At 41.6% G+C, this 72,089-nt stretch overlaps 3 protein-coding genes across 15 annotated transcripts in view; 1 reads left to right on the top strand and 2 right to left on the bottom strand.

Moving 5' to 3' along the window:
• Nucleotides 24,838-30,222, bottom strand: BBS12 (Bardet-Biedl syndrome 12). 2 transcript variants are annotated; one of them, XM_021394003.1, is made up of 3 exons: nucleotides 30,022-30,222; nucleotides 29,702-29,897; nucleotides 24,838-27,723 (listed from the first exon to the last, which is right to left on the bottom strand). In XM_021394003.1, the coding sequence occupies exon 3, from the start codon at nucleotides 27,705-27,707 to the stop codon at nucleotides 25,566-25,568; it is 2,142 nt and encodes a 713-aa protein (XP_021249678.1). In that variant the 5' UTR covers nucleotides 27,708-27,723; nucleotides 29,702-29,897; nucleotides 30,022-30,222; the 3' UTR covers nucleotides 24,838-25,565. The 2 variants fall into 2 exon arrangements, with proteins under 2 accessions (XP_021249678.1, XP_021249679.1); XM_021394004.1 differs by lacking the exon at nucleotides 29,702-29,897.
• LOC110398582 (caltractin) lies at nucleotides 30,274-35,792 on the top strand. Of its 2 annotated transcripts, none has more exons than XM_021396363.1 (5): nucleotides 30,274-30,400; nucleotides 31,453-31,608; nucleotides 33,528-33,656; nucleotides 33,765-33,902; nucleotides 34,147-35,792. In XM_021396363.1, exons 1-5 carry the CDS (start codon nucleotides 30,398-30,400, stop codon nucleotides 34,234-34,236), a joined length of 516 nt encoding a protein of 171 aa, XP_021252038.1. In that variant the 5' UTR covers nucleotides 30,274-30,397; the 3' UTR covers nucleotides 34,237-35,792. The 2 variants fall into 2 exon arrangements, with proteins under 2 accessions (XP_021252038.1, XP_021252039.1); XM_021396364.1 differs by lacking the exon at nucleotides 30,274-30,400 and adding an exon at nucleotides 31,714-31,787 and having other exon boundaries at nucleotides 31,469-31,608.
• The window catches only part of ADAD1 (adenosine deaminase domain containing 1), a 66,600-nt gene continuing 63,088 nt past the window's right edge, over nucleotides 68,578-72,089 (bottom strand). For 9 of the 11 annotated variants that reach the window (XM_021397182.1, XM_021397180.1, XM_021397175.1 and 6 more), the window contains 2 exons: nucleotides 69,651-72,089; nucleotides 68,578-69,176 (listed from right to left, as the gene is read on the bottom strand). The exon at nucleotides 69,651-72,089 is cut by the window's right edge. The gene's annotated coding sequence lies outside the window, so the exon portion shown is untranslated. The remainder of the gene's footprint in view (nucleotides 69,177-69,650) is intronic. The other 2 variants (XM_021397181.1, XM_021397179.1) reach the window with 1 other exon arrangement.

Genomic DNA, 72,089 nt, shown 5'->3' on the forward strand with positions numbered 1-72,089 from the left:
ACACCTGTGCCTGGGGAAGCTGGGGGAGCTTTCCTGATTCCAAGGCATTGCAGCAGTCCTGGTCCTATCCCAACCCATACAGCTGCACTGGTCTTTGCATTCCGCAGAGCCAACGGGCTGCAGCCCACACTCGGAAATGAACACAAAAGCAATACATACTGTCCAGCCTACACAATTTGTGATACAGTTTTGCTAGCATGGAGTAGTTTTGCTGCTGGTCAGTGTTCCCCCAGCTCTGACCCCTCGCAAGCTGTAAGCTGTAATTCTTTCCCAGAATCAGTGATAACTGTGCTGTCTCCACACCCTCACTCCGGAGGCTGAATCAAGACAAAGGCAGCACAGGGAGCCCAGCGCAGCCTAGGGTCACCTGGTGTCAGCCAGCCGCCTCTGCAGTCAGGCTACAGGCAGGTGGGGTTTCAGCTTCACTCACCAGCACCCTCCTCATTGTGTTCCCCAGCTCTTGCTTCTTGCTGCCCAGCCACTTCTGACACTCTCTGCTACTTCTCTCTGAAATCCAAATATTATCGCAGAACCCAGGAGTTTTACAGCCTCAGACAACAGCAGAGATGCTCCTGGTTTCCTCTTGCTCTTCTTTTGCAAGAGAAGCTGCATTCAGGACTTTTTGTGTCCACACAGTGTAGATTCTTCCAATGTCCGCTCTTTCTCAGAAGGGAGAATTATTCACGTAGGCGAAGGGAAAGTGGGAAAAAGCATATTCTTAAACCTACAAGAAGCTTTAACAAAATAGACAACAAAACCACTTTTCTAAAGAGTGAATGTTCATAGATTAGCTTACCCGTGGCTGGCACTCTCTCAGCAGGCCATACAGGCTCCCACAGCACTCCACCGTCGGGGCTGAGGGATGCCACAGGCCAGGCAGGAGTGGACCTCACATGCTGGGAGCACCCGCAGCAGCACCCCTCGGCTGACTGGAAGCCTAGGTGCACGTTTCACAGGACAGAGCCCTGATACATACCAGATATGCCTGTAGAGAAGAATGGTGGAGACCAGCTCAGCAGTGGCAGGACGGCTTACCACCAATCAGCTCAAATCCCCTACCAAATGATCCTTTTAACAGCCTGTGCAGCTGTTAAGTGACTACCACTACAGTGCATGGGGCATAAGAGTTCTTGAAAAGCTTGGCACTGGGGCTTATAGCTGTGTGGCCTCAAAATAGACAACAGAGCAAATGGAAGGTCAAATTCTCAGGTACTTGTATTCACCTCAAGATCTGTCCCACTACTCCTTCTTAACATATAAACTTCTTCATTTCTCATCTTCAAATTGAAAACATACCAGTTTTTATTTTCTCCGTACTATTTTCTCCCGCACTCCAACCTTGTAATATAGTCATTAATATTCCTCTTAACACTGACTAAAAACAATTTTGGCAGTAGCATTTTCCTTTCTTGTGGCCTTGACCACATTATCCCCCATCACCACCCTTCCTCGGCTCAGATCTGGCACACAATTACACCCATACAGCAACTTCCCCTCCACCCAAGCAATTAATTATCCCTGTTTTCAACCCCCTTTCCTCACATTCTCATGGCCTGCTTAAAACATATTCCACATTAGAATGCCTCGAACCCTACCTTCCTTCTACTTAAACCTTAAAGCCCTATTCTCTAGCCTGTTCCATTTATCTAAATTGTCTACCTTTTCATGTTTGTCTTGCATTGTTTTGTATGCAGCTAGATTTTTAATTGCATACCTCTTAGAGAGAAAAACCTGCTTTGTCCAGCGCTGCTCTCATGCTCATGGGTCACACTGAACGTGAGGCACTCTCAATGCACATTCAAACATGGCTTTTATTCAGTATATAACACTTGAATTTTCTGGAGACTCTCAGTAGCATCATCCTCACACCTGAAAACAAAACAAACAACAAAACAAAACAAAGTGATACATTTAGCCTGGTTACAGGAAAAAAAAAAAAAACACTTGAGAAATGCAAGACTAATTTTTGAGATTTTTCAAATTAGGGGTAACAAACTCCATCAGCTTTATTCCTCTACTTTTTAAATTTTGAATCCAAGACTCAGGTCTATGCCTCTCCCAGACTTCCCAGCAGATACTATCACAGACCCTGCCATACCACAACCCCAGGAAATTTCATTCTCCTTTCATGGAAGTTGCTCCAGTCATTTGTCCTTCAGTCTGCTGGGACCATTCCCGCACAGCACGTTGGCCACACAGATATCTAAAGAGAAATGATCTTTGAGAAGTGTGCTAAATTAACCTGAGAAAGGCCCGACTGACCACAGGATTAAACCAAACAAAAAAAAAAGCCCTCACTTTTGAAAAGAAAATTAAAACTACTGGAAAGTAATGAGAAATGTGGACACCTCAGCTCAACTACCTTCCGACCATTAAGACAAACCAGCACATGGCTTGTATCAACACAGCAGCAGGAAATGCCTCCAAGTATTAGAGATGTATTACTGCTTAACGTTAAATACCTTTCTTTCCTTCAGTGTCTGAGCATGAGTTAAAGAATTCAGTAGGAATTTATGCCCCAGAACGCCCGATTCCTTCCACATCCACAGCTGATATTTCTACTGTGAGTCAAAATTCACATTCTCAGGAGCTTAACCAGATGCTTCATCTGCTTTGTATGATGGAAGCATACAGTCACAGATCTCCCTCTAGCAGACTGAATTTGTCTTCAAAGCATTCATTACAATAAAATGCAGCCTCATTTTTTGCTCTCCTACTATTTTTAAGTGCAGTTTATTATAAAAAGTTTCTGTATTTTAAGTATTAGTGCATATTATTAATTGCATGAGAAAGTCCTCTTGCACAGATACAATTCTTTCTGTGCAACATAAGCTCAGCTTTTCGTTTACATTTTTGATGACTTTATGACACTATTCAGCAATATTTGTATTTAAACAGAGGCTTATTTTTTCCTTTTTCATCTTTTTTCCCCTGGTACAAATGAATTCATATATCTTCTCTATTATAAACCTCTTACAGTCTCCATTCCAGTTCAGAAGAATACTTTAGTCCTGTAAAGCATGAGTGGACATTTGCTATGTCTTTCTAAAATGAATTTTCCTGAATATATGCTTAGTTCAAATACAACCACAAATGGCCAAAGTTTTGTTTCGGGTTGTCTTTACAAATGGCTGATGTTGGAAACAAAGCAGGCCAGGATGGCTGAAGATAAGAGGACTAACAAACCGATGAGGCTTAAATTGGAAGTAAATCAAGTTTGCTGTGGCCAAAATGATTGCACTTGGAAAAAGAGCTAGACTGTCTAGAAGCAGTGATAGCTGTTGCAGATGTAAGAACATAGTAGCGACCTCAACTTACGACAAACAAGACATAATGATCTAAATAGAAATATTATGGAGGTTAGAGTTCAGAATCAGCAAAATTACCGTTCTCCCTCTAGTGTACGTAAAATGCATCTAGACTCTCTGTGCCCACATTACATACAGTAATACAAATAAGTCACCAAAATTACTCCAGAAAAAAAAGAAAATCAATTTAAAGTCAAGATTAAGAATATGCAAGGAAAAAAATACAATTTTTAAAAACTCTCAGAATTCAAACTTGATTAACTTGAAGAATGAGTTCACGTTGGATTTCAAGGAAACCCAGGTTTATTAGGGTAAGAAACTCCTTAGCAGGAGCAATCCTAAATCCACCTCTTTCTCACAGCAATACATTATAACCTTATATCGCCATATAGGCATTCATCGCTGCTGATCTCATGCCACTGGAAAGGCAGGGGCTGGAAGGTCTCTGGTCCAGCTGTACTTCCTATTTCCACCATAGCTGTGCCTGAGCTGCCCTAGCAATGGCTCTTAGTCAAGGCGGTTTAATGTTAAGTTGGTAGTCCTGCCACTTGTCCCAAAGCAACTATCTCTGCTTATTAGTCAGACATGTTAGTTTCGCTCTATCACAACAAGGCAGAATAGTTCTTTTTGCACTGAAGTGGCTGGAGATGCACAAGAGATTATAGGGAGATCTTTTTACCCTGTGGCAAGGGAAAATCAGCACTTGTTAGGCAGGGACAGAAATACAGCCACCATCTGCATTTTTTTGTTTTTGGGCATTTAAGAAACCCATTTGATCAGAACACACAACTATTTAAGAAGCAGATCTTCAAATACACAGAATAGTCTGGAGATCCTCTGGTCCAACCACTCTGCTCAAGCAAGGCCACTTATATCTAAGTTACACCAATTCTACTTGCAATAATTCTAAATATTTTCAGTATAAAGACCTCCGCAACAACTAAAGACTACTCTGGGAAAACAAGTCTACCTTAGAGTGTTACACAGCCTAACAGTGATTAGGAAACAGTGGAAGATCTATGGCTGATTCTTTTTCCTCTTTTAACTTGTTCTCTTGTCTTATAAAGTTCCTAAGATTCAAAACTTCAATTTGGGCCAATTCTGCAGAAAGTCAAATCATTCAAATGACTGCAAATAGAAAAATATAGGTGTAGGTAGGGCACATATTCTTCCTGTTCACTAACACGTTGTAGTAGAAGGTCAAACTAACTGTAGGAGGAATACAGCAAAAAAAGACTATTCCCAAGGAACAGGAGTTACCACATTATGCAGCTTTTGTCATTTCACATTTAAGAGCAAGGAGAGATGAGATCAGCGAGATGTTACAAAATAAACAGTGTTATTTTACTATATCATGGATTTAGTTTCTACCAGTTGCTCAACTGAAATCTTGCCCTGCATTACTTCTGTAGAACATATTAGCTGGCAGGTAGGAAACAGCTAGAATAAAGAAAACAAAACCCCAAATCTCTCTCTTGGTAACAATCTGTATTCTCTGATAGTATTCCAGAAGGCATGTCACAACAACTCTCCAGTTTGTTTTCTCTTTGTTTCAGGGCTGTTTCCATGGATCCTCAAACCCAGGCCCCTCCGTAGGGCTCCCCAGAGCACAACACCACACAGCAGCAGGTCACAGACCAAGACTCACATGCAGAACACAAACAGAATTCCAGTAGTACAGTCAACACATGAAATCTATTGCAAATATAATTCAGGATACTAGCACACAAGTATTTGGGGAAAGACAGACAGGCCCTGGAACACTATTAGAAGTGCAAAGAAATCAGGTAGTCTTATGCTGCATTAGCTTTTAGTTCTAGCGAGGAAGAAATATCCCAAACAAGTCTGAGAAACCATTTATTGCTGGGATGGATGTAATTATTACTATTCCACCACACCCCAATTCATCCATCCACACAATGGCTTAGGTGAGAAGCTTTCTGGAATTCTTCCTTTCCTCAGCTATAAAATCATTCCTACATGTCTGTAAGTTTAACATTATCGTACATGAACCTACACCTCTTACAATATCTGAAGTTACAAGTACTGTAAGTGCAACTTAAGCCAATTGGCTCTTGTGAAATCTTGTTTGTTTCTTGGAGAGAAGCTCAGAGCATTTCTTTGTGGCTATTTAAAAAACTGTAATCTTCTGTCCACATGCCAAAACAGAATTTGTTTCCTGCCAAAAAAAAAAAAAAGACTTTCCCAATACTGTTCAGGCTATTACCTCAAACCTGGCTCACAATAGTTAACTTCCAGACATCTGGGAGGTTAAATTGCTCAGTGATCTGTCCATTTCTATGGAGAGGCAATATGGATTACATGAGAATCATATTTAGTTCATGTTCATTTCTCCCTTCAGGAGAAATTTGTGAACGAATGTCTGAATTAGCCTCCTTGTTACACCCTCACTAATTTTATCAAATGCAACACTCGGAAATGTTGTGAAAATATGGACATCTTTGAGAACAAACTGAATAGTGAAAAGAGTCTCTATGTTGCCACATACTTCTTATCCCAATTATATTAAATTGATGCAAAAATGGATTGTGCTTCTTCACTTCTGATAGAACTTCCACGTAAAGATATCGCTGTTTACAGACAAGACAGCAGACAATGTGCAAAGTGACAGAAGAACCTGCTCATACTTTACTAGTATTATGTTGTTTTCCTCTGTAGAAGCTGTTTTTAGTGGCCAAAGAATGAACCACCAGCGAATGCTGAAGAGGAAGTCTACTCCAACTTTACTGTGGCTGGCCAGCTACCAACCTCCGTCTTGTTCAACTGCCAACCATGTCATTCCAGTCATTTCATACTTAAGATGGCATTTGGGAAAACACTTCAGATTCCCATAACGCTACAAATATATGCAAGAAAAGCTAGCCTTGCCTTAAAAAGAATGCTGAAGGTGCAAACTCCAAGCAGCAGAGACATAGAGGTGAAAAGTAGGAGTTACAGGTGACATTACCGTTCTGAATCTTTTGTGTGGAGCCTGGTCTGTTAATGTTGTTAATCTGCCTTAACCTACAACTCACAAATTCTCTATTGACACCTGAAGTCAGTTATCAGCTGATAATGCAGAGGAAGGTGGGCCCACTAGCTTTGCCACAGGCCACAGTTACGTGACATTAAAAGTAAAGTGTTGTCTACCACTGCACCAAGCAACAGTAGTAGGGGTCAGCATAGGCATGCCAGCAGTGTATTTCACTGTCTTCCAACAGCAGCCAAATGGAAAGGCTCTGTAATCCTCTGGAGACCCAGGAATAAAAATTAGGAGGACACTGAAATAGGAAGACAAGTCTGTGCCTTTCTCTCCTCTGATCCACCCTCCACCTCCAGCCTGTCTCATCTCCTCGTCCTTTGTCCCCACCCTGTTCCTTTCCCATTCTCTGCTTTCAGTCACAGGTTTCTAGCCTGTTTCTAAATCTTTCCTCAGCAGCTCGTGCCAAGCTCTGTCCTCTGGACTACTTTTCCTTTGCATCTCACTATGGCTCCTAGCCATCTGCTCCATAGCTAGGTTTCTTTTCCCCGTTTCTTCTTAATTCCTGCTTCTGTTCTTGAGCTTCAAAGCCTATGTTCTCATTCTCCAGCCAATCCTTGTAACTCTATAGCTTAGTTTTTCCATGAACTTTTCCCCTTCTTTATCTTAACAATTTTCCTCCTCCCAGTAGTTCCCAACTCCCTATATTTCATTCTCCCTGCAATCTGGGAGCCCCCAGTCCCACCTGACTGGGCATCACCATCACCTGCCTAGGTAGTGCACTTATTGTTTACAACAGTTTTCCCAGCTATAAAATAGGACTAACATTCCTGGTCTAAATCAGAAGGTAGCAGCGGACAGTTCACAGCCGGCTCTGGTGGGAGCCGCTCCTTGGGCTGCCCTGCTGCACTCCTCCCTCAGCTCAAACCAGCCCTGGGGACCAAACATCACTCCACACCACCACATCACTTTGGGTTCCACTGTCCTCAGTGTGAAGGTGAGATTCAGAGGAAAAGGGAGGCTGGTTTGGCCACCTCCCCTTCAGCTATTTTCCAGCCCTTCAATACAGAAGTTCTAAATGAAGCCATTATGAAGCATCGGGACCAGTTTAAGAATTATATATTAAAAAAAAAAAAAGTCAGTCACAAGGCTTCCTCTAAGATTTTGTGAAACAAGATGGAGCTTCAGCTGTTCAGTTTCAAATATGCATGAACTCTAGTCTGACAAAGAGGCAGCAAAACTGAAAATCATTTTTAAAACACATATATCTCTTTCTGCAAAACCTTTCCTTCTTCAAGAAGATACTATTGCATAGAATTCTTGGCAATTGCAGCCAATGTTGATGATTCCTTTAATTGTGTTACACATCTTTTATGTCAGTTTCTCCTCATAGGAAGTCTGGCTTTTCTTTTATTAATTTCTTACCCATTGTTGCATTTCATACTGTTGATGTTGGAATACAAACAAACAGGACACTCACCTCCGAGGTATTAGTCTCTTCTTATGACATCAGTGTGTAGGCTGTGCAAAATCGAGGCATCTGTTAGTCACTCGCACCATCTGTGTGGGCCTGTAGAAACGAAGATGTAATCTCTCATATGGCTTTATACAAAACAGCAACAATCCATATTCAGCTGAGCAAATTAAATGGATCCCTGGAGGAGCTTCAGCCTGCCAGAGCGTGTGCTTGTGGGTGTCAGTAGTTGGGGGTCAGCTCTTCAAAACACAGTGACGGAAAACTTTTTGTTTGTCCAGAAAATGAATTTGAGGGTGGTGACGGTCAGTTTCACAGACTACAGTTTCTTAGCCAAACTATGCCTGCATTAAGTAGCATTTAAAAATCTCAGGGCCAACATCCTTTCTTGCTTCTGCTGACGTAAGAAAATTTGCTCTGGGATGATCTGAACACAAGAAAGGACAAAGCGATTATATCATTCCTTTTAGGTTTTGTCTTCCCCGGCCTGTCTGAAGCTACCATGATGCTGTTCCTCACAGCAGAGAAGGCAGAGCTTACGGTACAAAGGGAAAGTTAGCAGGTTGATGTAAGTCTCACTGCATAGCAAGAAGCATGCAGAAGGAAGACAAGAAATGCACAGGACATACCTCCAGGCCACCTTACCTATTTCTTTGGAATTTATGATAACATTCTTTTTTGACTCATGCACTTCAAATAGTACCTCACTGGAAGCCTATAATGCATTATTTGTCACTGAACAATGCTTCTTTCTTCCATTTATATTGCAATCTACTTTTTTGGACATTCTTTCTTTTCAAAAATAAACAACTCTGATATTTATTTGCAGATTAAGAATATAGTTTATTACTAAACAAACTTGTTTTTCTGCTAGTGTTTTTATACTAGTGGCTAGTTTCAAGACACCTGGCCATCTCTGCTCTTGGATCTGCATCATCATCCTGCATGTTCAAGTACAATTTGAACATTATATATATATACATATTTGGTCTTGTCAGGTCGCAAGTTAGAAACTTTAGACTAAGATTCTTCCAAATCCCAAATTTTCTCCCACTACTTCAAGCAGCTTTCTGTTCAGGGAACAGCACTGCTAGCACCTCCACCCCAAGTTTTTGGTGAACCAATCATAAAACAATTACAAGGAACTCCATGGTTATCAAAAGTCAATTCATTTTTTTTTTTAATGAGAAATCAATAATGCTCATCTAGACTCCACAGAAAAATAGGCTAATGCATAAATTGCTAGTTCCATCAGGTCTGTTAAGAAATTGAAAATCTCACTAGAACTGAATTGTACAAGTGCTTGAAAACATCTTGAAGCTTTCTTCTGCAAGGTGTTTTGTAGAGGAACAGTCACAAAGACAGAGAAGTTACAGGGACCATCTCCACAGTCCTGATAAACTCACCAGGGACACAGATGAACATAAATACTTTTTCCAGCTACACAGATGAACACAAATACTTTTTCCAGCTACACAGATGAACACAAATACTTTTTCCAGCTGTGGCCACGAAATGGAGAACATAGCAAAGAAGTAGAGAACCGTGATCTTTAAGAAATAAAAGTTTCTGCAATTGTGAGAGAAGAGGAATGCAGTTTGTCTTCTCATCCCAAGAGTCACCAGTAACACAAGAGTCAGGTTTCTACAGTATTAGACACTCAGTAGAAAAACAAGGTGAACCTGCTGAACATAGCCCAAAAGCGTTTTGTTACTAAAGCCAGAAAATAACATTTTCTTTTTTTTTTTTTTTTTTTGTAGGCACTAGAGTCATCCTTGTTTCATATTTTGCTGCATCTAATAGCAGGTGCCTTTGTTGTCTCGTTTCTAGAATAGGTCTCCCTGCTCAATGAGGGCAAACAGATGAGACAGTTTAAAGTACCATAAAAAAAGCTCTCAGGAGCTAGAGACAGCAGAGAGGGAAAATACATATAGGGGAAGAACTGGAAGACTGATATAAGGAATGAGTTGCTGCCAGTGAGCCTATATAGCCACTAAAAGGCTCAATTTAAAGTTAGGTTCATCATTTAATCAGAAAACTAGGTTAGTCATCTAATAAAATCTGTGATTGTATTAAACAAATAGTTCAACTAGTATTTTGAATTAATTTGATTCCATGTTCAAAGCAGCACAGCAAGTGTCACATGACAGACATACACAGTTAGCAAATGTCCCGATGGGTCAATTGGATCTATTCAGAAGCTCTATTTAAAGCCTTTTTTCAGTCTTACTAGATGACTATAATTAAATTCACTTCATTGGAGTAGTTAGCTTGATGACAAGACTCTTTAAACAATTTTCTTTCTGTTATTCTTCCTTAAACTTTTACGTTCAACACCCTGAGGATTACTTTCAAAGTTACTTTCCATTTTGCTCGTTTTTTAAACATTCCATTCCCAGACAACAACTCCCACGGTCCCCAAATTAAGCATCTAAAACTAGAAAGCTGAGATGCTAGAACTAAAACAATTCAGGCCTCGATCCAGGTCCTTTAAAGATCTACTGAACTCTACCAGTTCATCATGGAAGCAACTGGTTTTAAGACATTTCTGTCAGTTCTTACTAGATGCCCTGACCCTATTCATCACATATGCGTAACAGCTTGGTTCTAGGACAGCAAAGAGAATAGAATAATTATGAGAAAGAAACACTGATGAAATGATTTCCATAAAAGAATTATAGTCAGCATAATTAGTAGCTTTATCCAGTTATTTTTAAGCGATTGTACTTAACAGATGGATGTAACTTTTTGGAAAAGGAAAAAAAAAAAGAGGCCCCTGAAATTTTACCAAGGTGTGAGAAAGTGTTCTATTGCTGCTACATGTCCAAAACACAACGTCCTTGCAGAGGTCTAGGTACATAAGCTATATTATTGTGCCACATGTGAGGTGGTGACAGAGATTAGTAGTTTCGATTGTTAAAATTAATAAAGCAGGCTACCCTTGTTCTTCTATGAGCCCACCAAAATAGACTCTAACTATTTGTACTTCAGTCTTTTTTAGGTCAACTTTATGTAAGGTTTATTAAAATTCATATATATATATATACACATATATATATGAATTATATATATATATTTATATATATATACACTGTATATATATATATAAATATATGTATATATATTTTTATATATATACTGTAGTTAACTTGACTGTTGTAGACTTCAAGTCTACAGAAGATCAAGCTCAGACCAGTTACAAACTTCCCCACTTTTAAAAGCATTATCTCCAATACATCATGAATTAAAGGCAAGGCACAGACATCTGATCCCAGCTGCCTTCTAAAGAAGAAATGTCCATCAGATCTTTACTAGGAAACTTCAGTGGAATCATGATTAAGGCTCTAGGCTACAACAGAAAACCACATGTAAATAAAGTGACACTGTACTGTTCCAGGTGAGAACAAGAAAAGACTACTATAGCATACCTCTGGAGTTTTAAGACAGATAGACCAAAAGTTGTTGGAAAAAATCTTTAAGGATGTGCAATAAAATAAAGCAGCAAAAAGAATAAGCACGAGTCAGAGGAGAGTTACACACAGCAAATAAATTCTGTTCATACTGAAATGCACGAGGCACGCTTTTCACTCATTAGAACATATTTTCTGGTTCTCAAATCTATCTGTTCAGTAGAAATCACAGCACGTCCACTGCCCATAGAAAGTGGATGTTCAAAGGCAGCCATAGCCTCAAAAATTACTTTTTTAAGAGGCCTAATTCATGAGAAGAGAAAAAAAATAGCCACTCTTTTTAGACATTGTATCTGTTGCTGGCCCTTCTGCGGATACAGCTGCCGTTTGCATGGGAGTAGTAGCATGCTATGGGCTAAAGTAAAGATGCGGCCATAACAACTTTCCCTCTATCTCCCTTTGGTGCACTGTTACCTTGTTAATTATCAGTCCCCAAGGGTTACAGAAAGAAAATACTTTTTATTCCAGGGACTATGGCTACAACCCATGGAAAGTATAAACAAGCAAAAATCTTTTGTTACACCCACCTCCCTCCCTCGGACAGATAGACTCACTTTTTTCAGATGAGACACAAGCCAGCAATCCACAGAACAGAACAAAATTTAAAAGGCAACAAATAGCTAGTTCACTGCAAACGCCAGCCAATTTATGTAATATCCTTTTACCCAGCATTTTGTATTCATTTCAAGGTGAAAAATCTCAATAAACCGTCTCTGGGGAATTGAAAGTAGGAGAAGTCAGTTGGATTCATAGTCCTTCTCTAGTCATGGCTACTGTTGGCTGCTTGATAGCCTATATGTTACTTCAGGGTTACTTGACTACCAGCGAACAAGGAGGCCTTTATTTCATTAGAATCAGCAATGCAATTAGTGTTAACATGCTTTAATTGTTATTAACAGCAGCTGTCATTTTAAGTTGACTAAGCACAAAAGCTCTGTGCTGCTGCTATTCACATTATCCCATGAGGCGCACAGAGTCTCAACTCCAGAACTCAGTTTGTCCAGAGATTAGTTTTACAGATGGTAAAGGGCCAGAAAATACAGACTGGATGACAGCAGTACTAAGACTTGCTGCTTTAACGCACCTAGGAAATAAAGAAAGAGCTGAGAGTATGGAGATGAACAGGCTGGACCTCTGATAATACCAGTTTCTTCCCCAGAGAGCCTTATAGTGAAGAAATATGTTGGAGGTACACTTGCATTACCTCAAAACAGGACTAAGAACCTTACCTGTTCAGTCAAGAAATAGAACCTTTGCCACTACAATACAATACTCTTCTACTATATGTATTTTTTAAACATTGTCATTCCAGAGCTCCATCTCCCTGTTCTTTCTGGGAAAGCGAGCAGTAGCAAGCTGTTACGGATGCTGCAGCTTTGTTTAAATAAGAAGAAAAGTGAAAGAAAACAGAAGAAATTTCAGTTAATTGGCTTACAACTGGAAATAAAATAAGTTTTGATCCAAACACTCAAATTACTACATTTGCTTCCACAGAATTTGTTTACCACAGACACCTTTACTGATTTAGAACATCCATAGAAAATTCACCTGATTAGTCTTCCTTTAAAAGCCCCTGGTTTACACTCCTATTTGAGGCTCTTGATTCAGTTTTCCTTACTCAAAGGTTCTTAGTAATTCACTATATGTTTAAGATTATATATACAAGGGACAAGATATTTAAAAAATCCTTTTGGAAGTTCCAAAAATGTTGTAATGTTTGGATGTTCATAAAGGGTCTGACCTACAGGAAGAAAGTTTTTTCTGGATGGTATTATCATAGTCATCTGCAATTATAATGAATATCTGCTGTTTTGATGAAGAAGGCTCTACTTAACATATGGATCTAAGCTCAAAAACAGTGGGTAACATTTTTCTCTAAAAGCTAGAGGAGTGTGTAGGAAATAAAAAAATAAATCTGGTTTCCATGAAAGAAAATGTTCTGCAATAATCTTAAACATCATGTCAGCATCCATTTCATTTATTCACAAGATCTGAGATCTTTTCATGGCTTTTCTTTTTCAGTAACTAAAGTTTTCATCTGTTACTCTTGCTCCTCCTGGAAATACAGCAGTAAATGGTCAGAAGAATTGTTACGATGAACGGTATATACTATTTTCCAGAACAGAAGGCACATTTATGCACGTCATAATTGTAGAATATAATGACGAGCCATTGTATAGAGTCTCTAAAAAGACTGGAGAACTCCAGAGCTGCGGTAAATTCCCCTGAATTCTGCAGAAGTCTCTTTTGACTGAAATATGGAGCCAATAAGGAGCCAATGCCTGAGGAAATGAAGCCTCCAAGAAAGTCCACTTACAGGGAACACACAGACACCATGGACCTTTGAGTATATAGGGGAATGGCTGCTGATTTCTAAAATTGAAGTTCATGTGTTCCTCTGCCACAAATAAATAATTAGAGGTCTGGTGGATTTCTATTTTGCTTTCAACTCCGAATTTCTTTTATTTACAGATGTTAAATTTAGAATTCTATCATGCTGGATGAACGCTTAGTTGTGTTATGGCTTCCTGCCCAGAGAACCTAATTGTTGCAGCTTTTAATTTCTCCATGTTTCACAGATGGTTTGTATTTGCATTTTGCTTTATTTTTTCCCCCTTCCTTTAAATATTAATTGTAGTATTTAAAAATGGGGAAAAAAAAAAGTTTTAGGCTTTGAGGAGTTACTTACCTCCACAATTTATTGTGGAACTGAGCTGCTTCAATTTAATAAAATTCACTAAATATGGTTTTAAATATTAGCAACATGTAAGGTCTTTGGAATTAGACCAGACATAACAAAGATCAGGTGTTGTAATTGCAGCGTCTACAAAACTTCTCGTAAGGAATAGTCATTTAATGTTAGCCTGCTATAGCGCAGTGGGTATTTTCTGCCTCAAAGGTACCTGTAAGGCAATAAGTAGACTTATTGGCTGAATTTTAGAGTTCTACTTCAAGGAACGGGGTGTAGGCTTGCATGGTTAACAAAAGATACAGACTGCTGGAAATCTAGAAAAACGGGAACGGTGATCTTCTCCCTGAATAGGAGGAACCAGCAAACATCCTTGCCCAGCGTAGTTCTTTCTGAGATTGCCCAGTCTCAAGGCAGTTCTCTATATGGTATATCTTGATCCTAAATATCTCACTTATGAGGATGTTCTGGTCTTGGCCTGAAGTCCTTCATGTTCCTCCAGATTTCAAATACAAATCACAATGGAGTTTGTCTTCTGATCTCTTGCAGTCATTCTCACAGGACTTTGTTATAAGCAGAATATAGAGGAGATTTAAAGAAAATTACTTAGAAGAATTTGTGGAGTTGGCATGTCCAAAAGGATTTAAGAGGCTAAATGAGATCACAAGGCCATCAAATCCCTTCTTTCCACGGACATTTTGGAGGCCTGGGAAGAATTTTCTTTTGCCTAGATTCTGAATACAGAAAATTACTCCTGTAGAGACAACCTCTGCTGTAGAAGATGTGCTTTGTTTGACTGTCCTGTCATTAAGGAACATGAAATTATCATCTAATAAAAGATGGTGACACTGTAAGACAATCCAAGAATAAATCCTATACCACTTGCGATTCCCTCCCAGTAAGTTAAATTTCAGCAGGACTTTTGCTATTGTTCTCAGTGGACCATGACAAGAAACTCCATGATTCCAAGCCAAATAAAAATGAGTAAATAAATGCCTTGGAGCCACAAAGAATCCTTCTTAGGCTGCTGGCAAAAGCACAGCTAACAAAATTAGCCTCTGCTTGTGACGTTCAAACACATGGGTGTCACCCAGGTGGAACAGATGACACATTAAACAACAGTCAGTCTCTGACTCTCTCATTTGGCCCCAAAAAAGTGACAAGGCCAGGTTGGATGGGGTCCTGGGCAGCCTGGTGTAGTGGGCGGTGCCCCTACCCACGGCAGGGGGTTGGAACTGGATGACCTTTTAGGTCCCCTCCAACCTAAGCCATTCTATGATTCTACATTTAAGGAAGAAATTACTATCATTTGCTGTGCAGATTATGCAAGTCATCCCAAGTCCATTTAGAGATGAGTACAGAACAGACTGTGTGATACCAGGGTTTTAACTACAAAATCATTTATCCAACGGGGATTATGGAAAGGTAAATTGGTAGCTAAGCACCCACACAAAATAAAGCCATTCTGATCTGTCTGTAAAGTGGATGTCTTGTTGCACAGACAGGAGGAGGGAAGATTCTAATTGGTGCCATTAAAAAACAACAACAAAAACAACATAAATGACAGTGAAGACATGAAGTGCAGTGAAAGAAAAGAAACAGGCTAAAGTCACCTCGGGAGATCTACTATGCTTTAAGAAGAGGAATCAACACATCAATGCAGGTGGGCTTAAAGGAAGTAGATTTATAATGGCTACACCCTTGTGGGAGGGTGCTCCCATTTTACAATGAGTCCCACAGTTCTGAGATGGACATACAGCATGACAGTTATCAGACTATTTATCTGATTACTATTGGCACAGCACAGAATACTTTGTTGAGTGAAGTCCCTTGACGGGTAAGACCCTGGTCTTTAAGGCTGCTCTGGGGAATGGAGCCATTCCAGTAAGCTAACAGCTTGGCTCCTGGGGAATGACAAAACATGCACAGGAGAAACTCAGCAGAACACTGACAGTACTAGGAGATGATCTGCTGCACAGTACATGGCAAGTCTTAAAGGATAAGTGAAATTTTAAACAAAGCTGGATCAGCTCAGTTAAAACCAGATTTAAGCCCAGTGAAATTCCTGAGATGTCAAGCCGGGTAACTTCAAGCAGATTTTCTCCTCGGAAAATTTGCTTCTTGTTTTCTTTTGTCTTTAAGATAAAAGTATTCAGTAAAGCAGGTAGGTTTCCATCTATTCAGGATCCTTGCTGAAAGCAATGAGTTTGTAAACAAGGGAAGCAAAATATGGTATGAATTCATCGTAGAGGAAGTATAATTAAGAACATGTTATTTTTACAGCCCACAGTAAAAACCTTCAACAGCTAGAAACGTTTGCTGTTTTCCAAAGCTTGAGTATTTCAAAAAGACTGTTTTCCATCCAGTATCACAAGAGGGAAATAACCAAGACCAAAATAATGTCTCACGGATTTTATTTTATGTATGAATCAACTAGTCTAAAGAAAATACTACCTTCTTTAACTGGAAGCATGGGAGAGTTCAAGGATACCGTATGTATTTTTAAAGAAAAGCCTAATACACATGTTTGGAAAGGAAAAGGACAAGACTTAGCTCCTGGCAGTATTTGCAGACATCCACAGACATTTTGAATAGAGGTATTCTTCTGGGGGCTTTCACCTTGTCTGAAGGTTTTGTACTTTTTCCAGGTCTTACGCTGTTTATTACATTTTAAAAAGTCAAGTTATTCTTTCCTACTGCACTGCAAACTAGAACATTACTCCTGCTAATTTTGGGGACTCGAGCAAACAGAGAAAAAGAGCCAGACACAGATGAAAGCATAATTCTAAAAAAGCAATTTATGTTTTCACTTGGGAAAAAAAAAAAAAAAAAAGGGAAAGAAAGAACAAAACCAGACAGAAGGGAGTAAGGATCTTCCTCAAACCTGAAGCAAAAAAGTCAGTTAAAGTCAGTTGATTTTCTCCTTGCTATACTAAAAGCATTGCTGTCCGAAATGCCTGACCCAGCACTGCATCGCATCAGCAGCACAGAAACATGCAAAGTGCAGCTTTCTATGTTTTTGTCAGACCACAACTAACAAAGAGAGATCCAACTCCGAAGATTGATATTAAAGCCATAAATAAAGAGATCTTATGTAAAGTAAGTGATCACAGGTTATAGGGAATTCTTTTAAGGAGATCTTTAAAAGAATCTGTGAAACTCAGGAAAAAAAAAGAGCCCCAAGGAAACCAAACAACCCGCATACACTGCAGTCTCAGTTCATTTCCATATGATTTTAAAAGACGACATTCATTCCTCCCTGCCAGTATGCCAATTTGTACGTAGAAGAACCATTCTGCTCAGCTGAGTTTGCACTGTATGTTATATGACTACTGGTAGCCCTCCTTGGCACTCAGTAACCACACTGGTTTAATCTTCACCCTATATCCTAAAAAAGAGCTACCGTGCTCCTTGTCAAAGTTTACTACTACCCTCCAACAATTACTGTCTCCCAGATATAAACCTTACAGAAAACAAATCTGTGTGAATTCTGCATGGCCAAGCAATGCAGAAGGCTTTCAGACAAATTCCATCGCTTTATCTGGTTTGAAAAAAAAAAAAATTAAAAAAAAAAATCAAGAAAATGTGAAAAAGACAAATCTTAAATGACATCAAAACTTCATTAATTACTATAACAATTCTGGCTTCTTTCTATTCATTATCCAGGGCCTCACTCTGTTACTCAGTATATGAAAAGAACAAAGAGTTTCTTCTCTACAGAGTTGGCAGCCTTAGAGATGAGAAACAGATTGACAGAGCTGAATATGACTGCCTCCAAAGCTGACCTCTGTAAGCGACATACCCTGCAGGAGACATGCTTTTACCACTAAGGATGCTGGGCTCTTACTGCACATCAAATTCTTCAGGACGGTTTGACCTACTGCATCTCCGAAGCATTTTTCACCCCACACCAGTCATCATTAAGCACTCAATTCCTATTGCTATTAGAACTTACTAGAAGTTCCTCACAGAAAGAGCACTTGCAGTCCCTGATTTTATGCTCCTTTCCACTAATATCAGAAGATACCCTTTTCCAGCATTCACAGGAAACAGAACAGATAATCATGTTTTTAAATTATCTGTTGCCTAGAGCCTGAGCCTTCTACTTCCCAAAGCAACAGAAGCTTTACTGATGTTTTTAAAGAAAGAAGGATTGGTTACTTTACAACCAAAGCATGATTCCCCCATCCCCTTCAGCCTCATGAGAATAAGCAGCACAAGAACATCCCGTCACACAAGCATATCAGCAAAAGCATCTGTTAATTTTCATACAAGAAATGAATTTGTGGTAGAGGCTCATAGCAACAAATAAAACAGAAAAAAAACAGATTGACTGGCCTTCCAAAGGAAAATCCAATTAATAAAAAAATCCTATTTTATCTTGTTAACTGAGGTAGATGGGTATGACCATTTGAAGGAACAGAACATGTTATTGGTATAATGCTTCTTCATATAATGGCCATGTGTTAAATTCCTTGTATCATGTTGCAGGGCAGTCTAATGCTCTGTTCTACGCACAGTTAATTAAAGCAGAACCTCCTAGCACAGACAGAAGTCATATACTTCTAAATTAGCCTCTGTATTTTGGTAGATCTTTCCTCAGCAGTTTAGCATTAAATCTGTTTAATAATCACACTTGAGCAAATGAGCCAATTCCTCCAGCTTCTGCAGTTACTTATTTTTGCCATGACTTACCTCCCTCCCAGTCAAGTAAAAAAAAATATATATATATATATAAAATAATATACATTAATTTCTACTTAGGTTACAAGTGAATTAATTCACCTAGTTGTAGAGGAAGACAATAAAATCCTTCCTTACCTATTGCCCTCATACACCAAACAAGTGGCTTACAATAAGTTACTAGGAACATTTCTCCTGGCCTTGAAACTCCTCTTTTTCCATAGTGTCACTGCTCTTAGGAAAGGTTATGAGAATAAACTGGAAGGCAGAATATCCTCTTCAAGCTCTGTTTGAAAACAGTCCCTGGAATCTATCACTGCAGCTGAAATTTAAGAAGGATTCTTGTATTAGCCACAGAAACTCCATGTATGCTAATTAGTGATCCGATACTTGGCAATTCTGCGGAGTTTGTTTATAGCACTGCTTTGACATGTCAAATACTTGGACAATACAGGCTAGAATAATTGCCTAACCAGGATTTTTTTTTTTTTTTTTTTAAATTAATTGCCTAGTATTTCAGATGAGCGAAGATAAATTTGGTATCCAGTCAAATTTTCTTACTGTCATTTGAATGTGAATTTCCTGGTCTCTGGCAGCCATCAACTTACCATCACAGTTAAATGGCTCCAGAAAATAAGAACCCTTGAGCAGGAAGAATAATATTCTTGGGATGGTTATTTAAACAGTGCTTACATGCAAAAGAGATGAAAGGCAGCAAGAAGGGGAGTACTGAACACTGACTACCCCTTACCTTGAGCAAGGTATACTCGAGGAAGTGGAGAGATACATGAGAAGGAATTTTCCAATTAACTAAATCTATCTGGTTAACATACCCATATTGCTGCAGGAGGAATAGTCTAATTTTCTTCAATGTAGGTAATCAATGACATTATACAAATATGGAGATATTCAGTAAAATAGTACCTGCATGCTATATGTGTATCTGAGCTACAGTCCACAGACAGAATTACAAATGCAGTGAGCAGAAAATGAAATACAGGAATTAATAATCCAAACAAGACAATTCCTTTTCATTTACTGTTTGGGTTCTTGTGGGTTTTCTTTGTTTTGTTTTACTTGTTTTTGTAAAAGACTTTTTCAACAAAACTAGGACTTACTGATAATAATCTGAAAAATGAGACAGATAGATGGTTTTCTTTGATGTAAACAGAAGGCAAATAGATTAGCTATCCTGGTGCAGGATATTGTGACTACAGGTTAGCGCTGCTAACTGAGAAAGTGTGCCTGTTCTGCTGTAGAACACTTGTATCATAGATGCATATATCTTCTACAGATCTGAAGTTATTTTGGCTCTCTAGTACTAACAAATAGATGTTTTGCTTTGAAGTTTAGTCAGTGAAAGCAGTGACTCAGATTACACCCTGGAAATAAATCAGTTCAGCAACTGTTACACGTTATTTTTAGTCATCTCTCCAAATCCACAACACTGGTTAAATATTTGGTCTCACAACACAGCAGACAAAAGCTGCTAATAACACTAAACCCCAACCTACTGATTTGAACTGAAATTGGTCACTACTTCTAAATAAAAACTGCATGATATCTTTTGTGATCTTGCAATAATGAAAAAATAATCCTATTGTTTGGACTATCACTGAGTCTCAAAGAAAAGAACTCCTTTCCATCTAAACAGATTTTTACTCTTGTTTTGAATCTCTGTGAGGCAGGGAAACCAAATACAGGCTTTCCCCACTTGCTTCCCCTCCTTCCCACATGCTCTTTCACCATCTGTGTATGATCACGGGCCAGCCTTTCCCTTCCAACTCGCTGAAAAGCATGCAAGAATTCCTCCCAAACATGTCTCCCATCCTTGTTGCATCCCCTGAAACAGCTCTTAAGTGATCTAGAGACTTGGCATCTATGCTGTAGCAATGTTTCTTACCTGACTCTACTTGGAAACCCTCTTCTTACAGTGCATTAGATTTAACAAGCAGGATAGAACTACCATGTAATCTTGTAGCAGACATTTTAAAAGTCAGGTGTATATTTACCAACGACTAGAGGTACGTTTCTCACACTGAAGGAAGCCTCTGAAGCTTGTTATATGGACATCAAGAAGCCAGCATTCTAATTACCTTTTAACTAAGCACTTCAAAGAATCATCCTCTGAAAAAGTATAGCTGTGAGAGCAGTACCCTTAACTCAGTGGTGCAACGTCTCCATACAGTAGAGCAACCTCAGCTCTCACTTACTCCTTACTTACTAGCTACGTGCCTCTACTGAAAACAACATCCCAGGTACCTTCCCACTACAAAAGGGATTGTGGCCACCAGTGAAAAACTAAGGGCAGTTTTCTTGTGCCTCCAGTGGAGTGAGCTGGCTCAACTTGGCTACAGTAGCATGACACCTATTCCAAATCCCAGTGAGAGAATGACACAGCAACTTGTGGCTTCTAGGGACCCTGCTAGTGAACACTGGGTTGGATTAAATGTAATACAAAGCAACTCCCCAAGGGCCATCAGGGTTCTCTTAGTGGAGGGAGAAATTAGGGATCTATTTTTTCCCTCCACTCTGGGAAGTGCCACTTTCCTGAACTGCCGTTGTGCCTCCCTGAACTGCGTGCAACATGGAAGACACAGTCACTTCCTTCAGCTACAAACTACCACAGTTACATCTGCCCTGAGGTCTGCACATGTTTTGGGTATGCTTCCCACTTCAGCAACTGCTCTGAGGACTGCTGCCTCTGCTCTGCAGGGCTTCAGCCTGTAAATCTATGACTGACAAGTTCACTAATCACATTTCTACGTGGCCATGCCAAGCCACCAAGATATTACATAACGTCCTCTCCACTGCTCAGGATGTTTCTCATCATGTCCTCTGGGAGTTCAGTGCCTTAAGCTCAAAGGTGTTAATGTAAGGAGATGGTGAGCAATGTGGTCAACGCTTGGCGCACGAAGCTCACACACCAGTTAGTCAGTCTGCAGGAAGCTTCACTGGGACTGGTGTTTACACTGACAATGTCTTTGAACAGCAAAAACTAGAAACTCCCTTCTAAGAAAAATTAGCTTCTCAGAGGCCACCAAGGTACTTGACATTGTAGACACGTGACTATTAAGTTCACTGACGCTCCTCTGCTCCATCTTGAAATGCACACTACATGCCTGTGGAGGGAGTACTTGCAGGGGAAAAGAAGTGCAGTTGTGCCTCAGGCAGTTTCCTCTGATGACACACTGCTACCTAGTCCCCGAGGTATATGCAAGTATTTGCCAGAAGTTCCAGCTCTTATATTCTCAAGGCTTACTGTACTGCACATAACACAGTTCCAGCTCTGCTGGGCACCGTGCAATACACAGCCCAGCATTTGCAAAGCTTGCACACACAGCCACGGATGCTAACTGCTACTTTCAAAATGGAAATAGCAGCAGAAATAACAAGGCTTTCAGAAACATAATGCAACAAACAGAATCACACCACTAACACCACTCTGGGTGTTTCCAAATTCTAAAGAAATGGGTATTACTAATGGAATAAACAGACAGAAAGCCAAAATAGATGGAGTAGTGCTCTTTCATTCCTCATTTAGGATCAAAACCAGTTTCTACTTTCCTCATGCCTGACCTTTTCTCCCTCTCCCTTCTACTGCACAGATATCATTGCTGTGGACATTAGTTCTTGGAGCAATGTAATCTGCAAAGAGAAAGCCCATTTGGAGTGCAAATAAAATCACACTGGATTAACACACTGTCTGGAAAGAAAACGCTCTTGTCCTGCATCTTCGCAGTAACTAGATAGTCAACACAGAAACCCTGGCGGCAAGTGGCAGAATTTAGTCTGAGATTTTTTATTTTCTAAATTTGTGTCATACAAACTGCTCTACCTATACTTGTACGGATTCGAACTCAAGAGGACTGCTGGACTCTCCATTCAAAGTAGCAGAACCAAGCACCCAAGAAAGACGGGTGACGGGAGACAATCACTGCTCTAAAACCACTTCTGTCTTCCAGTAACCCCAGCATGTCAAATGTAAAAGCTTAGCTCTTCCATCACATCATACTCTATACAAACAACCTTTGTGTACGGCCGAAGAACAACTGCCAAGGGAAAAGCTGAAATTGCCAGCGGCAATTGCTGGCATAATTCTCCACACTAGGTCAACTCATGCCAGACACATGCACGGGACCAATTCCACGTTGTAGCAGCAAGATTTGAGAGATTTGGTGCTGAGGAATCCACATGTGTACATCATATTTCACACTGTAGAAGGAGGATGCCTTGAAGACAGCGTGCACCTTTATCTTCTATGCAAACCAAAGAAACAATTTTAAGTAACCCAGTATACAGCATCTAGCAAATTTTTAAAACTTCCCATTTTGTTGGCCTGTAGAAAAGCAACTGTTAAATAATCAAAATATAACGTCTGAGAGCTTTTCAGAAAACCTCTGCTTTGCAGAATTTAACTACACCATTAAGTACTTTTAAATAGCCTGATTGGAAAAATTACATCATTGGATTTTCTCAACACTTGGTGCGTCAGCTCACAGCGCCTTACAGCCTTATAAATAGACACTTGGACCACTTCAGCACAATTCATGTATGAAATTTTTCCATAATCCACTTAACTCCATTATTCAAGTGAAGTGCAACTGGATCTTTTCTTAGGAACGGGGATTATGCAACACTAAGTTCAGGAGGCTCAAGAAAAACAGTGTGAAGCCAAACACGAGCTGCAAACATTTGCAAAGAAGGAGAAGAGATTGTCTCTATCTATTTATATGTTGGGTTTCCATTTCTTTTTTTCCTCTAACATCCTTCAGCTCCTTTTACCTGTTGATCTCTCAAACTAGTTTTCTCTGATGTCTTCATATGTGTGACCTAGTGCTTACAATTGCCCATTGACTAATAATTAAAATATAATTGCAGTAAGATCACAACTTTAAACCTGATCCTTACGGTGCTAGGAACTTTTCCTTAAAACTCGTATATTACTGATGAGATTTTACCAAAACCCACTGATTTCTGGAGTTTGCAAGAAAAGCAAAATATGCATACTTTCAGATGAGAGGTGGCCAAATACTGCAAGTATAGCTTTCCACAAACAGAAAAGTTATTCTACGATGCTTATGAAAAGTAACTGCAATTCATATGCTCCCTTAGCCTTCCTAAAGGCCTTCCATTTACATTCAATTAGAAAACAAAAATGTTAAATTCAGCAATGAGAGCTCTCAGTGCAACATTTGAAAATACACCAACGTAACATACAACATAACTTTCATCCACAAATGCATCTATAGGCATCTACAACATTTAAGGATGAACTTCATTATCTATGCCTTTTTTGCCCTAAATACTAAATGTATCAGTCATTCACTGAGCGCGACCCACTCTGGCAAACAGCTCTATGAAAGAGCTGCATACAGAATTTGCTAAAACACGCGTAGCATAGAAGACCACTCCAGGTTGATGGTTGGCACCGTGAGAGAAACATTTTAGGAACTGTCTTCCCTTTCCATAAACTTAAGCCCTCTGGAATTTGGCACCCTGAAATACACAGGTAGAGGGGAAAGGCATTCCCAGGCAGAAAGAACAACGCCAGCAGGGATCAGAGGTACTGGGGCACTGCCAAAGACCTCAGGGGTTTGACACAGCTGATGGCTCCTCTCTAAAATCTCTTCTGGGGCGAAGACATACATCAATGGAAGTAAGCCCAGAGGAATCAGGACACAGAAAACATACTCCTTAGCCCTCCCCCATTCATAGATTTCACCACCACAGGACCGCCTGTCATCAGAACTCAGATTGGGTAAGTGCTTAAACCAAGTACTGCTAGCCATCAGCATTTTAGTGAGAATCAATTCCTTAAGTGAATTCCTAATTCACTTCAGAATGACCATTCCCATTCTCTTTACATGCTGTTTTCACCTGACACGTCACTATAACAAAGTGCCAATTTCAGAAAAAATGTCCTCTTACAAACATATATTACAAACCTGCTTCTTGCAACAGAGTGCCACTTCTGAATTGTTCTGTTTTCAGTTTTTAAGTGCTAAGACACAGTACCATGGCTGTGCCTCAACCATCTGGGTGGGATTCATTTTCAGTTTTTAGCAACCAGCTGATATAATTACGCTTTTCTTCTCCACAAGGCCAACTGGAAGAACCAAAAGGAAATAATCTAAAAATCCAGCTTGCTATGGAAACAAAACTGTATAGATATATATCCACTCTGTAATACCAAAAGGGAGGATTCAGCCTGAATTTATATAAAAACTTGAGAAATTTCAAAGGAGATATATTTCAAAATAGAAAACACATTGCCCATGCAAGTATGGAAAAAGAGAATCTATCAATACAATCTCTTAGTTAAAGACGTAACAGTCATAAATTAACTTGGAAATTAGGGGAGAAATTAAGCACAGAAATTAAGAGCAAGATATTGAAAACTATTAAATACATCTTAAGTATCTCTTAAGTCTAACACAGACAAGTAAGCCAATGTTATGTAGGAAAGCCCTCTCTTTAGAAGGCATTAAGTACTTTACGGCATATGAGTGCCAATGCCTTATACGGACACGAGGTGTTCGGAATATAAGTTTATACAAGGAATCTAACATTTATCCACCTTGACTTCTCAGTGCTTCTCTTTATAATGAAAAAAAGAACTGCACATCTGCTCTGCTAAATAAGGTTAGAAAAGTCAGCTGGACCAGATCAGCCTTTTCATATAGGCAATATTATTAGTTAGGAACACATGGCTGGTATTAAGAGGTTAGCCTGCAAGTGATTTTTGTTTTGTTATTTAACTCCAGTTTCTAGAAATGGGAAATGAGATCCTTCCTTGTTACTGTTTCACATGGAGATTTCTGCTATTATACTCTCAAGTCCTAACCACATCTAAATGTTTGCTTTATGAAGAAATGTAGATTGTACCCAGACTTCTTCCACCCGCTGACTTATGGACTCATTAAAAAAAGAAAAAAAGAAAAAAGTGAGCCTACAAGTCCTACAAAAACATAAATTCACTTGCTGAATGGGAGTTCAATAACTGAGTCCTTCTGGGACCTATGATAATTTCGGCATCTGTTTGAAGCACTAGCAGCACCAAGTCTAGAGCTCTCCGCCATGCCTCCATCTTGGCTGTAACATTATCATAAACCTTTACATCCCTTCCACTGTCAGTGAAGGCAATAGAACCCCCTGTGAACATATCACCTCTTCCAAACTCTTTCAGTACATATGCTGAGGTAGAGCCACAGTCAGCTGCTTTTTGGAGGTGATGATCAATTAAGGTACGCGCTTCAAACTCTGATGCTGCTTTTGCAGTGTTACACATAACCACAGAAAGATATTGGTTCCAGCCAGTTGCTAGTGCTTGAAGCACAACTGATTTAAACTCTGATGAAGATGCTGCCAGCCGAGGACTATGAAACTCCTTCACAGCGTTTTTATTTGCTAGCTTTAAAGACTGCTCTGCAAGCACCTGACTGTGACTAAGACACAAGAACTCAACTGCACCACCGCCAAGAAAAACTTTCCCATCTTTTAGAGCATGATGGAGTCGATAAACAAAAGTCCAAAACTGGTCTTCAATGAGCTGCATCTTTGAAGCTACAGTAGTGGTAAGCATGGCCGTAAGCAGGGGAATTCCTTGTGTTTTTATCCAGACTGGCACAAGCTCTCCCAGTTCCATTGCACGCTCGTCGCAGCCCTTCCACAGCTCCACTCGGACCCCGCTCCCCAGGCAAGAAGCATTCAGCTGAGAGAGGTATGTCACAGGCTGGGCACTGGTCACCTCCCCAAAGGCACTCAACACATTCTGACTCACAGAACCAATTACCAATATATTGTTTGCGATGCATCTTTCCATTAAGTTTTCACACACGTTTCCTTTGACCAAAACCAAGTTTACTTCCAAGCTTCTTAGACTATCTAACATCTTGCTTAGCCACGAGTCTCCCGATCCACCCTCCTGTAGGCTAGGATACTCCAATACAGTCCTTACGTTCCGTGGTTTAGTGAAACCTAAGTGACGATACTGTTCAGTTAGGTCACCATCCATTAGCAGAATCCAAAGGGGTTTGTCTTGGAAGTATTTGATAACTGCAGCTTGTTCTGGTGACACTAGAGTGATAAAACCTGGGCACACACAAGAGTAACTTTCGGGCAGACCTGGTAAACAGCATGTTGCAATTTCTGCAATATTAAACTGGGAAGAGCCACTACATTCTGCTCTCTTGTGCTGATAGGCAACAATGCTTCTAAGCAGTTTCACACTAAGCTGATTTCCATGGCTCAGAGCCATTGCCAGGTGTCCTAAACCGTAACATTCACATGGATATGCTGACTGTCCTGAGAGGTATACCTGAGAATTGCCTAGTTGACTTGAAATATGGCTTTTTGCTAGAGTGCTGAAGTATCTGCTGTGAGTTAATTTTTTTTGTTTACAGCTGGATGCAGAAACACCACTTCCAGAAATCACAGATGTACTACTGTCATCCACTGATCTGACAAGGGAAGCTACTGAACCAAAGCTGGCCAAAGGCGAAACCAGGCTCTCATTAAAATTACAACCAGCTTCCTGAGGGAAACAAGAATTTCTTGGAACAAGTTCTTCTGATGCAGAAATATCTTTCTGAAAATACAGAAAAATCTGACGATTTAGAAAACTGTGACATGGAATTTGGGAAGCTTTACTTTCAGAAGTGCTTGGCCTAACACTGCTAGAACACAGCTCTTTATTTACGTCATGTACTGACATTTGAAGACACTTGACTTTCTCACAGCAAGAGTCCAACCCCTCAGACATCACAGACACTATTGCTGAAACAGGAACATTCTGCTGGAGGCATTCCAGTACAGCATTGCTCCATGCACCAACAAGAAACAACACGGTACTCATCCCAGTTTTAAATTCCTTGTTTTGAGCCTGAATGGTTTCATTAAGAAGCTGTCCGGCAGCACTAGTTAAATCCAAACTTTCCATCAGTCTAACAGCAGAACAAATCAACACGCTTTCATTGGAGCTTTCATCCACAACAAATTTACAGGATTTCATTGGTCCCAATAACGTTCGTCCAGCCCATGCCAAGGATGAGAGCTGCTGGAGTCCAAAGTGTCTTCTTGAATTCACAGCCCTGAAAGCCATGGCCAGCACGCAGCATCTGGGAACAGAACACAAACTTACTGTCCCATCCTCACAGTACTGCAGAAGATATATCACAAAAAATACTAAATTAACAGTTTAATGCTGAACAGAGCTCTTCAGTGAGGCACTCTACAGAAGCCCTTTATCCTGTGCGTTTATTATAAGACAGCAACACACAGACATGCTGGAAGGATGCACTGCTAAAATATAATGGATATATATATGTTTTTTTGTCTGACAGGTAGTAAAATGTTGTTAATTCCAGTGGTTTCTTAAACATGAAGCAGTACAGATCTAACAGAACTTTCAGTTCTGTTGTGACCTGCTATGCGGAATTAGAGCAAAATTTCCCTAGGGCCAAATGGACAATTACGTGCAAAACCATCATGCTGGTACAGATCCAAAACTTACTCTATTCCAACAAACTTATTCAAGCAAACTTATTTTATTCCAAATTCTATTCATTCCATTTAACGTACATTGATACTCCATATAAGTCTTTCAAGTTTTGGTTGACTACTCAGTTTTAACATGCCAAAAATAAATGTTCTCTCCCTTGAAATCCTTTCCACACCACACTCCTGTGGCAGACCACATGGATTAAACTAAAGCTCCTTTTTTTTTATTTTTAACGAAAAAAGTATATGCACCAAGAATTAAGAGGTCATAACTCATACACCTTTTCAGTTCAGATTCAAATAATATTTCATCTCCCTAAAGGTCTCTTTGCAGAACTATTCCAAAATCAAAACATTTTTTGCTACTACACTCAGTGAAAGTTCATCCAAATACTAGCTCAAATGAAAACAAAGTGGGAATTTAAAAAGTAGCGTTGGCCATCAGAAATAACCCTTATATGGCAACAGCCCTAACGATCTAGTCCAGTCCAAACTGACAATCGAAACTCAATTACTAGATACATCTTCAAGTATCAAAACAATTATTAATGAAGAAATTACATTGTTCTGCAGTTACCTGTAATCCCTACTTTTGGCTTTAAAATTGCATTGGGAGTACACTACTGAAAATATCCATCCAAACTCCTTAAGGCTTTTTTTATGGACATTTTTCTTGGGAGTCTCTTGTGACAACAGTCTAGGCATGCTATGCAACCAGATCAGTACTTCCAGTAATTTTTTTTTTAAGCCTCTTTTTTTCCCCCCCCCCAATAATGGAAACCTCAGCTTAATATCACAGCTAGTTTGTTTAGACACAATGACAAAATTAAATAATGATCATTAGACCATGGAATCCGATATGAAACATGAAAAATCCAATATTAAATAGGTAGAAACTGGAACGTGGGAAGTTCCATACCAACAGAGGGACGAATTTCATACTGTCAGAGTAATGGAGCACTGGAACAGGCTGCCCAGAGAGGTTGCCCAGGCTCCTTTGGAGATATTCAGGACCCAAATGGACACGGTCCAGTGTGACCTGCAGTAGGGAGCCTGCTTTAACAGAGAGGTTGGACTCGTTGATCTCTAGAAGTCCCTCCCAACCCCTGCAATTCTGTGAGACCATGAGAACCGCAGGTGGTTACAAGACAGGTTGTATAGCTAGTGCAGCACCTTCTAGCAAAGAGATGCACTTTCATCAGATCTCAAGGTAGCCAACTAGAAGTTACTTAGCTAAACTTTACTCCGAAGTTTCAGCTGAAAAATGCGTCATTCACTTTCACCTTATATTCATATTTAGAAGCTTTGTTCTGGACGCAAGCCGGTTCCTCTGCAGATAGCTAAACCTGAACTGAACGGACACAGGGACTTGGCTGCAAAACTAGCTGAAGGCAGGACACACACTTACAGCAAATAGTATTTCTATTTTGTTGCTCGCACAACCTCTGGCACGTGTGATCTATGACCTCGTGATACTCTTCTACCTTTTTGTTTTACATGTTATTTTGGCAAGAAGACGCCACTACGAACTAACATGCTCCAGGGAGCAATGCAAAGCAGACCCCAGTTCAACTTCTCCCCCCGCCTGCCCCTTACCTCTTTTTCCACCCAGCCTGAGGTGGAAAAGCTGAAACAGAGCTACGTTTCAGACTCGAGCTCAGCAGAGGGGAGGAGGGATCCTACAGTACAGCTCAACAAACGCGACCAGCGATAAGGACAGCCACGGCCGGCACACCAGCTACCGACGGCCTCCTCTACCTGCACGCTGCCGCCCCGCAGCCCGCCGCAGCACCTGGCCGAAAGCAAAGGGGCGAGACACGGTTTGGCTCGGGGCTGCTGGTCACGTTTGCACACGCCGGTTTTACGAGTCGCTAGTACAGAACCCGGGGGGTACAAGAAACAGGCCCAACACTCACTAAATTAGCTTTGCACGCGTGCTAGCGGCCTGCCCGCCGGAAGAAAGCGCCGGTTCCTCAGCGCTTCGCCACGGCCTTCTCCGCCGCCCGCCCTCACGAGCCCCGTGGTGGCGACCCAACGCGACGAGGCGGGCCGAGCCGCGCGCTCACAACCGCCCCCGTTGCCATGACAGCGGCCGCGGCGCCGTTGGGCCGCACGCGCGGCGCCCTCGTGACGTCAAGAGCCCGCCGAGCCCCCATTGGTCCCGACGAGGAGGGCGGGCGGGCCCCCGGCACGTCCGGCTCGCTGATTGGCCGGCTCGCGGTCGTTGCGCGTGGCGGTGGGCAGCTCGTCTCGGCGTCCCGTCTGGTCCCGGCGCGGTGCGGCCGTAGGCAGATGGTGAGCGCGTTCCCCTTCCCCTACGCCGGGCCTGGCTGGTCCCGCACCGCTTCGCCTCCAGGAGCCTGCAGGGTGCGGGGGCTGGCAAGGCCCTCACTGCGCGCCCTCCCGGGCCGCAGCGTCCCCACCTGCGGAGCGTGGCGGGCCCGCAGCATCCGGCAGCTCAGACCTCGCCACGCAGACGGTCCGGTTTGCAATCCAACCAGGGAAGGACGAAACATGTTAAAAATGAAATTTCATTTCTTAATGCAACAAAGCGGAATCTTGTTTGTTATGCTTGGGAAATTCTGAAGTGAGATCCCAGCCAAAAAGATGGAACTTTTCAACAGAGGCAAGAGACTGCTGAGCAGGGGCCAGAAAGCAAATTCCTCTCTCTCTGCTTTACTTGCTTTCTAAAAGAGTCAAGACTGCAGGACTCACAGCTGGTGCTGCAGGAAACCTGCACCCTTCCCGCCTGATATTTGGGAAGGCAAACGTGCTGTACTGCACTAGCTGAGACCAGAAGCAGCAAAGGTCTCTGGAGTGTCCCCGATAATAAGGCACAAGCAGATCAGTCCTTATGGGATGAGCGTGTGCTGATCTCGCTGCCACTGCAGTATGTTGTTATCTGGTGGTGGGGGGCAGGCTGGAGCTGTGCAGCTTCCTCTCACCTTTGCTCCAATGGAGCTGATTCTCTCAGACCTCTCATTTCGGTACCAAATTTGAGGAGTGCCTAAATTTGCCTCCTGCTTCCAGACAAGACCCATATAACCAGTTCATTTTGAGGCTGCCTGCCTTCTTTCTCTAGCATTCCCTCTTTAACTGGCAATCTTTCTGCTTAAAGCTGAACACAGGAAGCCTGGATACTTCTTCCCACAGAACAAAGTCTTTACCTTGGTTTCTTTCTAGAATAATCTAGGATAACACACATAGAAACCCAGTTGCAGTCTACCAGGTGCAGCAAAGAATGTTTCTCGCTTTTGCTACACCTTTACTGTTATTTAAATTTAATTGTGTTTTGAATTTTTCCGAGTGGGCTATTTCTCATCTTGTCTCTCCTTCTCTTTCCGAAGGCATCCAACTATAGAAAACCCGGCTTAAGTACAGCCCAGCGAAAGAAAAGTGGCTTGAAACCTGAACTTACAGAAGAGCAAAAGCAGGAGATCAGAGAAGCTTTTGATTTGTTTGATACCGATGGATCGGGAAGCATTGATATAAAAGAACTCAAGGTTTTCAAATGTTTTTTTTCTTCATGGAAGTATCATGAGCCACAAAATTGCAGCTGCTTTTTCTGTTTCCCCAGGCCTAACTTGCTCTGTTTTAAAATGGCTTAGGTTTATGAATGGCAGTAATGACTTGCTCTCATGACTGAACTTGGGGTGGACTACATGGATAACCTGAGAAACCTGTATGTAATACTGAGCTGGTAGGCTTCTCTAATACATGCATAGTTGGTCAGGTGGTTTTGAATGTCTGAGCATGAGAGGAACTAAACAGTTTCTGAACTAACAGTACGCATTTCTGTTTTCACGACTGGCTAAGGCCATTGTTTCTGGGAACTGGAATTCTTTTGTTTTAGGATTAATGCCTTCATCCTGGAGGTGAACACACAGATCTTGCAGATATTCAAGAAAGATGCCACCATTTTTTTCATACATGTAATCCACAGATTACCTGTTCTTTTATTTAAAAAAGAATAAAACAGAGATCTGAGTTGCACTTTAGTTGGCAATTCAGGCAATATCTGTGAGTGCATGCATACAGTGGTACAAGGGGAAGTTTACTTTCTGTTCTGTTTTCCCTACCAGTGCCTGACTTTTTTTTTTTCCCAAGCCTGAACATTTTATCTTCTTGACCTTGATTCCTCACATAGAAGCACTTTACCTCAGCTTCTGCACACATTACCTAAAAGCATGGGGTTGTCTAAACTGTGGCTTTATTCAGGATTTATTTGGCTGTACTTATACTTGATTAAGGCAACTGCGTTATCTGAACACAGTTTACACATGTGAAAACAGTTCTTAAAATGGACTGAACTGGTGTAGCATCAACCACCTAATGCTATGTTTTACTTTTTGAAAATTAATTCCAAAATACAGATACTTTACAATAGAAAGTGGTCCCCTCTGAAAGACAAAACAGAACATAGAGTTATCCCATTAGAAGGCATTAGTCAGAAAACACACTTCAGGTAAATGTGAAGGTTTTTAGTGAATTAACATTTTCCAGTAGGAAGATGTTCACCACGAAAATTTCTGCCTGCTATTTCCACCAGATTGTGCAGAAGGAATGAACGCTAACAGATCAAATCCTCCTCAAGTTGTATGTTCTTGAAACTTCAGTTTCTGAGTGAAATATGCTGTAATCATTTGGCACACCAGGTCTGGGAAATTACTAGTCATTTTTTTCAGTAGTGAAGTAATTGTTCTAGGCTGGTAGAATACCAGAGCTTGGGTTTAAGCAACATTAAGCACTTGTACAATCCTCTAAACAGCATCACCTGTTTTTATAGTAATACTTTGCTTGTGCTCCATAAGACTCAAAGTTTGCTTTTCTTTTCCTTAGCCCAGCAGTAATTCTTTGATGATTTGCTGAGGCAGAGATTTATGGAGTGTTGTCAGTTGCCCCCATTCCCCAACACGTAACCAAAAGTGCCAAGAGCTATCCACCTGGATTTCTTTTATCTGTGCACTGGTTAGTGTAAGTTAACAACACGTAATTCTGAAGACATCAAAATTAGAAGGCATTCTGCCCTCTATTTCAGATGAATTGAGATCACATCCCTGATTGCCCCCCTGCCTGTCCCCCCCAAGTCCTGTTTTGAGAATCCAGTCCTTTTAGGAACTATGCTGAAAATTAATCTGTAGATCAGAAATGTAGATTAGAACTTTTTCATAACTCAGACACAAAAACTTTCTCAGGTTCAGAAATAGATCTGTGTTCCACGTGGACCCAAAGTGAAAATACATGAGTCTTACAAACATCAAACCTATACTATTACTAATATGAAAGATAAAACACACAGGCAAGCGCTATCAGGATGTCTTCCTTGCAGTGACTTGTTATTACAGTTTTGGAAGAGGAAGTTAGTACAGCTGCTGCCTTTGGAATTCTGGTGGCCTCCTAACACAATTGCTTTTTGGCGCAGGTTGCGATGCGTGCTTTAGGCTTTGAGCCAAAGAAAGAAGAAATTAAGAAAATGATAACAGATATTGACAAAGAAGGAAGCGGCACCATTGACTTTGAAGACTTTTTGGCTATGATGACACAAAAAATGGTAGGAGCTCTTAAAAATACATATATATAATCTTTGGACAGCATAAATAATGCCATAAAGGGACATGTTAGTGTTTTATAAGTAATACATATTTTACTTTTCTTCTAGAGTGAAAAGGATTCAAAGGAAGAAATTTTGAAAGCTTTCAGATTATTTGATGACGATGGTACAGGAAAGATTTCATTCAAAAACTTGAAAAGGGTTGCCAAGGAGCTGGGAGAAAATTTAACTGATGAAGAGCTTCAGGTAAATTCTGATTTGCCATAGCTTTCCTAGTAAGAATGAACCAATCCTTGGAGTTCCTACGGACAGAGTGGGAAATTCATGCCAATACAGAAAGAGCTGAGAAGTTAGAAATGTGCAGAGTATTAGAATACATGGTTCTGTTTTCTTACTAAGTACTTCTGATTTGTTGTTCTTTAATTAATAGAAGTTCTTGTGTTTAGAGTCAAGCCCAGTGCCTGATCAGATAAACACTATTGTTTTGTAGGAAATGATTGATGAAGCTGATCGAGATGGAGATGGAGAAGTGAGTGAGCAAGAATTTTTGAGAATCATGAAGAAAACTAGCTTATATTAGCATTTGCTGCCTTACAGCTGTTCCAAAAGACAACTGGGAAAAGACGTAAAAATGGGCTTGTGTCTCCTGCATATTTTTACGCTATGTAAGGAAAGGACAGATTTTCCATCTCATTCTTCTTTTTCAGCAAAGTTAGTTGCGGGGAGGGGGCTGTGGTACCCAAAATAACTGTTCAAGTGAGATACTGCAGGAATAAAAAATACTGCAGAAATGAAAAGGAAAGATGAACTTAGCCAGCAAGGTAGGGTCCCTTTCCCCCCAGGCCCCCATATGAAGATTTCACTAATTGCCCTTTTGAATAAAGAATGCTGTGTCTTAAGTAGATAATTTTAAAAAACCTGAAAACATTTCACTTGGGTTGTGAAGGTTACTGCTGTTTCTGGGAGAAGCCAAGCCTCACATTCCCAAGGCTACATAATAAAGAGATCATCTTATAACACCTAAAAGAACTGAAGTACAAGTACAGTATTTTTATTCCTTTTAAGGTGTTTAGGTTATCTTTGGTATTTGTGTCCTTTTGTTTATTTCCATGAAAGACTCAGAAATCAATTGCATATTTACATTTATTTCTGTATTAAACAGTGTATTCTCCTGGCAAGTTCATTTTGGACCTACTGGAAAACAAACATATATAACCAGTTTTTGGTTCTTCCTTCCGAGCAGCATGTGATCACCAAGTGATCTTTTGCTTAACTATTCCATGATCTGGTATCTGAAAACTGGTTTACTTGAGTCTTACTTGCTTGAATTATCAGAGTTTATTGCATGGCCAGTTAACGTCTTGTGCCATTGCTCTTACTCGAAAGGCTTTGCAGAATTCAGTTCTAGGGCGCAGTAGAGTAAGTTCTCTCTAGCTATTTAGAGTCAAGTTGCAGAGAGAAGTTGCATCTGAAGTGAAAAAATAGTTCACTTTGACAGCCATGAATATATTTAGATCCATGCAATCCAAATTCATTCCAGATATCACAGCCTTTTTTAATTATTATTGAGTACTTTCACTTTTTTGAATATTTCTTGCATATAATACTATCACTCCAGAACTTACTGGAGAGCCACGCTTCCATACTATAGTGACATGGCAGTGATGCACAGCCTGAAATCTGATTATTTGCTTCTGCAAGGAGGATTTATCCTTGGGTCACAATACGACGTTCAGCTTGGGGAAACTGTATAACCCTAATCCCATCTCTGTGTTTAGCTCCTTATTACAGCTGCTTCAGCTCTGATGAGCTCAAGGGCCCACCAGGGGGAGAGTTACTTTCAGCAGTGGAAAGGGGAAGTCTTTATTTATACACTTCTCCTTAGTGTGCAAATGTGGAGCTGGCACACAGTCCTCTGAGTTTTGTACTCTGAACTGCTCTCTGAATAGGCCCTCTCCAACCTACACAGTAGGCTTAAACCTGCTTACAGCCATAACAACCTCAGAGATCAGTGAAGTCCACTATTCAGACATTCAGTGGCAGTAGATGTAAGCTACAGTACTGTAAGCTTTTTAAAATGTGTATTAACTTTGTGTATTAACTTTGTATGGTGTGAAATAAAACTGTTTTGCAAGTTAATTACATGGTGTGTTTAATGATTTGTTATGCTGACAAAACTAAATTTTCAAAAATAATTTTGAAGTGTTAAACAGTTCACTAAGTATGCTTTTGCTTTACCTTTTCTTTTAGAGAGAGAAATTCCTAGTTGCAATAGTCTTTCCCTCTTCTACTACGCTGATTAAAAGTTTCTAGTACTAACCACTTATAATCAGAAAGGGAAATTTGAAGTTCTAGTTGATGATGGGGAATCCCAGAGCTGATTAGAGTGACTGTACTTTTAATACTGCCACAGGAAGAGATTGATGACTCTTGTTTACCTATGATGCATGTCACATCTCTCTTCCTGTTCTAATCCTGTTACTTGACTTTTGAAGGTAGGAAAAAGACACACAGTCATACTTACTGATGAGGAAATTTCATTTCTGGCTTGCACATTAATTTCTTAAGTCTGGAATGTTGGATCGTGTCTGAATTAGCACAGAACTTGCAAGTATTAACGTAATAGAATAAGTGTCTCATGCTGCTTTAGTCTGTATTATAGTGAGAGATATCTTGCCCTCTCTTCAGCCACAGACACCACGTATGATGACTATCAGCAACTTTGGCAGCAGCCCACAGCTGTGCTGTGGTTCTGCACAAATTGTTCTCACAGAATCATTGTCATTGTGAATCCTTTGACACCTTAAAGAATTTCTTGTTTACATTTGTACACAGGGTGGGGGAAAAGGAGCCTGACTGAAGCCAATGCTGAGCTCAGAGTTAGGTTTTTGCAGGGAACAAGTGCCGAGCTGCCCATTTAGGAATCTTACCCTTTTACTGGGCTGGCAACATTCAGCTCAGTGAATTGTGAACATACTCAGCAGATGTTTCTCCTGGACTCTAGTCTAGAGGCTTATCTTAAATAAAGCAGTTTCACTGGAGGACACAGATTACTTGCACCCCCCCTCCACTCTTCACTCTATACTCATAAATACATTAACATGAGAAGTTGGGGCACTTCTAGGAGACATGGATTAAATTCCTTAGCACTAAAGCACTGAAATGGAGTGCCTCCATTTGCCTCCATTTCAGTGAGGCAAAGCACTGATTCAGGCTTCCTTGCAGGAAGGGAAGCATCTCTCAAAGCAACTGAATCCAGGAGAAATCATCAGCGTGTGTGCGCACAGAGACCAGCACCTGATGCAGTGCAGACAGCTTCGTTCCTGAGCCAGAAGCAGATGGCTGTGAGCTCCATTCTCTGCATACCTTTACCTCTTTGTGTTGAGAAGGAGGCAGGGTTCTTGCCTGGCATTTGCCATTCCACTTGGATGGCTGCAATTCGGATGCTTCAGTATGCATTTCCAGCTGGAACCCTTCCTCCTGTCACACCAGCAAAGCTGGATTTTCTATTTGAGTTTCAGAGTCCAGTTCAGATACTGGACAAAAAAGAAAGTGGAACTGTAATTTGTGTTTGGCAAGCACCTAAGTATCAGTGTTGCTAGGGGATAATAGTTGCTTGGGAAATAATGTTGCAAATTACATCCAATGAAAAATGTTTTTATATGAAAATGCACTGGGATTTTAATAGAATACCAAGTAGTTCAAAAGAAAAATTGTTACTTACAAGTTAAATTCCAAAACACGTCATTGGATGGCAATTTTAAATTAAACCTTACTGCTATCTCCCCTGTGCAACTTGTCGTTATTATCTCTCAGTCCCACAGTCCTGCCAGTCACACAATAAAGAGAATCTTCAGTTGGCTTTAGACAAGCAGAAGTGAAAAAAAAAAATGTTCCTAAGACGCTTCAAAACACAAGTTTTCTTTCCAAGCTTAGTTACATATGCTAACAGAAACCAGCCGCAGCTGCCTGATGCATTTACAGCACTCAGGCACTGAGAGTAAATAACAAGGTAGCTTAGGATGCTCCACAGACATCCTTCAATACGTGTGAATAGCAGACATGCTGTTCATGCCTCCTGCTGTAGGGGAGCGAACAACCTGCCCGGCCTACAGACTGGGATGGTCCTTGACATTCGAGGAAAGAATTTATATGAGAATAACTCTGCAGAGATTATTTCCTTTTGCATTACATCTGTAAATAGCATACTTGTGAGTGACCAGTCAAAAACTAACATCTGGTATGCTCAGTCCCAGAGAGCCTGGGTGCACACCTGGCTGAGTGGCACCAGTGAACAGAAGACAACAGTCACCCCTTTGCCACAGCTCAAAGTGACTGTGAAGGCCCGTACTAAGCAGGCATGGAGTTCGCTTTTCAGTGGGCATTTCACACTGCACAGGATGTGCACTCCTCCAGTTCTATATTAAGACATATAACTCTTTTCATTTCTCTCTAAGGTAGTAAAGAACTGATAGATCTGAGAGCCCAACAGTCTCGCTAGAGGGCATCCAGTTACTAATGTGCGGGTGATGCTAATTTCTCTTCTCTGTGGCTTCTAACAATGATCGAAAGTAGGCTAACAAATACCATCCAGCTGGGGCTTGAAATACACAGTTGGATACCAACTTTTTTGCTTGTTCCTTTTTTAAAGAACACTGCACCTTTCATGGAACTCCAGAACAAAAAAACTTATTATTAGCTGGTTGTTCAAAGCTAAGCCCCCAAACCACACTTCTCAAACTCCTCCTCTGTACCAGTAGCTCCAGACATGCTCTCAGGGGAGCAGAGAGCTGAGTTTGCCTTTCACACAGTCCTCCTGAGCTCTCCAACCACTACTCTGTAGGCTCATTTTCTCTCTTTAGAAATACTGCTATCAAATGGAACCACTTGAAGCAGAAAGACAGAGCCGGATCCATTGTGGGATGCTCATGGCTCTCTCTTGGAATGTCAGAAACATGGTATCTCAGTCTTGTTTTGAGACAAGAGGAACAAGGATTTGAGAATTAGACCTTTGCCCCAAGATGAGTGTGTTGACTGAAGAAGACACTCTACACTGGGATGGATGTATCTTATTCCAGTGGCCTTTTGGTGTGGGAGACCCAAGAAATAAGTTTTTGGGGAAACTGCCTGTCCAAAGCTCACAAGGTAGATGGACACCCACCTTAGGTTAATGGTAGCTCAGAGTTTTACAGCTTGTGCATATCTACTGCTGGAAAAAAGATGGGGCCCATGAGGAAAAGATGTGGAGTTATAGTTGGTGCAAGGCAGAGGACCTGGGAAGCTTGACACTCCAAAACCTGATCCATATGTGCCCAACTGCTCAAGAAGTACAGAAAGAGGGTCTTGAAGCCATCAGTCAAGTCTCCCTGCTGCATCAGGAGCCCAGCAGAGCTGGAGCACATAGGAAATGTGCTGCCACTCAGTGCAGCAGAACATGGAAGTTGCAGAGACTGTGGTACCTACCTTTAAAAGACTCAGCCCTTTTTTGACCTTGGATATTTTTAGGGGTTCACTCTCATGGAGATGGGAACCTAAAACTATAGCTCTCAACTTCTTTGGAGGTCTGGCTGCCACCAACTACAAACTTGAAAAGTCACTTTTTGCTAGTCTGAGATCTTACACTGTGAATAAGAAAAAAACAAATCCGTCAAGCCTGAGTTGCAAATAGGAAAGATTCTGGGCACAACCATAACAGTTTGACATGCATTTATTCTCCCAATGTTTGATGTGCATGCATGGAGGAGCACGCTGTATGCACACATGCAAATCTCACAGTCTGCTACTACTTGAAGTTCACAAGTACAAACGTGAACATACATTTAGAAGTGTCATTTGGAAAAAGGGGGGATTTGCTGTAATATAGTCCCACATAGGATAGGGTGTGCCCACTGTGGAGAAGAGTAGCCCTTACTTCCCTGGAGCAAAAACCCAATGGGTTAAGTCCAAGGACAAAGTCAATGCAAGGCTGGGATGGATATTGCCACTCCAGTGCCACAGTTCAGGGCCACAAGGCAGGGCTGTGCTGCAAGGCATTGCACACACACTTCATCAAGCTTTTGAGTAGCTAGGTTTGGTTAGCCATGGCAAGCTAGTCCCTGCAATGCAGGGTTCAAAAGCAGTGTCCACCCCATAGCATGAATACATCAGCATACAGGGCTTCTCAACAGAAAAAGAAATGCCACGCAAGCCAAGCCTGCCTGCCTGGTACGTGGGCTGCCCAGGTATCACCTGTGGCATTTGGTGTGGGAAGCCCCCATGCCAGCTTCGGGGTCTGCAGCAGCCTGGTGCAGTCTCAGGGAGCTGACTCTTCCTCTCAAGGGCACTTTATTCCCTTCAGAAGTTTGGTGGGTTCTAGCTGGTGAAAGAAAATTAATTACAAAGAGCACAACCATCCCCCCCTCCCCCCCAGCATGAAATAAATCAACAAATAGGTTTCCGTGGAAAACAAATGAAATTGTTAGCCAGTTTCTCACATTATTTTAAAGCACTCTCCCCAAAAATGTAGCTTAGCTCAAATAAAACTAGCAACATTTACAAATGCATACTATTGTGAAAGTTCTTTCCTAGTATGGTTTCTTCCTCACCTGCCTCTGCTAAATTTCCTTAACAAAGAGAAAACATATCTGTTTTCTTGCAAATTCTGTCAGACGTACTATAGGAATAATAAAAGATCTAAACATCAAGGAAAAACTGACCATAAACACTGCAAGTCTGATTTCTAAATACAAGAAGGCATCTCACTAGAACAAGCCACATTTATATGGACTTCTGAAGATGTCCTACCAGATCATCTCAATTTCAGGGAACACGCATTTTTAAAAGCTATTTTAAAATAAAAACTAAGCTGATGTGTCCTCTTTAAACAGCTTACAGCAAGATCAGCCAAAGACGAAATCCACAGAAGCATGGTTTCCACACACCTCTTGAACATTTTGTGCAAATCAGTTCGTATGATGTAGTCAGTTATGTGAGGTCAAAGATGACGATGGCTGCAGAGTAGCTCAATTTTGAAAGGGAGGTGCATAAATTTAACAAAGTCGCCTCCTCTCCCCATTCCCCTCCCCCTCCAATAAAGTTAATAAAATAACAGGAGACGCAAGTACAGATGAGGTCCAAAAAAAATGGGTCACACAGAACTGCACTATCTACCAAACCCAACATCTAGATTTATTTATTGTTTCAGATTCCTGACAAGGTCCCTTCTGTAAGTTTGAGTATGAAGGACTGGTAGTACCATCTTCAAATCCTTGTCACTTATTTCCAAAGCTGTCAATTACTCACTGCTTGATGGCTAATTATTTTCAAAGGGAAACAGAAACCAGCTTTGCATACAACTCTTCCAAATAAACTCAGCAAAGAAAGATTTTTCAGTAACTTTCAATTCTGACAGTATAAGCTGCTACTTGTGGTCCTAAAGGTACATTTTGCAGAAACAAGATTTTTTTTTTGTCTTAAGAAGGAAAAAACCCACAATGCTCTAGTGGAGGGACAGTCTGTCTAAAGCAGGTGTATGCTTTTATAAATAACACTGCAATTGCAAAATAAGTGCAATTATTTTCTGTAAGCAGAAAAATTCTGTAGTTGAGAATAGAATTTGGTTAGCATATCCCTTACCAGGCAACTTTTCAGCTTTCTCCCTCATATTACAGGCCAATAAAGTATTTAACAAAATGGCTGATAGTCCCAAGTCCTGCAAAACAAATAAATATTCTCTGTTGAGTCCAGATAAAACAAGTCACCACACGGTTGGGGTCCTTGTGCAGAAACCTATTTATGGTATTAAAAACAGCAATATTACAAATCCAAGAGAAAATATGAGTTGAAAATAATATCAAAATTGCAAGAGTTGCTCCCAAAAATGAAATGACTTTTGGAAGAGGAGTGGGAAGAAGCATGTATTCTTGTTCTTCCTAGTACCAAAACAAGACGTAATAGAGGTATTAAAAAGGATATTATTTATTAAGTGGGGATTTTTGTGCACATATTCAGAATCCTCCTCACTATCAAATGCCATGCAGTACTATGACTAAGTCAGGATCTAGGATGCATTAATCCCGACCACCTCCTGCTACGGGCTCAGCATCATCTATTCCGGTTGCCTTCTGGAGGACTGAGCAGTGCTTAGCACTTCTGCAAAACCAGGCCCTAGGCAATGAAGGCTTTAGGTATGAGCTTCCTATTTCCTGCAGTGGATTTGTGTAGGTGGCCTTGTTACCAGAAATCCATACTCCTACACAGCAACTTCTGACTGTGTTTCTGCAGAAATGACTATAATGAAAGGAATGAAATATTTTTAAAATAATAATCACGTGTCTGTTTCTCCAAACCAATTAGGGTATCTCCTGCTGGTGAGATTAATTTATTCACCTCCCGGGTGGCAAAATTAAGAGCAGGATGGAAAACAACAGGATTAAGACTTGCAGAGGCACCGTGGCTCGGGCTGCCACATGCATGAGGAGGCGAGAGCCCGTCCAGACTGCCCATCTCCATGGCCAACAGCTGAGTCACTACCCAGCCTTAAGAGCTTCTCACTGCTGCATTTCGCAGCCAGGAAAATCCCACATCCTCCAGTGGGCGTAGGAAATGCAGCCACAGCCTCTGGACGTGCCAGCACCAAAAACAAAGGGAGACTGTGGCACAGGCAGTGTCCGTGGACTTGAGGCCAGCATCTGAGCACCTTGATGATGGGAGCCCAGCTCCTGCAGCACAAGGGAATGGGTGCAGGAGCTGCTTGCTGGTTTCCCACCCTCGATGCTGGCAAGGTATGTGACCAGCACTCAGTCCCCCCTCCATGAGGATCTATCATGGCCCCTGGGAAACCACCTCTCCTATCCCACCCCATCCCCATTCTTGCCTGGAGAAGCTGTGGATACCTCACCTTGGAGGCGTTCAAGGCAAGACTGGATGGGGTGTCATGGTTTTGTGATTTTCGGTTATTGGTATTCCACATCATAACATCATGTAGTGGACATACCTAGTTCTCAGAAGAGAGGGACTACTACAGTCCCCACGGCACTTTGCTCCTTTGTTACCATTTTCCAGCCGGAGGGAAAAGATAGAAGCTCGCAGTATAAAAACTTGCAGATCACGAGACCTCGTCCCTTTTTTCCGCCGTCTCTCGTCTTGGCAGCACCTCGCTCTCCAGCCGCCTTATCGTCGGTAGTAGAGTAAGGCCTACCTTGATTTTGGGACATTCTCTCTCTCTGTATTGAATTTATCAGCTTAAATTGTAATTATATTGTATTATAGTGTGTTGTTTTGCATTCCGATATTTTATTTAGTAAATTAGTTTGTTTCTCCTCAGATTGTTGCCGCTGTTCTTTGCTCTCAGGGCCATCTCCCTACCCTTTTCCCCTTTCCCCTTTTCCCGGGACGTGGGCCCTTGGGTCCCCCGTCCCCTTTGTCACGGAATCGGGCCTAACGCCCGTAAACCGTCGACATGGGGCTTTGAGCATTCTGACCTAGTGACTGGCAACTCTGCCCACAGCAGGGAGTTGGAACTGGGTGGGCTTTAAGGTCCCTTCCAACCAAAGGCATTCTATGATCCAGTTTCTCTGCTCTTTAGCGAGAAGCAGGTTGCACCCATCCCTTGCTCACATCCCCTGCAGCCTCCCAGCCCCAGCTTTCACCTCCACATGCAGGGACTTAGTGCAACCAAGCCTTGCCACACTGCTGCAGCCAGTGTAGCCCCGGTCAACTCCAGTGGAGGTCACCAGAAACACTCTTCCCATCTGCCACTCATCTCTGCTGCCTCTCAGCCATTCCCTGTGAGCAGAATGAAGAGGCAGGTGCAATTAACCAAGCAGATTTCCATCTATGGTTTTTCCAGTACTGACTGAACACCGCCGATGCTGCTTCAGACGAGGGCTCCACAAGCCCACTTCTGGGAGAGCAGCTGGAGATGCTACTCACAGATCAGTATTTCTCCTATGAGTTCCTCACAGCACTTCTCCAGCTCACATTAAGGGCGCTGTTACTCAAAGCAGACTGCAAGCATCCTGGGTCAGCCACAGCCTGCTCTTCCAGCCTAAGGCTAAGTTTAGCTTTTGGGAAACAAAACACGCAGGCAGGCTGACAGGGGTTTGCCTGGCTGTCTGGGCAAGCGCTCCAGACAACAGCTCCTTTGAGAAGCTGCTCCTGTGTAGCTGACGAGAAGAGACCTGCCATCCCTGAATGCGTGCTCACAAGCACAGGTGGCAGCAGAGCAGGCACTTGGGGCGTGGGGGCTGCCTCAGGAACACACCCAAACAACCTCTGTCAGTCCTCCACAGTACGAGCCTTCCACAAAGCCTCCAATGGCTTGAGAGCTGCTGAGAACCAGCTCCCAGCCATCTCCACCACACAAACACAACTCCTGGCTGGCACCACACCTCCTCAGCGGCCTCCCCTCCCTCAGAGTGCAGCTCCTGTGTCTCCAGTACTGCCTCCCTGCTCTGTTTAATCACTTGCACTTTTCCTAGGAAGGTTGAGAAGCAAGTACTGTGCAGTAAACAAAGGAGAGAACACCTTTCCTGGCATCCGTGCTCTGTCATATTTGTTCCATGCTCATACTGTATGAAACAGGAAAGCACAGACACTGGAAAATAGTTACACCTTGAAGAGAAAAATAGACCAGCCTTTCCTAGCTGCGTCTCAGCACACATCCACTGCATGGACCACACACCTCTTAGCTGACCTGGTGGGAGACAAGGCAGCCTGCCTTTGTAACCTAAGCCAACAAGGGAGAAAGCAGGCCCTAGGAGTGCTTCACCATCACTGGGTCACCATTTGGATGTTTCAGTACTGGAGTTCAACACCAACTTTTCTTCAGAAAAGTAGGATGTGAGATGCTGCCTCATTGTCCATAAGTTCAAAAGTTTATGACTGTTTTTGAACACTACCTGAAAGTGTAAAGGTGGCAGATGAGTTCCCTTTGAACTACAAAATAATTTGTTTTTAAAAGTGAAGCACTGATTGAAACCGAATCTACGTATTTAATGGAAAATGGAGTCTAGGACAGTATCTTTTGTGGCATAGTTGCCACCCTGAAACTTTCATAGTTCACAAGGTGGCATAAGTATTTGACAAAAATGAAATTGTTTGACACTTATTTCAGCAATTTCCATTGAGAAATTGGCTTGTCCAAGGCACCATTTCTTTAAAGAAAAAAATTACATCAACTTCAGTAGATTTTACTTGATAATGCTCACCAAGTTCCTAGCAATTACCACTATTTATTATTTGCATATGAAATGTTAGGGACTATCCAAGCAGAACAGTAACAGCCCTGTGCCCTAAAAAGCCTTCAGCCTCAGCAGAGACAAGTGAAAACAAACACTACAGTGCAGAATACGTAAGGCAGCACTGATCTGAAATCCAAGGAACATTAACATCCTTCCAATGTTCATTTCCTAGAACAGGGACATTTCCCAAAGGCCTAAGAAAATTGAAATTGGGATGCTTTGAAAGTATAAAGAAATGCGTACTCCTAAATATGCAGTAGGAATGCGGTAGGTCCTTGGAGAGTGGATCAGCAAGAGGCAGAAGGGAGCATACTGACAGCAAGCAGGAGATGCCAGCGAGGCTGAGTTCATCATAGCCAGCCTACAGTGAACAGACCTTCGTCTTCCATTTAACGTGATAGAGCAGAGGGATTCCACAGAAGTGACTTAAGCAATGGATAGACTTAGAAAATTAGTACAAAACGACCATGTGAAAGCCAAGTAGTATCCTGCAAGAGAAGATACACAAGAGGAAAGGTTTAGCTCTGTGAACAAAGCCTGTACATTATTGAATAAATGCATCCAGATTTAACCACCACCTGGATACAGAGCAGTCCCTGCCACAGATGACACCCAAGTTGCAAGTCTGATTGAGAAACAAGAGAAACAAGATGCTGAGGGTCTAATACTCAAAGATCAAGTACAGCCAGTGCTCAGATTTCTGCGGTTGCCTAATCCATGTTGCAGATCCACCACACTGCAAATGCGAATGTACTGGAGCAGTCCCTGAGCACCAGCAGATTCAGGCATGGGTGACACAAATGAAGCTGCACAGCCCTCTAGGCCTGCAGGTCCAAATTCAATTTGCGTGCTTTTGGGCAGGACTGGTCCTAAATCACCAGCTTGCTGATTAGTCACTGCCACGTCGAACCATCTGGGTGCTTTTAGCTGGGGCTGCTTGGAATTTCGGGTTCCAGGATCACATGCCACCATGTTATCTGCCCATCTTAGTCCAGGCTCCTACACGTGAATCATTCACAAACCAATACTGCCTTTGGCAAAAAAACATTCATCACCAGTTTTCCCCACCAGAGACCTCTTGCCGGGGAAGGAATTGCCAACAGCTCCGTTCAGTCGGTCAGTCTTTGTGTTTACAATGACTGGTGTTGGCTACACTGCATGCTGCCATTCCTTACACTTTAGCTGAGTGAAAAGACTAAAATGCCAAATGGGAGCTAACAAATAATATACATCCTCCACAACTTCTGAGATATCTGATAAGTTAACATCCAAATACACATGAGCAAAAGCACAGGGAAACAGTTCTATGGTTTTCTGAAACTAAAAGAGGATTTCAGGGATTGTCCTTGGATCTGGCAAGTAGAGGAGCTGTTTTCAGTACTCTTCATTTACTTCTTGAGCTTCATCAAGGGCATATTTCCTGCTTTACTCATTTATATGAAGCTGAGAACCCATACATAATAACAACTTTAACATCATACATTAAACAAAAGGAACATAGAGTGCGCTTGTGGTCAGTAGCGTTTAAGACTGAGCAGAAAACTACACTCTCATCTGTTGGCTTAGGCTCTCAATGCACATTTGTGCAGTAAATTTATTCCAGTTGTCAGGCTTTCCATTTGACCTTTTAAACAGTGGCATGCAGCCCTGGTCCTTTTGCAACCCCACATCTCTGTCGTCAGTGACTCAGCAGCTCATCGGATACCCCATGAAGTCTGCAGGCACAAAGGACTGTGTGGTTTTCAGTGATAATTTTCCATCAATGCTCTTAACTTCCTTCTAATTTAAACCAGTCTCTTATTAACGAGCAAAAGATGGAAGCCTCTGATAATGTCTTCTTCAGCAGAGCAGATGAGATATGTTAATTAGAATCATAGACTCATTAAGGTTGGAAAAGTCCTCCTAAGATCATCCAGTCCAACCACCAACCCATCTCCACCACACACACTAACCGTGTCCCTCAGTGCCACATCTCCACGTTTCTTGAACACCTCCAGGGACGGTGACTCCACCACCTCCCTGGGCAGCCTGTGCCTAAGCGTCACCACTCTTTCTGAGAGGAAATTCTTCCTAATTACCCAACCCAAAACTCCCCTGGTGCAACTTGAAGTCATTCCCTCTTCTTGTCGTATCACCGCTACCTGGGAGAAGAGACCGACCCCCATCTCACCACCACCACCTCCTTTCAGGTGGTTGTAGAGAGCAAATTATACATATGAAAATCATGATGCTAAAAATGAGGCATACCACACCACTTCATGATGGCATGTCCTTTTTAAAAAAGTAAATTAAAAATTAAAGTTGCTCTCAATTCTTTTTTTCATAAACATTTGCTGGTATTCAGTGGCTGATAAAATAATGATTTGCAGACCTGTTTGTGAATGGCTGATCTAATGGTATCATATTGCAGCACTTGTGGTCAAACGCAGTTTCCATGGCATAACTGAGAATGCAATGAGGAGAAACAGGAACCTGTCGGTGCTATGCAGCCTGCACCACTTGCATAATTCAGTCATGGGTGGCTGCTTATTTTATGGGGCTGTAGAAGCACACGAGTGCCGTTATTTTTGACAGAGCCTGACTTACTCTAACAAAGGGCTAAGTAAGTTGTTCAGAAATGCTTTTATACAGAGAAACACTGGGAAATTGTTTCAAGCACCTCCTTTTCATCATCCCTAGCTCTTAAATCCAAGATTCGCTCAGGTTTGAAGACAAAAGGAGATGGAAGAAAACATGGTAGTTGTGCAACACCAGTGCAAAAAAATACTGTTTTTAGAGAAGACTGTGGAAGTGTATCCCACAATACTGCCTACAACTCTGCCGCGGGCAAGGTCCTACACCAGACAGCTCTAAGAGGAAAATCCAGTACAGAGCAGAACAGCATCAACATGACCAGAAGCCATCTAGCTCTCAGGGAACTGCCAGGAAAGAGCAGTATGCCTGCAAAGCCAAGCTCTTGTAGTTAAGAGCAGCAATAACTATTTTTGCTTAGTTAAGTCCCTTTTTGAATACCATCGTCAGTTTTCAATTACTCAACTCACGGATTTTTCCACATAATTCTTGCTACTGACAGAAAAATTGCTCAGTTTATTGACCTAATCTTCACATTATTTTGTACCACATAAATCAAGCACGAGTACCCATATTAAAAAAAAAATAACTTTTTTAATGCAATGTGCTCATCTAAGTCTCATTACTCTTTACAAACATGACCATATTTTCTTGCAAACAAATGAAAAGCAATGCAGGACTGTTTCCAACTTTCACTTGCAACACAAAGCTCAGAGAGAAAATACAGGCAACACAATTGAGAAAATCAGCAAACTTCTCATGCTGAGAGCTTTCAGTGCTTTGCACCAGCACCTAGCATAAGGCATTTCTTTCCGGCAGCTGCTTGTGCTCACCTCTGCATTAAGACTCCAGGTGATCTAAGCTGGGAATCCAAAAAAATGCACAATTGCTGTCCCTACATTGGAAAAACCTTGCTCTTTTCAGCTTGGGAGCACTACACATAGTTTGTGAGGTGAAGCCAGGGACTTCACACAGGCAAAAGAGCTTCTACAACTGCCTTAATAGAGGAAGTCAGTGACTGTAATGGAATTAGGGGCAGAATTATTTGCTTGGATAAGGGACAGATGGGAAAGGAGTGACAGAACACAGCCTGACTTCAGCTTTGGTAAGCTAGGGAGAAGCTGAAAGCCCCACTTTATCAAACAGATCCCCTACTCACAGGCTGAAAAGCTCTGTTTCATGCATGTGCACAAACCAAAAGCGATGGTTACACAGATGGAAAAAAATCCCCTCCTCACTCTTTTGAGGGAGTCTGACTCATGATTTTCAGACTTTTGGGGACTTTTAAAGGCTTTTCTCACAGTAGAAGCCATAGCCACAGCACTGAATAAGCAAAGGTGGGTGGGAAGGTCTCACACCAGCAACAAGCAGAAAGGAGCTGTGAAGCTGTGAGGGCACTTCTTAATTTCGAACACTAGATTCTGAACTGTGAACAAGCTTTTATTAGGCTATCTTTTGGGGAGAGGTAGAATTTGTTTTGATGATTAGGTTTCTAACATTTAAAGCAAAAGGGAAGTTTACATTCCCTGCTCAGAAGCCACACAGGCGCCTGCTCTTTGTGACCAGGGCAGCTGAGATACAAACAGCCCCAGCACCGGCCTCTGTTTCTTGAGCTAGCGCCTCTCCAGGGAGTGTGGAGGTTTTCCTCCCCTGTGTGGACCTGCCTCAGCAGGCATGGACGCATTGGCTCTTGCCTTGCCATGCCACAATCCTCCCTTCCCTTCTGTTCCCTTCTCTCTTTCACCACCACCTATTATTTGCCTTACTTTTCTCCTTGTCTGGTTCCACCACTGTAGAAACCTGTCAGTTCCCTCTCCCCTCTTGCATAACCCCAAATATCTGCCCTCTAGCCTTCTCCCTTTCTGGATCTCTCTTCTTCTAACACTGCTGCATTTTCTGCTAAGGAAATTAAGGTAAAGATTATTAAGAGGATGTTGGGAGAAACTCAGTTCTGAACCCACAACCAGCTCCCCCGATGAGGAAGATGTGGTTGACATGCCGCCTTCAGCATCCTCAGTGCAAGATGCTTTGGGCAATTTCACTTACAACCTCTAGAAGGACCCTACCAGAAAAATGCTCGGTGTTTGTCACCTGGCTGTGCTCAAGGAAGGGATTTTTCTGGCACTAGCACAGGTGATGCCTTCCCTCTCCCTCAGCCAGGCATAGCAACCTTGTTCCAGCTGTTAGAACTGTTAGAGGTCTTTGACTCCTCTTCACGTGATATGATATGAGACTATATGAATCCTCTACTGCACATCTTCATTTTCATGCAAATTTTAGGAATTTCAAAGCCTAGTTCTGCACATTTGAATGGAAAGGAATCAAGCACCGTTTGTTTAAGCAGTAGAACATCTGGCCTTTAGCTGGAGACTTCTGAGTCCATATCTTGTTGCACTGGTATTTTTCATTTTCTTTTTGTTTTATATTTCACTGCCGTATCATTTCAGTGTCATATCATGTATTAATTTCAGCAACCTTCGCTTAGAAAAAACAACTACCTCCGGTTTCTGCAAAACTTCACTCCAGTAGCATGTGTGCTCATGTCCTGTGTTTGTTTTTCATTTTCAGTAATCCTTAAAAGTTATGTTCCTACCCTAATGAATGCATTGATCTTTTCTAATTTAGCAGCTTTGGCGAAGGTTGTGTATGGTTGATCAGATACATGGTAAACAAACGTTACTGTCAGTCTCAGTTCACTTCTGAGTAAGAGAAGCCCCCACAAGCCAACAGATGTACTAATGTACAGGCGGAACCAGTGGTTAGGCTGATTTTTTTTATTTTAAGAAGCCTCTTTGCTCACCCATTTGCTTTGTATGCCAAAGAAATGCAGGACTGCAGATATGAGCTTTTCTCTTCAAGCCACTGACACGGGCAAATGATTTAATTTTTTTTTTCTCCCTCGCACAGCCTTCATTTCTGTACCAACATTTGCATTTTTATGGATGAGTAATTGAGAGGGAGAATGCACACTAAGAAGGTAAGACTACAGAACAGTGTCTATTTAGCTTTGGGAAGACTCTAGCCTTGCTTAAGCTGATATTCCTGCTATGCATTTCTATGGGTGCAATCTGAATTGACTGAAAAGCAGATCTTTCTGAATGACGTGTAGATTGGTGTGTTCTGGATTAAGAGTGATGGGTCCCCAAATTGTTCATCCATTTTTATTCTCCCTTGTGTAGATTGCCAAAAGAGAGGAAGATCATGTGCTGATAATTACTTCTTCCAAATATTTAATTTCTAGTGTGTAGAGGCAGATTTTTCCCAGTATGGAAATTCTTCTCTATTTCTGATAGGAAAAATAATTCACTGTATCTTTTAAACCTTTATTTTCCTAATGTAACTTTGTCCTGATTAAATATTAGACAGCAGTTTGCCTCTCACATGCCCTTTCAGCAAAGCGTTTTCTCCTTCATTACTCAATCAGAAAAGGATTATATTTGGGAAACTGCAAGTTTGTATCTAAAGACAGGAATTCAAATTAAGGATCCCTTCTTTAGTCAATTTTGACCAATCTTCCAACTCACAGCCTGAGTCCTGTCCAGTTTCAGAGCATGTAATTTTAATACTACTCCTTCGAGTAAGAGCTGTATCTTCTGCATTTTAGGTCATGGCTTACCTCTGACCAAAGAATAATTCTTAATGGCAGTTGGCTAACTAAGTGAAATCCTTAAGGCACGTTCTAGTTTTCCCATAAGACAGCCCCCAGAATTAGGGTCTTTGGGGTGGTGCATTTTGTATCAATGATAAATCAGATTGTTGTATGGTGTTTTCATGCAGCACAATTTCTGATTGATACAAATATGCAGACTGGAACTGTGCAACATGAACCAGTAGAGCCACGCAGCCAAAACCCATCTGCTGTCCATAGCTGCCCACGCAACACCCCTGGCTGTTGTAAGCACCCAGGACCTGCGTGCTGCTCCCCAGCATTGAGCATGAGCGCTACCCCAAGCCTCTGCACCCTGCTGCAGCTGACATGGGGAAATTCGCCTTGGCTCTTCTGAATGAATCAAAAATAAAACCAGAGAGCTGATTCCTTGACAGCGGAGACACTGAGAGAAATGACTGAAAAATCCATAGGTGAGCTCAGTCCACACTCCTCAGATGTGGCCTGCAGCAGTCACCAGAAGTGATGTGATGTGTCACAAACACCCCCTGCTCTGCTGCCCCGCTGCACATTTGTGTGCCCCAGGCCAGTGATACGGTGAGTGGAAACATCCTGAATCATCTCCAGCTGCTTCTGCAGCCTGGCCGTTGGCACCGGGCAATTCCACTGGGCTTAGAAAAAGCATCTTAGGAAGTGATAGCAAAGACAAGGCAAACAGCCACCCCGCGTGTGCCCAAATATTTCTGCGTGGTGGAGTACTCCAAAAAGGGCAACATTTTCCATTTCTAAAAACAAGAATTCTGCTCATCTCATTCTAGGTCACTCATAGCATCACACAGATAACAGATCTTAGCAAAATGTCACCAAAGATAAAGCCCGGGGTTTTCAGAACAGTGCATCTGAAGTTATGCACTTTATTTAGGCGTCTGCATGGAGGGATAATTTTCATACACACTTTCCAAGACTTTCTGTAGAAAGCATTGGCCCGCATAGTACCGTCATACTTGGGGATTCAGCAGCTAAGCAGGCGGGTCTGTGTGTTGCGACAGAGAAAGGAAAACTGCAATTGGCCATTTAAACACTGATCTGCAAAATAAGATGGAGCAGTGGCCACGGCACTGTCTGTACCACCAACTGTGCCGTTTTCTGACTGTGACTGCTGAGGACTGAGTCACCTAACTGATAGCTGCCAGTGCAACAGAGCCAGTTTACAGGCTGGAAACAGCAGCTCAGCTTTTATCCCAAAGCAAGCCTCTTTGCTCCCTGCTCCACTAAGACTGAAATTTGGTTGTAGCTGAACAGCTGGCAAGCAGAAAGGCCTAAATGTGCACAATGTACCATGTGCAAGGGAAGACTGTGCAAAATGCAGGGCTGATCACTGGTTGAACCATAGCTTCTGGAGTTTGATGCCAGAATGGTGCTCTCCTATCAGTTCCTCCATGGTTCAAAAGCCCTTACATGGGGAAATGGAATAGTCTCTATTCTCTTGAGCCAGTCAGTAAACTAATGATCTTTGGGTAAAATATATATATACATATCACTAAGCCATAATCAAAATACTGTTTTCTTTTAAATACCAGTTTATCTTCAAGGTGCCTGAGTCCATCTCTGACCATACTCAGATGGCAGCCGTACTGCGTCTTGACATGTGGAGGGAAAATACATAACTTTTTTCCACTTTTCTCTGTTCTCACCTGACTGGATCAAAGTTAAACAACCACAGACAGAAGGAAAAATAATCGCTGAACAGAAGTGGAAATGTGAATACGTCAAATGATATTATTATTTTTTTTTCTTTTCTGTCGTCAAAGGTGCTTGGGGGTTGTGGCCAACAAGAAAAGAATAGACAGGCAGTCTGCAGAACAAGAGAGTTCTGACGGTGAAGTCCTATTGGGGTTTTTTTGGAACAGTTACATACAAGACACCAAAGGAATGGCTCAGAACTACTATCCCCACCTACAGTGTTTCTTTCCCTTTTCATTTACGGTAACAATGTTCAGGCAACAGTTTGGTTTTTTCAGTTCCCACTTACTATTCATTGTGAAACTTGGTAAGATGGGCCATGTTTTAATGTTCCTCCACAACTATACGGATTAACACATTTTTCTTCAACAGCTTTTTGCTATTTATAAACCTATCTGACTGTTTGGACCATTCCTTGTGACAAACGGATGGCACCAGTCTGTCCTAAAACTTCTGCCAATCCTCTCATTTTTATTCACGTGTATAGAAAACATACACAAATATTTTCTGATACTTTGTTCAACTGCCTAAATACTGAGTATCAAAACTAATTGAAGAAGTCTTCATCATCGGTACAATAGGTGATTTAGTAATAGGCACGATTTGGAGCAAAGGGCAGATCTGTAAGAACAAATACTAAAGTAAAACTCCACGTAACAAGAACAACATCAGCATGGCAAACCACAAAGATACCTTACAAACTGAAATATTCCAAACGTTTTAATAGTAATAATAAGCCCTAAGTCAAAGCTTCTATGCTAAGCCAGATTGTATGTGCAAAACCAAAGGGATTCATCTGGTTATGCTACAGAACAAGGAATCTCTCCAAATTGTACTGTGAGTGCTGCTATTCCTTTTACTCAGTAACAGTAAAATTCTTTATTTTAGGTTATTTACACCTTAGGCTCACAGAAAAGTAAATTTAAATTGGCCTCACATTCATGAACATTTAGTAGCTCTATAGGTAGATGTGGCACTGAGGGACATGGTTTAGTGGGCAGTATTGGTGGTAGGTGGACAGTTGGACTGGATGATCTTAGAGGTCTTTTCCAACCTTAACGATTCTATGATTCTATAGAATTCAGCTGAGAACTGCATGGAATATCTGAGTCCTAGTCTGTTTAGCAAAACTTGATCTTCTATGATAGCAAGTAAAAACCCGTCTTAATGCAGCTCTGGAAATAATACCCAAGCTACTGACGAAATTTCCAGGAAGAAAACATTTGCAGTAGATAAATATCGTATTTAAAGTAATCTTGAATGAGAATTTTTGATATCTGACAAATTTTCAATATCTGGAAATTATATGCTGCTTGAAAACTCTCTGGTGCCTTAACGCTCCTTTGGTAGACAAGTTTGTCTTTGACCAGAGTTCTCTCTTTGGCGTCACAAATGGTATCTACCACTTTCACTGCCTTACACTAAACCTGGTTGATAGGTACATCACAGGTAAATCTAACTAAGTGTGTAAACTGTGAAAATTAGGTTAGGAGGCAGTTTGATTGTTTGGCAACCCTCACAAAGTCTATCTGGGGAAGCTGCCAGTGTCTGCGCTTTATATGCACACAGCAGATCTCTTTGCACATCACTGCTGCCATCATGTCTCTGGCAACTGAGAAAATGTGTCCTGTCAGCAGCGGTACTTCTGTCCATGCCATGCTGATTCCACTTCAGACTTCTACCTCCCAGCAGCTTCACAAGAATTAATCAAAACTCATTCATGAAAAGCTTTCACTATACAACCGTTTTTTATTTCTACTCCACGCAGCCTGCAACAAAGATTCAAAGAGCTGGGCTGTTTGACCTCATGTGCCCTTTTTCCTCCAACTCGCAGCACGCTCATCAGCACTGCCAAAATCATCACATCTCATTCATGGCAAGCCTTCACTTTGCTAACTTTTGCCACCCTCTCCATCACACCTCCTTCTGGAGTCACCCAGTGCCACGCTGACCTGCAGAGCTGGGGGCTGGCAGGGAACACACTGTGGGGGCTGCCACGGGGCTCCGGAGGAGTATGGGCTGCTTCTCAGCAACTTCGCTTGGTTAATTCACAGTATTTTGGGAATAATTTTGAAAAAATCCTGTTATGGAAATGCAAAATAAAGACACACGCTTAAAACTTTTGCTTAAATCTAACGCACTTTGTTGTGAGCTCCAAGAACTTCCCTTACCCTCCCTGAACAGTGGTCCCCAGCCACCAGAATGGCTGCTGGGTCTCTGTGCAGCTAATGCACACAGCCTGACTTCCACCACAGTGGTCTTTTGGGGCCCTCCTCTTGGAGGACAGTGTGAGAATATAACAGTTGACGGAAAGCTGATGTGAATGGTGTACGTTTTCACACAGATTTCCAAGTGCTGCTTTTAATTGTGCTGTATCGTTATAGTATTACTTGTTATAACTTCTTATTATACCTTTACTTACATTTTCCAAAATACTGTGTGGTCTCAAATATAAAGTATGCTCCGCATTCTTGATGATATAAGCGAAAACAGACTTTTAATTTACCAACAAAATAAAGTCATCTTCCTGAATGAATCAATAAAGCCACCAGGCCATTTTCAAGTAAAGCGATACCACATTGCCAGAATGACAAGCACAGCATTGCCTCACAGACAACAAACAAGAACTGAACTGGAGAAACTTCATCTAGACTTTCTACAGTGAATCATCTCTTTTTTTTTTTTTTAAACTGGGGGTTGAAGAAAGGGTGATTCGTTCTATTCTGAATTTGTTTTCTGTTTCGTTACAGCTTTGTTTTCTGCAACGTCTTTTGAGCAATCTTGGAAGTGCAGAGTAATAGCCCACTTACTATTAAATCAGTCCCAGCAGAAGAGAAAAACAAGCCTGGGGAAAGGAAGAAACATTTTCCCTCTGAGGTTTAGTAATAAGTGCAGAATCAATGAGGCAGAGTTGAATGAAAAAGCCCCTCTCAAGGCAAGGAAAATTCATCTTTTTAAAACAAAATTCTGAAGGCAGAGAGCAAATAGTCAGTATTAGGTGAAAAATCATCGAATTAGAGAATCACAGAACAGTTTGGGCTGGAAGGGACCAAAGATCATCAAGCTCCAACCCCCTGCCGTGGGCTGGCTGCCACCCACTGGATCAGACCGCCCAGAGCCCCAGCCAACCTGGCCTTGAAAAACAGCAATGTGGGCTTTGAAACAGTAAGGCACCTGGAAGCTGTTCCTCAGCCAGCAGAAAAGTGAATTCCTCAGGAGGGCTGGTGAGGCAGCGACGCCAGTTTTGTTGCAGCCAGTGATGGTGATGCTGCAGATGCACTGGGGCAGCCGGAGCTGGGGCAAGGGGAAGGAAGCGGTGGAGGAGGACGCGCCGATAACACAGATGCAGCACGTAACACTGCAGGAGCAACACATGCCAACATGCTTGCAGGTCTGAAGTGAAGTGAGCACAGGCTGAAAGCTAAAATAACAAGGAATCAGAGGGATAAGCCAGGTTTGGGAGAGGATCTCTTGCACAGATGGCTTTGAGATTCCTAGCAAGGAAGCTGAAATAAAACCATCATCTTTCTTGCTCAGACAGCCAGCATGACTGTAGAGCTGCCACTAGCTGTGACTAACGCCTAAAGCTCAGAATCTGCAGGTCTTGTGTCTTGCAGCAGGAGGTACACACTAGGCACTGAAGTCACTTACTTATCTCTCACCTATAAATTTAGGAGAAAAATGTTGCCTGCACATTTAATTTTTGGAGCCCTGGCTAAACTGACTGACTTCGTGAAATCACTCCATGAACACTGTTTGTAGGTAGAGATTCAGGTAAATGTGAATGCCTAGCATGCCCAGCCAGGAGCTGCATGGGGGAAGGCCATGGAGGGGCTAGCTAGCCATGGTGGTGCAGACCCACTGCTGCTGGGCCATTGGCTACATCCTGAGCTCTGCAACCACCCAGCACTACCTGCTCACCTGCAAATCTTAGCAAGGAACACACACTCACAAAGCAAGGAACCAATCACAGAGCCCTGAGTGTTGTTCTTACCTCACTTGATGAGATTTAGCATGGACAAGACCATCTTTGCAATTGTGGAAGACATATCTCAGCCATTATGAGGAAAGGCCGCGTGGACTGGGTCTGTTCAGCCTTGAGACGACTCAGAGGTGATCTTATTAATGTTTATAAATATCTTAAGTGTGGGAGTCAAAGAGACATGGCCAACCTCTTTTCAGTGGTCTGTTGGGACAGGACAAAGGGAAATGGCCATAAACTTGAGCACAGGAAGTTCTGCACCAGTGTGCAAAGGAACTTCTTCACAGTGAGGCTGATGGAGCACTGGAACAGTCTACCCAGGGAGGTTGTGGAGTCTTCTTCTCTGGAGACATTCAAGACCCACCTGGACGCCTGTGCAGCCTGCTACAGGGAGCCTGCTTTGCAGGGGGGTTGGACTCGATGATCTCTAGAGGTCCCTTCCAGCACCTACAATTCTGTGACTCTGTGATATGGCTCCTCAGCAAACAGCCACCTCACATAAACCAGCAGACGTTTACTACTTGGTGGCTTTGGGGAAGATGCCAGAATGTCCCAGTGCTGCCAGTGTAATGGTGAAACAGCAAAAAAGCAAGCAGGATTAAAGTCTTCCTCACACAAGCAAGAACAGTAGATATGGAGGAAATTGTAGGGGATGGGAGCAAGAAAAAAAAAATTGTGAGGAGAGAAGACCAGGGACACATTTTAAAAAGAGATCAAGGTATCTCTTCCTCCTATCAGAACAGTCTCCTCAAATCTAATCTCTAGCTCCTTTCTTCCCCTGAAGCCATTTATAATGTGATCTGGTTCGTGCCTGTGTGCCTTGCAGGCCTTGTGGAGCAGGGCTATGGGAGAGGTGCATGACAGCCTTCCTTTCATCTGTTAGCACTGGCCCGCTGTTATACCTTCCTGCATCTCCTGTGTGGTTGCAAACCCTCCTTCTCATTTTAGATTGCCTGTTCTTGCAATTTACTGTGAATAAATATAAAAACATACCAAGTATGGATGCAGGGAAGAGGAAGCAACCTCTCCTGGTTCCTTCCATTCCTGTCCGAAGACATGCCCCAAATATTTTCAATGATGTATCCTTTTTCTAAAAAGGCACAGCAACAAAGAAGTCTTTGTGTGGGACTTAGCGTTTCCCCTTTTTAATCCACATTTGGGCAACAACCTTAACAAGAGGAGGAGTTGGCAGAGCAGCTGTGATGCCATTCAGTTAGTTGTGCTCCTCATCAAACCTGTCAATCTACAAACTCCCAACGAGGTTGTCTGGCAAACCATAAATGTGTACAGCATTCAGGCAAAAATCCTACAGTGGTTGTAGAATTGTAGAATATTCTAAGCTGGAATGGACCCACAAGCATCACTGAGTCCAACTCTTGGCTCCACATAGGACCACCCAAAAATTAAATATACCTGAGAGCATTGGTCAGGTCTCCAACTAGGTACCCTAGGGTTATTTAACCAGTGGTGGCTCTGGGCTGCTCTTCTTGCACCGTTGTGATGTCTATACTACTGCAAGCCAGCCACTGGGAACCTGGCATAAGACTGTTTCCGTTCTGGCAGGGAAGCTAGATCAGGCCAGTTTCATTCACCCTTTGCAATACAGTACTGCCCAGAAGATTGCTGTACCTCATATACTTCAAATCCTTCTTCTTCCACTGTGCCGTACATGAAAAGTTCAGCTAACCCCTTTGTCAGTCAGAGTCAAGGCTTCTGAAAAGGAAGCTGAGGGCTACTCTTCTCCCTTCCTACATTCTAGAAGAAGTGCACTACATCTAGGTCTAGTCCTCAGTCATGGAAAAGACTGCCTGTTTTAAGAGTAATGCTGGAGCTCTTCTGTAAATTTTTCCACTCCAATCTCTTGGAATAAAAAAAAAGTCACTTCCCCTCTGAGAGCTCAGGGAAGAGAATAGTGGCACATAGGCTCAGCCTATGTAACTGAATGGCCCCATAAGGTGCTAGGGCATAAACCATTTATAAATAAACTATTTATAAGTTTGCACAAGTTTTACCTGCTACAGGTACTCCACTCTTTTTAAACCTCTCACTGCTCATTTATTCCTCTCTGTGTGATCTACTAGGATTACTTATTGATCTGCTCGGCATTACACAGTGTATGGAGTTTATGGAAAAGATAACTCAGGTGAACAATGGTATTTGTGTTACTGCTATCCATATTGAGTCACATCAAATGAAACAACATCTGAAGTCCATAGTGTTGTTAGCTCTGTTAGCCTTGTTAGCGCCCCTCTGCTCTCACACACAGCCATGCAGCATATAAGCAACAGTACCATTAGCAAGCAACAAAACGCTATTTAGATCATTGGCACTTGAAGGGTAGAAATTATTTGCTTTCCTTCCAGATAGTGGTCCATCAAAATATAAACCGCCCCACCCTGGTTTCAAAACAACAGCACGCTAAGGTGGGGTAAACCAAGTGCATTCTCTTCCTGCCTTTTTTTTTTTTTTTTAAATAAACGTTATTATTTATCTTTATTCAAGCAACAGTAGTTAAGCAAAAAAAAAAAAAAAAAAAAAACAACACTGAACGATGTATAGGAGACTCACCTCAAAGACAATCTTTCTTGCTATCCACATGCAACATCATCTATTTTTCCAACCAGCATGTTCCCAATACCTGTGCATAATGCAGAACCATCAAGTTACAGGAGAGATAATGCCACTACTGGGCTGGTCATAATGCTGCAATGCCTGTCTGCCTCTCTTTTGCAGAGATACTGAAGCACCTCTCAGGGCTTACCTGGAGGGGAGCAGACTGGACTGCACCAAGGGCTTGTGCAGTGCCTGGCCTAGTGGAGGCCCCTGTGTGGAAAGCTCTGCCACACACCTGTGTATAGGCAGCACTCATGTTGAAGCTCTCAGGTTGGAGGGCAACTTCCCTGCACATCAATGCTATTTCTAAAATGCAACTGAGTTTTCTCTGCATTGCTGCACGCTCTCTAAAGAAGCAAAAAAAGGGAGAGAAAAAAAAGAGAGACACTTCAAAAAACTGTTTTAAATACCCTAAATCTACTTAGGTTTCTAAAGTACGTAAAACATCTTCCCATGTAAAAGGCTGATGGCCATACAAAGGAGACTCCAGAAGAAAACTCAGCCACTTGTGCAAGTTAAATTTGAGAATGGTCACCTCCTGGTGACTTATCTTGGTTCTTGAATATACTTGGACCAAATCTTTCCCCTGAGCACTCACATCTCCTTAAATCTCAGCCTTTGCAGGAAGGACTAGTTTTTCTTATGGGTTTTACGTTTAAAGGCTTCAGGGTACTTTGTTAATTGGAAGTAAGAGATAATACGATATTTGGTGTTTAAGTTACTTCCTACTGTATCCTCTTGATAAAATGAAGGCTATACGCCCTCACAATTTTCCATTTACACGGAATTCCACCAGGTTAATCAAAGTGAAACATAAGGTACTGTTATGGTCCTTGTACCTTCAGATTTCCTTACTGATAACCCACATACTATCCGTTAACCCATTGCATCATTCAGAAGAATAAACAACTTGGGCTCATTATACAGGAAGTTGAACAAAAAGGAAATAGGAAATATTAGCTTTCAAATATATATTTTGGCCTCTGCACAGTTCAGACTGACATATTTCCAAAGATCAAGGCTATTCTTCAGAACAACCTGCTAACTTTACCAAAGAGAGAAAAAGCATTTCTTATGTTTATTGTTCAAGTTTGAACCTTTTTCAAGTAAACTATTTTGTTACACCAATTCCATCCCTAAAGGATGGATCTGGTGGTTGATAAAGACTGCAAAAGTCAAGAGTTTCTTTGTATTCTCTCATAACAAGAAATTGAAAATCACTCAGGCTATACCAACACGAGTATGCATTTTTCTAAGCATCCTCCTTCTGGTTTAGTAATATTACCACATGTATGTCAGCATGTCCTCTTTTGATAGGCTCCACGGACTTGGGATGTTAACTGCTTTAACACTGTTGAGATTATTGTGAAAGTATTGCATCAGCTTACAAGGCTGAAATATATTGAATATGAATTAGGGAAGCACGCTGGCATCATAAGGTACATGAAGGGCTAATGTCTTCACCCACAGCTTCTTTCTTTTGTGTCTTTAAGATTTGGGATGCTGTCACCTCCTATATCCAAAGGCAGCTTTTGGTGGTTGGGGCTGTCCGTGAGCCACAGCTGGCATGGAGTCTGGGCCCCAGGGAAGAGGGACGGCCACAGCATGAAGGCTGGCAGGACAACCCTTGGTGCTCCCCTGAGCATCAGCTCTCATGGAGAAGTGGCCAAAGAGATGTTCCATACTTTATAACATCATGTTCAGCAATAAAATCCATGGTGTTTTGTCTTCCAGGGTAGCCACTGCTTAGAGACTGGCTGGCTCCTCCTAGCAGGAATCACTGACTTGTAGGGGATGAAAGGGAACTCCAGAGATCATCGAGTCCAATCCCTTGCTAGAGCAGGTTCCTTATAGTATGATTCAGAGTAAAGTGTCCAGGCAGGTTTTGAGTATCTTCAGAGAAGGAGACTCCACAACCTCTCTGGGCAGTCTCTTCTAAGTGTTCTGTCACCCTCATAGCAAAGAATTTCTTTCTCATGTTCATGTGGAACTTCCTGTGTTCCAGTCGTTGCCTCTTGTCCTGTTGCTGGGCACCACGAAAAAGAGCCTGGCCCCAGTCTCTTGACTCCTACCCATTAGATACTTACAAGCATTGATAAGATCTCCTCTCAGCCTCTTCTCCATGCTGAACAGACCCAGGTTACTCAACCTTTCCTCATAAAGGAGACGCTCCAGGTCCCTCATCATATTTGTGGACCTCCATTGGGCTCTCTTTATGAGATCCCTGTCTTTCTTGACATGAGGAGCTCAGAACTGGACACAATACTCCAGATGTGACATCATCAGGGCAGAGTAGAAGGAGGAGAAACTCCCTCAGACCTGTTGGCCAGGTAAGGGGTGAGATTGCCTTTACTTCCTTTCTTTCCCCCTCTTTCATTCACTTACTAAGCATTGTCTTCAGACATTAGTTGTTTGCTTTCATTCCTCCTGCATCCAGCTGCAGGAGGGAACGAGTCTCTGTGTGGGTGTTTAGCTGGTAGCTAGGGTTAGCTCACAGCACTGGAAAAGAGCTTGCTGCTTTGAAAGAGGCTGGAGGCAGTCGCATACATTCTGGATGTTTGCTGACCCCACAGAACCACGCCTCATACACTTCTGCAGTGCTGGTATAAGAATCATAGAACGGCTAAGGTTGGAAAGGATCTTAAAGTTCCAACCCTCTGCCATGGGCAGGGCTGCCAACCACCAGATCAGGCTGTCCAGGGCCCCAACCAACCCGGCCGTGGATGGAACATAGTGGCACTGTTCCCTTGTGTTTCCTGCTATGGCCAAAAATGAAAAAAGCCCCCAATTCTAGATAGAAAGTTTAACAGCACCAGTCAAGGTGGAATTCTATCCAGATTACCCAGTCATCATTCAAGCATCTTTTTCATGGGCAACAGTCCACTGAGGAGAAGGATGCAACACAGTTTTATATTTAATTGGACTTGCTCTTACAGCTACAGTGTTCCAATGGCATACAGATGACCTATAGCTGAAATCTTCTAACAGCTTGTATTAAATCCCTTTTCTAGGTAGAATGAGCTCTATTGATGAAGAACACTTCTTGTTGAGGTAACTGCACTGACATGGGATGCTGTGTTTACTAAAAGTGCTCTCAGCCCTTCTATCTTCCACACTAGTGTTCTGTAAGAAGTAAGTTTTGTAAGCTATTGCAGTACAAAGTACATTTACTGCAACATCTATTTTCCATTATAGAAAGTATATACTACTATTGCTACTATAAAAGTAGTATCTTGCTGAGAGATTGGACCTTATCCAGGCAACATAAAATACTCCTCCTTGAAACAAACAGAGAGCCACCAAAAGGAGCCATCTGCCAACTCATTTGTAATGAGGAAAACTTATTTTTCTTTTTTTTTTCCTTCTCTGTTTTATAATTTTCTGTGGGCTAAGGTAGCCATTATCCACTTAAAACTGAATTAGGTAATACAATTCCAAATACAACGTCTTTACCTCTACACCGCAATAGCTTGTTATTAAAGGTAAAGCTGGCACACAGATTAATTATTGAGGTGGTGTAAAACTTCATAATAAAGGTTACTTTTTATTTCTTCAGCATTTGACTAGACTTCTTTACAGTGGGAATGCTTTTCTCAATAATTTACATCACAGTCTAAGAAAAGGGGTGTCCAGGTGTGGACTAAGGCTGCTTGTGGAATAGATACTATATCTTAAACAGCCTTCTTGCAAATATAAAAAAACTACTTTGGGTTAAGTACAGGTTATTTTGTCGTACATACCACATTGTTCATACTGAAGACTAATTTTTCAGTCACTTTCATGAACTTTCAGTTGGATTGAATCACATCATTTAGTCCCTAGGTTTATTGCAAGGCTTCTTGTGAACTCTGACACTGACTTTTGCTTATACTATTGCAATAACGAAATGTAACCAATAGATTTATACTGAAATTCTTCTAGGGTTTACCCATCAGGATGTCAATGCACCAAATGGGGGCATTTGGTGGATGCAGGAGAATTCCTTGACATATAGCAGAGAGCTACATAAGCACCGAGTCAGTAAAGCAGCTGCAGAGGTGCAGAGCAGAAACATGACATTGCCTGGGTTTGTAGGCAGGCTGAGCGCTGCTCTGCACCACATGCAACCCAGACCTTGCTGGGTAGAGGTCCTCTGCATGCATTCATTTATGCTTGTGCACACTGATGCATTTGACTTTGATCAGTAGATTTTCTACCGAGTTTCAGTGGACCTCACTTTCCCAAAAGGCAAAATCCAATATGCGCTAGGTATTTTTTCTCTCTGCTTTCTTTCTGTGAAGCGTTAGCATCAGGAAATAAGCCCTTGTACTTTGTACATCTTCTCACCTTTTCTGATAAAAGAGTTTTCCTTAGCTCTCAGATATTTGCTGCTCTGGTCTGATGCTTAGGGGAAGCACTGGCACCTGTTAATAAAACGACAACACATACTTAACAAAATACTGCTCACCACAGTACTGGACATTAGATACCTGTTTTTAAGTTGCTGTGGCATTCTTCCACTTCACTGCAACCATGGTGTAAGTCTGCTACATAAGGAAGTGAGAGACAGCAAGAAAATGAAGCAGGAGCTGAACTCATGTGTAGGAATATTTCATCTTCTTTCTGTCTCTCAACAGAAGCATGTACATAATTATCTTTTGGAGATGTTAACTGTATTTATATTGCTGATACAAGTCCACTAGAGAGCAGCTATGCCTCACATTTACTGAGTAGGTTTTTTTTTTTTTTTTTTTTTTTTGTATTAGTTTCTCTGACATTTATTGCACTTAACACAAATGACTAATCAGACCTGAAAAGCTTTCTCAATACTAGACTGAAGAACACCACAGGGGTGGACTCAGTGCTCTGATTCAAACCAGTGCAATCTCTCTCTTACCTCTGATCTGGCCTTATTCATACTGAATGGCAGTATCGTTCTTACAGAAATCCAGTACCTGCAGGGGGCCTGCAGGAAAGCTGAGGAGGAACTTTTGATAAGGGTATGTAGTGACAGGACAAGGAGAAATGGTTTTAAACTGGAAGAGGGTAGATTTAGACTAGATATCAGGAAGAAATTCTTTACTGTGCGGGTGGTGAGACACTGAAAAAGGTTGCCCAGTGAGGTTGCGAATGCCCCCTGCCTGGAAGCATTCAAAGCCAGGCTGGATGGGGCTGTGAGCAACCTGGTCTAGAGGGAGGTGTCCATGCTGATAGCAGGGGGGTTGGAACTAGATGATCTTATATGTCCCTTCTAACCCAAACCATTCTATGACTCTATGATTCTATGAAATCTTCATTCATATTCTGGTTTGGAACATTTCATTTAAACTGAAGAAATGCAGAGGTGGCTTAGAGGCTTTTCCTCAAGCAAGGCTTGAGTAACCCATATTGTGATCTCCACTGAATACCTTCAGGAAGTGCAGGAATACAGATTTTTTGGAAGAAGGCAAGGGGCAGTCACAGTGCTCATTGTGCTTCCAGTGCCTAGCTTGGTCTTTCCAGTCAGTGGATAAAACAGGAATTGAAAAATAGATAAATAAAGTTCTTATATGACATTTCTCCTAAGCACAAAGAAGTCTGTGCGGGTCCACAGAACTAGTATGGCATAGCAGTCCATATCAACCCATATAAGGCCATCTTCCACTTAATTTATGGAAGATGTTAAACAATACTGAAGAATGTTTTACATAAATAAGAAGCTATAAAATTTTTATTGTATAAAATATTGGCTTCTCCTAATTATTATCTTAATGTTTGAAAGTAAAAAGGTTAAACTGGTCTATCTGTAAACATCAATCAGCAGGTTAAATATAAAGGCACACTTGAAATTCCCAAAGTCACACTATTTAACTTTGTAAAGGAGAAAAAAGAAACAACAACAACAAAGGAAATGGCTGCTTGTCCTAAATAGCTGGTAAGTCAGATTCTTTAGCCTGGTCTGTTAACGAACAAAGAAACTTACTCTGGCCCTGTCAGAAGAAGAAAAGCATTACTGAAGTAGAAGAACATCAGCCTTTCTCCAGCCCCCAGACTAAAGTCAGATATACACTTCCTAGATTTTCTCTACGCCACACAAGCTTTTTACAGACTTTCCACAGATTTTCCAGATTTTTCTAAGAGAATGACTGGTAAAGGTTGCACTGTTGCCTAAAACAGGGTGAGGGGGTGAACTTCTCATTTGCCAGGTAATGTATGCAGTGGCACAAGACACACTGCAGTTATTGAGATGACAAAACAAAAGAAACTCACTTTACGATTAATATTTTGCATCAGACTATGAAAAAAAAAGTCTTTCCCAGCTCTTAAAAACTGTTACAAAGAAAACAAAACTTCAGACTGAAATATTATAAACAGAAATTTGAAATGCTCATGTGAAAGTCTCAACATGAAATATTTTTATATTTCAAGTTATTAGTTTTGACAGAAGTTGGATAAAATCAATACAATCAAATAGGGACTGATGAAGAGGTAAGAGGAAAAATATGTTTAGTTTGATTCTTAAAGTCATTGAACGATGTCTAGCAATAGTAGAGACAACAAGGCAAGGTAGAGAATGAGTAGGGAAAGTTTCAAAGGCATTTGACTACATCAGAAGGTAAAACAGTTCAATCTTTGCTCAATGTAAGGACGATTTAAGTGAACAGAATGATGGCTTTTATCTCAGGAAAACTCAGCATGGCCAACACAGAAATGTGGAGGGCAGTGGCAAGAAGAGAACAGGAGGAAAGCTACGGGGTCTATTGCTTTCTTCAGCGTGCAGCATTTTTTTTTGCACCTTCCAATATAGAGTAATGTTCGTCTTTAATCTCCTCCTGCAGATCCGCCACAGCAGCAATCTGAAAGAACGTCAGCCTCCTTTGATCTCCCCATATTGTTTTGGAAATTGCATATGCGTCTCCTCTGTTCCTTCAGGCCGTTTCTGACAAAAGCATTCTAACAAAAGCAAAGAGTTTTCCAGTTCTCATCTTTAGTGTTTCCACTTCCCTTCATGTTGTCAACCTTTGTGTAGCAACATCAAATATAATTATTTTGCAGACTCTAGAGTCCAATTGGCATCTTCTTACTGTGTGGTGCATGGCATGAACACACAACTACAGAAGATCTAGGTGGTAAGTTTAAAAGAACTGCTGTCTGTGCACTCTTTGACTAGTCCAAAGGGCAAGTAAAATGCAAGCTTCCTACTGATTTAACTCTTAACAGTTTCTTTTGCTTGTTGTTGGGCTACAAGCACGTACACAGTTGCCAGAAGTGGTTCTGCTGATGGCAATAGCGGGTGAAGTTCTGGGCTGAAGGTGAAGGCTGGGTAGGACATGGTCACATCCACCCTACCAGGGCATGGCACGTTTTTGTCTGGGTCAGTGAGCAAACTCATTTCCTGAAAGGCAAACACAAAGCTAGAGAATGGTTGGTACTGGAATGAAGGTCCTTTTGAGATGGGCCCTCAACACGGGGAGATTAAGCGAGTTGAACTGGAGATGTAAGCTGCTGCTTTTGCTCCACATCACCACAGCACTGAGAGGGCATGCAGTAATTGTGCATCACTGCCTATCCTCGGCCAGCAACAGGCAACATGGGTGGGAGGAAGGCAGTCCCAGAAAGACAAGTGGAAATGTAGCGGCTTAGAAACCACTTAAAAACACTGCCAACTTGGCATCTGAAGAACTGTAGTTATAGAGCAAAGGAGAAAAAAAAGAGGAATAGATAGCTTTTCATTGGGTTCAGTAACAGCGCAGTTATGTAATCCCTGTGATAACCAGCAGAAGATGTGGACTGAAAATTCTGATATACAGACAGGAAAACAGAATCTTAAGATATTGCTTACAGGTAAATTTTGGATGCTCAGAAAGACTGTACTTCCTTGGTCACCTACATTTTCCATGCTTGCAATGATTATGGAGGAAAAGTGTTATTCGCTTCCACTGATTTCAGCTAGCACCTGCAGTGGATCCTCATTTTTCCCTAAGCTTCCCACAAGTTAGTTCAGGGAAACAGCACTGTATGCTCAAAGAACCCGGTGTAAAGCAATAAGTCTGCAACAGGCACACAAATAACAGGCAATTAAAAATGTAATTGTCCAGAAAACTAACATAAGATAGCAATTTTACCGTTTTCTTACACACTTACTTGCAGCTGCAGTTGTAATGACTATCAGCTCAGGTTTCTGGAAAGAAAACACAAGCAGGACAATACATCTTCATTTTCCAGTCAATCATACAATTAGTAGGAAGGAACGAAAATCTATGGTTTTCTATTGATGTTTCGATATAGAAATGAAATTATTGAAAATTATTAACATGAAACTTGCCAGTCCTCCCTCAATAGTAGGTGATGACACTTTCAACCTTTGCTGACAAAGACATATTATATAACCTTTGACTAAAGCTTCCAGACAGACTTTTGTACTCCCACAAATGCACTGAGTAGTTGCTTTTCACCCAGGGTCATTTTATATGCACAGGGAGTTGGAACTAGATGATCTTACAGTCTTCCAATCCAAGCCATTCTATGACTCTACCTTATACCAAGAAACTTTGTTTCATACCTTAAATGTTCTTTTTCTTCTCCTCTGTATTCTATTCAAAAGTCTTTGATCATTTTAAGTATGTTTCCCTAGATTCGCTTACCGTGTTTAACCCCAGGGAATGGCACACATGCTTCTGGGAATTTACTTCTTGGAGGCAATATTTCCTGTTGGTAGTCAGTGCAGTTCTGCTGCTTGTAACAGAAAGGAATATGATTTGCCACTATTACTGGTTCAGCTATCTATTATTGTCACGGCTCATCTTTCTGGGGATTTACATGATGGTAGGCACTCACCAGAGCAGAAGGCGGAAATGTAAATGAGGAAGGATAAGACTCCGTGGTGGGTCCCAGTTCCATTTTGGCAATGCAGTTGTGGATGTATTTCTTCTGAAGCTACACAGCATAGACAAGCCAAGAAATTTATTTTCTCCTTCCGATTCCAGTTGTGCACACCTGCTATTATGTCCTTTGCACCAACATTAGCACATTTCACTTGTCAAGGAGCTGCATTATTTCACTGAACTTAGCATAAAACTAAAGAAAAGGAAAGGAAAAAATGCATTAACTGACCGAGTGATGACTTACACTGTTTTGCTTGTTTGCTGAGATTTCAACCATTTAAGCTGCAGATACATCTTGCATTTGCCCTGCACGTAACCTTACCAGTTTGCATAGACCATCTGAAAGACAACAGATACCATGGTTTATTCTAAACTACCTTACTTCTTTGTGTTGCTTTTTTTTTTTTTAATATATCATATTCTCACTTGGGAGATTTTTGTTTCATAATACCTATGCGACTTTTCACAGTTCACTTCTCTGTTTGTTTCTCCACTTGAGAAATACTTCCTTCTCGCCTGCAACTCCAAGTATTTAATTTTAATTTCCTTCTTAGAACTTTATCAAAATCAATAATATTTTGATTATTCTCCCTTTTAAGGTCAAAACGGGTTCACAGTACACCTTAAAACATTTCCATTGTTGTTTCCACTGAATGCAGGGAAAATATAATGTTGACTTCATTAAAAAAAAAAAAAAGAATAAAATCACACCAGAGATAATTTTCATAAATTAGATGTACAGATTTCACCGCTCAGAAACAAGGATGTCAAACGTGTCCAGCTTGTGCAACCTCCTACACAGAACCACAAGGTTTCAATGATAAGTTACTGAAACCACAGCATTCAGCTTTTTGTCCAAGACTACCGAATGGGTGCTGCTGCTTCAGTGTGATGACTGATTGCACAATAGTTTTTCCAGGGTTCGCTAAAGGTGCTGACCTGTGAAAAAAAATGAAACTCATTATGCAAAGTAACTGTGCCATGTAGCTTTTAAAATGTGTATGTGTGCACATATAAAAGAAATAACTGTGGATGCAGGTGTACACATCCACATCTGTTATATGCATCTAATTGTAGATGAAGGCAGACCAGACGATTTCTGAAAAAAATTGACTGAGTAAAGCCTTTTTTTCAGAGATACTGCATTTAAGTTTTATCTGTTAAGTATAGTATTAGGCAGTCACCTCCGAGCACTCCCTAACCTGCAGAACACAATGAAATACCACATTTATTTTAGTATAAAGTCATAACAAAGTGCATTATATTTAAAGAGTATGGGAAATGGGATAGTTAGTATTCCTATTTAAGATAATTCTATAATGGTATAGTTGCAACCACATCACAGATGTTACCGATATAACTGCCTGGAAAAAACAAAACAAACAAACAAAACTCAACAAATCAGTGACGTACCTGCAAGTTTTAAATGTAGACCAGGCTGCTGAGTTAAGACTTTCCTAAATTCTCTTCCTTAAAATGATTCTGTCAGAAACTATATTTCAGCCACTGCTAAAGAGCTTAATTCTATTTGCACTTGCAACTAACTACTGTTCCTGGAATGCTGTTGCTCAGTGATACCCAGTGGCCCCCTCAGCCCTGTTTTCTAGGAGATACTTGTTGCGTAGGCGATCCATGGTTTTGATCTGCAGCAGAGCCAGTAGAAGAGGAGTTTCTGACTTCTAGCAACGCATTGCTGGTTGTAAATCTGACAGTTGTGCTAAGGAGAAAGCAGAGCCAGTAGTGAAATAATTCTAATCAAAATGGAGTAAAACAAACAAGCAAACTCTCAAGCTGTTAGCAAGAAGGATTTTTAACTTGGATCGTTTCATTGATACCAGCAGCTGTAACAGTGGCTCTTGAAAGACCAATACACTGTGATGCAGAGCCACAAGGGAATGGCGGTGACATGGAGTAGAAAGTTCTTTAAATGGCTTTGCTGCTGAAGAAGGCACTTGCATTACTACAATCTGATGTTTGCAGAGGTGGCTCCTGCCTCACCCTCCCCTTTGGTTACACAGTGTGACAAGAGAGCCTCTTCTCTGCTGCAGGAGCTGAAGCACGAGCATCTGATGGCTGGTACAGTGGTTTGCAGCACTCGCTGTAGTAGTGCACAATAGAAGCTGAGGAGCTGGTCTGCAAGCAGATATGTGGAGTCACTTCAAGGGGAGGCAGACCACATCCTCCTCCATACTCTCACGCTGCTCCTCTGCCTTCACCATTTCTCACTGTGCCACAGAAGTGCCCCAGCATGGTATGGCATGACACAGTTCCTTGACCTGGGAAACAAAAGCCATGGCAGGAGAACAATGTCAATGAGTTTACTGATCTTTAAACCAGAAGTATCATTAAATAATTTTAATAAAAACTGTGTATGCACACACATTTAGGCATTTATGATCAGTAGTCAATCTAAAGATTGCAATATTTTGGTAATACATGAGAACCAGAAAGAGAAACTACTTAGAAATAAAAGCCGTATTCAGTTATCTGCTTCTACCAAGACATGCCAAAAAGTAAAACATAATAAAAAGCAAAAAACTGTATTTGATTTTAAAGATAAATTGACGTAGAAGGTATTTGTAAGGAAGGTAAAATCAGTGCAGATTTGCCGGAGAGGAGGGAAGAGAGGCCACAGTCCCTCACAAGCTTCACCCCATTGTTGGCTCTAGACCACGCAATAGGGAAACTATTTTACTGCTGGAGAGATCTCACACCAGCACAGCAGCTCCATCAAAACCAGGGACAGACTTCCAAAATCCATAACAAATCTCTAATTTTGATATTGAAATACAGACTGTAATGTCAACACTGACCAGTATGCAATGCATGTCAGGTTACAGGAAGGGCCCAAAGCCAGTGGAATAGTTATTGTATATCATACATGGCCAGAGACTGCAGCAGACTTACCCATTTTGAGCCTGTAACGGTTTGGTTTTCACTTGTTTGATCGTGTTGATATTGTAACATAGAAGTAAATATCTTTCAACTTACATTCCCTCTCTTCATAAACATTAATAAATGAGCAAAGGCAGATTTTTTCTTTGTGCTGTCCTGCTTTCTTTGTTCCCTGTTCAACATCTGCATACATCTCGTTTGACTTTTCTTCCTGAACGATTTGAATGAACAGGACATTTACATTTGGGTTTCAGTACCACGACATCACAGTTTCTTACGCCGCAGGCCATATTGTCCCTTAATGGAAATATTCCAAAACATATTACATATAGAGAACACTCCTGTGGTAGAGAGATTGCACACCAGTTGGCCGTGTTTCCCAAGAAGATCTGAAGAGCCACAGTGAAATGCCACCAAGCAGCAGAGCTGCAGGAGATTTCAATGCTGCAATACAGAAAAGGAGCACTGACTTTTCTTGCTTATAGCCCTCACCTCCCTGTACACCTGTGTCTTTCAGCTGAAGAAATACTTTCTATCCTCAAATTGCTATCCTGATCTCCTGACAGCTGCTGCCTTCTCTTCTGAAGGTGGCTGTCCTTTAGTAGTGAGGAAAGATGTGCTGTCAATAAAAATGAAGACGCCCTATAGAAGCTGGAAAACAGCACAAGCACAGCAAAAGTTCTTAACTCTTATCATTACCAAGATTGAACTGATAATGACTTATGCAGGAGAGCATAGCTGAGACGTGAAAGAGACTAGATGACGTGGATGCCTGCAGTGGCAGAAGACTAGACTCAGTGACCCAGCAAGGCTCCTTCTACCCTACACGCAGAGAAAGGTGCTACCCAGGAGGTGGGAGGCTGCTCTAACATTAAGGAAACACTTGAAGGGATATGGCCTCAGAAGGACAGTTCTTCTGAGTATCTTGTGCTCTGCATAGCTGGTTCAGCCTTGTCT

The sequence above is a fragment of the Numida meleagris genome, chromosome 4 (assembly GCF_002078875.1).
Source record: "Numida meleagris isolate 19003 breed g44 Domestic line chromosome 4, NumMel1.0, whole genome shotgun sequence".
In the NCBI taxonomy this organism is placed as follows: domain Eukaryota; kingdom Metazoa; phylum Chordata; class Aves; order Galliformes; family Numididae; genus Numida; species Numida meleagris.

Excerpts from the sequence above, each read along its gene's own strand:
- BBS12 (XM_021394004.1), bottom strand. The coding sequence starts at position 27,707 with ATGGCTTTCAGGGCTGTGAATTCAAGAAGACACTTTGGACTCCAGCAG.
- LOC110398582 (XM_021396363.1), top strand. Across the intron at positions 31,609-33,527 it reads TTGATATAAAAGAACTCAAG|GTTGCGATGCGTGCTTTAGG; the intron begins GTTTTCAAATGT and ends TTTTTGGCGCAG. Across the intron at positions 33,903-34,146 it reads TAACTGATGAAGAGCTTCAG|GAAATGATTGATGAAGCTGA; the intron begins GTAAATTCTGAT and ends ATTGTTTTGTAG.